We start from the raw sequence: 72,089 nt of genomic DNA on the forward strand, positions 1-72,089 counted from the left end.
AGTTTTGTCTTCTTTCATACCATTCATTTATCAGCATTTTCTAAACTTTATTCCAAAACAGTTCTTTGGACAGGGCCCCATGTATCCAACAAGACACATTTTTTGGAGTGTTTAGAGGAAAAATGAATGAAACAATATGCCTGGCTTAGGCTGGGAGAAGTGACACATTGTGGGCTCTGCACCAATCCAGGTCGGGGGACTAGTCCTAGGAAGGTCACTTCATCAGTTTGTGAACTTGAAAATTTGCAAGTTATCCATGCATAAATGGAGTCTGCTAAATCTGATCCTGCATGAATGCTGGAATGCATGTTCTACATATAAAGCAGTGGCATACTGATTAAGTATTGGTTTGTAATAAGTGGAAATTATGATTACTATGAACCCCTCAAATACCACCTTCCCATCTGAGTTTACTTTTAATCCAGGAGACAGCAGAGAATATGCAGTGAATTAGGACAAAAGAAACAAATATTCTTAAATGAGCTAAATAAGTCAAAGTATTTTTTTTATTTTTACTAAAAGAAAGTTTAAAAGAAAGGTAAACCACAACTTAAAGACTTTTTACTGTATTCTTTTCTCCATTTTCTTTTTGATTCTCAAAAGTTTCTGTGGTCTTCTTTCACATTAGCATGAAAATCACTCTTGCAGTGCTATGTGACCTACTTTCAGATCATAAAGACAATACAGATGGATCCTGAATTTCTTTTATATCTACCAAAACTGTACCTTTAAAACTTTTAAAACAGCAGTGAATATAACAGCAGTATCATTACCAAATTAATACTCTGAGGAAAAACAACCTCTTAGAAGTAAAAATATTGGGGAAAAAAAACAAAAAAACTAAACAAATAATATGTAGAAGTTACTCATGTGAAACAGAAAGAGAAATGTGATCGAAAGAAATGTGATCTAACCCCCACTACCATGCACACTTTAGAAGCTTCACTACTCTTCAAGAAAAGTTCTCTTCTAATGTCATGTTATCTTGTTTGCATTGTGAACAATATATTCAGTACTTTCAGTGTGTTTTACAAATACCCAAACTTTTAAAACATTAAAACAGCTGGAAACTATGATTTATATGATTCATACATATTTGAATTCTTAAGCACAATAAACCTTATCAAAAGTAAGAACATTTGAAAATACTAAACACCTCCTTCACCTCTTTACATTTCTAATTTAAATCATTGTTCATTAGGTATTTCTCATGTGAATACAATAAAACAGATATATATTTTGTTAAAAGAAACTAGACCTAAACTCGCTTACCATTTAAACTGTAAGATATGGGCTTTGTTCCCTCCACCCCTAAGACTCTGCACTACTTAGGAGGTTGACTGCTCTCTTCCAACACAAAGGGAACAAAGTGCCCTGCCCCCCTCCCTAAATGTGGGAGGAGCTGCAGGACTTGGCCCTGGAAGGGGCACTGGCCTCAGCCATGGTGGGAGCCCTGGCCGCACCTCTCTGCCCTGCTCTCTCCACCTGATCTCTCAGAGCCTCGTCATAAAGGTCTGGGAAGGAACTAGGGACCCTACCGTGGAACTTGGCTAGAACCTCCAGTACCTTCATCTTGCTGGTCTCAGCACACGCTCTTGGGCCCCAAAGGAACTCGTAGCGTGGAAGATCACTATTGGGTACCTGGCGGTAGTTCAGGTACTCCTTCTGCACTAGATCTTTGGTGATGAGCCTTCTGGGCTCCCCAAAGATGCAGTGCCTCCTCCCAGCATAGATCCCCAACATACTGAGGAATTCCCAGATCTCCTCCTCAGTGGCGCGGTTACCATTCATGAAGATGACCCCCAGGAGCACCATGAGGAGACGGGACTTGGGCAGCGCCCCCTCATCACGCCGACAATCGTTTCCCCTGAGGTTGAGCTTCCTGATGAGGGTGTAGATGTTCCCTCTACGGTCGATTTCCTTCATCTCCAGGCCAAAGACCAGCTCCACGCGCTCACGGGCTGTACTGAAGATCTCAGGGAAGTGCTGCCTGTACTTCCTGCTGACGATTTTCATCAGGGCATTCTGTGTGATGGGCTCCTGCTTGGTGTACTTCTCCAGCAGGAACTCCACGAGTTTCCTGGCCTTCCTGGCCAGAGGATCTTTGCGAGTGCTCTGAGTGGAAGGGGCTGCCTGGGAGGCACCTGAACTTTCCTCCTCAGGGCCCTGGGCACCTTCATCAGATCCTGCACATGAAGGCCCTGCATCAGGAGAGCTAGGGGCCATGGCTCCCTGAAGCTCCTGGCCATCGCCAGCAGCAGGGGAGCTCGGGGGAGAACCCTGAGGGACAGAAGAGTGGGAGGAGGGGCACTCCTCCTTTGGGGCTGCAGCAGCACTGGCCTGGGCCTCCTGAGTGTCCCCTTGGACCTCGTGGCGTTTCCTGCGGGCATGGGACTTGCTCTTCTGCCTCCGAGGCATGGTGACAGCAGGTCAGGGACCGCAGGTGGGAGTGCGGGCAGGAAAGCAGGCAGGAAGGCACCTGGAGGAGGGACAAGGACATGCTGTGAGAACCTTCAGCAAGGAGAGTCCTCCCTGGCTTGAATGGAAGCCGCCTCTGGGGGATCCTCGAGGCCAGTGCTCTAGGACCCACGGGCTCCTGTTCTCCTGGTCAGCCTGTCCCCTGAAACCACTGAGTAGCAAGGCAGAGTGAGCCCTGGGGCACAGCAGACAGTCCTGCCTGGGCGTTAAAAGGGGGACCAGTGGGGGCTGGCAGGGGAGGCAGGTCCTCTCAGCTGACATTCAGAGTCAGGATGAAAATTGGTGCGAGACACCCCCATATCGAATGCCCCCTTTCCCGTACCCAGCCCGTTCCCTCTCCTGTCTGAAATTGACGGTGCCACCTTCCCTGTCACCCCAGACGAGGAGAGGAGGGCATACTCAGCCCCCCACTGAAGGGTCCCAGGACCTGCCCTTCTGCTGTCTCGTGGCTGCCCCTTCACAACCAGGCTCCAAGCTCCCCTCTCAGACCGCTGCCCCACTTCCCGATGTTTGGCCGGGGGGTAGCGCTGAGCACAGGGGAGGGTCCTGAGTCGCCTGTTTGTCAGGGAAGATGGCCCTCATCCTGAATCTTCCCGAACCCTGACATCCTCCCTCTACTGACCAGTTGCCAGCCCCTCAGACCAAAGTCCCCTCTTCTTCGAGTGTCCTGTGTCCGAGGTCGCAGTGAGGGAGCCCCCCAGCCTTTACAGCTGCCCGGCGGCTGCCCGGATAATCCGCAGCCAAATGGCGGTGAGTGGGGGTTACACATGGCTGCCGTTCTGGTGTATGGAGACCCTCAGTCCCCCCGGGGGTCCCTCCTTCACTCCACAGGGCTCGTCGCTCTTTCTCTACTGAACGGAGCTGGGGTCCAGCAGAGCCTGACCGAGGCATTCTTTCCCGAGACCCCCTAGGGGTTAGTGGATAGTCTTGGGGCCTGAGAGCTAGGCCGGATCCTCTGGTCTGAGTGCAGGGGTAGGGCGGCCGGAGGCTGTGTGGCCCCCTCTTTTCAGAGGGAAAAGGGAATGGGGGTACAGAGACTTGTCCCTGCACTCGTAACTCACGTCACCTCCGATCTTGACACCCGATGACACTTGGGACTGCTCCCTCTGGCCACCGTCAACGGCAGCTCTCAGAGATAGCGGCACTGTCAAGGATGGCGTCGCTCCCCCAGCATGCTTAGGAGGACGTCACTTCCTGTCATGCGCATCTGGGTTCCAGGAGGACAGCAGGGGCGGGACCTGGACAGGCGGGGTTCCGGGGGAGCTTCTCACAGGATTGGCACATGGACTTTCGCTTGACTCTTAAGGGGTCCTGGGACGTCCCTGTCCTGAACTGTCAGCTGGCTCACTCCATGCCTCTCACTCGTGTCAGCACTCCCAACAGGAAGAATTGGGGAGCCCAAGCCTAACAGCCTTCCTGAAGCCCATAAGACCAACACCGAAGGCTCTCTTGGCCTCTCTCTTCTATAGTAAGCGATGCTCTGTCATTTTCCATGGCTTCCCTTAACCCCTGTAGATTCTGGGCTACGTCCCGTCTGCTGACCTGAGGCCAAGGCCTCATGTTGAAGATGTGAACCCTCGAGTCTCCTGGTATGAAGTGCACATACGTCTCATCTCACCATTTCTACCCGAGGATTCCTGGAAATGGCTGCTACAGGTAAGATGAGCTGAGAGGGAGGGATGGGAGACTGTCTTCTGTGGTGTGGAACCCCTCACATCTCACTCAGAAACTTCATTCATATTGACTGCTGACAGGGCCTGGAAATCCTTCCCTTTCTGCTATAAGTCCACCCCTGTCCCCAACCATGCTCATACAATTCCAGAAGAGTAAGTGAAGGGGCTCCTTAGCCTGACAGTTCTCACTGTGGGCTCTCAGTCGACTGCAGGGTCATTGCTCAAAAGTTCTGAGATGGTCATTTTGTACAATTACTGTGATACTAACTTTTCCGTTTTAGTCCCTGGGTGATAATCTCTTAAGGTGATCATTTAAAAGGGCCAGTTCTCATCGACTAGCATTCCCTGGTGGCTCAGACCATAAAGAATCTGCCTGTGGTGCGGGAGACCTGGGTTCAATCCTTGGGTTGGGAAGACCCCTCTGGAGGAGAACACGGCAACCCACTCTGGAAGTCTTGCCTGGAGTTTCCCCTTGGACAGAGGAGCCTGGTGGGCTACAGTGCATGGGGGTCGCAGAGAGTCAGACACAACTGAGTGGCTAAGCACACACACAACAAACTTTGTGCTGGTTATTTCATGATCTGGGCCGTACTGCCACATCCAAGCCAAACTTTGGTGCCCCATGGTCCTGGCGCGGGGCCTCGGAGATGCTGCCTCAGATTCCTTCAGTGAAGCAGTGGAGATTCATGATCCCAGGGCAGAGTGGAAGAATCCAGGGCTCAAGTTAAAAGCCTTTTGCAGCTGATCCTGTTGTCTGCTTCCCTTGCAGCCTGCACATCTGTGCCAGTCTCTTAAGTACTCCCCACTGGGCACACATAGGGTCAAGTTCAGTGGAGACTTACTGTCCATCAGGGATTATTTATGTTTTCACTTTTGTTAATAGTTTTCTTTATTCCTTCCATAAGATTTCCGTGGTTACTTCTGGGTACAAAAAGCAGAAGACAGTGTTTCATTGTGGTCTCAGCTACTCTGAATGTGGTACTAAATCTGTAAAGGAGTTACAGAAATTTGACAGTCTTACAATATCTGTTCTTCATGAGTATACATAACATACTATTCTGTTTGAGCCTTCTTTTTCCTAAGACTCTCAGGAAATTCTTCTTGTTGCCTCCATGAAGACTGTATACATTTTTCTAAAGTTTCTTTGTAGGTAATTTTTTTCTATGGTTGCTTCTGTTTATGGTGTATTTTCTGTTGCTTGGTGTAAGTAACTGTTTGTTCTTCCAGACCAACTGGATGATTTTGCTGCCGTGATCTTTTTTTTATTCCAGATTTTTGAAGTCTCTTACATGTTTGAATATTTCCTGTCCTGTTTTCTAAGATTTTTAATTCGAGAATCAAGTTATTACTGTGATCTTTTGCTTTTCATTACTTCTGACTTTTATTCATTTGGCATTGTTGTATATAACTCTAGTGGTTATATGTACTTCTCTAGATTTTTTTCCTAGTTTTTAAATTCATAGATTTTTAACAACTATTTTTAATTAGAAGATAATTAAATGGTATGTCAGGTTCTCTTGTATGAAGCAGCTATAAGTATACATATATCTCCTCCCTCATGATCCTCCCTCCCACCCCTGACCTCACCCCTCTAGGTTGTCACAGAGCTGACTCCTTGTGTCACCCAGCAACTTTCCCCTCATGCCTGTCGTCCACATGGTAGTGCATATTTGTCCACGCCACTCTCTCAATTCGTCTCACTGTCTGCTTCCCCCGATGTGTCCACATGCCCGTTCTCTACATCTGTGTCTCCATTCTTGCCCTGCAAATAGATTTATAACTACCCTTTTGTGGCCTTTCTTTCTCATTCTCTTATCAGTATATTTTGCAGATAGAAGTTTTTAATATTAACAAGGTTCAGCTTATTATTTTCTTTCATGGACTGTGCTTTTGGTGTTGTGCCTAAAATCTCATTACCAAACTCAAGTTTTGCCCCTGTGTTATCTTCTAGATTTTCTTGCCTATTGCATATGGCATGTAGAATCCTAGTCCCTGACCAGCGATCACACCTCTTCCCCCAGCAGTGGAAGTGTTGATTCTTAAACACTGGACTGCCAGGGATGTCCCTGCAATTTTTTATAAATAGCGAGTTTTTCATTTAGGTCTGTGATTCCCTTTGAGTTAATTATTTTGAGAGGTTTAGAGTTTGTATTTGGATTCATTTTTCTTAGATATGGATGTCTAGTTATCTCAGGACTGTAAGTTTCAAAGACTGTCCTTTTCCATTGAATTGCCTTTGCGCCTTTGTTAAAGGTTGGTTGAGTGTTTGGGGTGTCTGTTTCTAGATTTTCTGTTCTGTGGCATTGATCTGTCTATTATTCTGTTAATAGCATACAGTCTTGAGTATTGTAGCTTTAAAGTAAGTTTTGAAATCCAGTAATATCAATTCTCTAACTTTGACTTTTAATATTGACTTCAGTGGGTATTATGGATCATTTCATTTTTGACATAAAATTTAAATTGTTGGCTTCTATCTACAAGCTATCTTGCTGGGATTTTAAACAGAATTGCATTAAGTATCTAGGTTAAGTTGGAAATAAGTGACATCTCAACAATATAGCATCTCCCTATCTATGAACATGGCGTGTCTATTTATATAGATCTTCTTTAATTTTTTTCAGTGCAGTTTATGAGTTTTACTCATGTAAATCTTATACATATTTTTTTAAAGAATTATTCCTAATATATTTTGATGCTAATGTAAATGGTATTAGGTTTTTAATTGCAAGTTCCATCTCTTTATTGGAAAAGAATTGACTATTATGTATTAACTTTATTAATATGTTAATTCTATAGTAGATTAACTTTATTAATATATTAATTATATAGTAGTTATATATTTATAATATGCTAACCTTATTAACATATACTCCTGGCTTATTAATGCCAGGAGTTTTCTTATTGTTGATGATTATAATTCCATTTTTCCCTTTCAAATATCTGTATCTTTTGCTTCCTTCCCATATCTCATTGCATTGACTAGAACTTTCAGTACAGTGTTGAATAGGCATGGTGAGAAGGGATATCCTCACCTTAGTGTGACAGCATCTGTCTTCTCACTATAAAGTATGATGTTTTACCTGTATTTCTTTTCAGATGTTGTATATGAAGCTGAGGAAATGCCTGTCTGTATCTAGTTTGCTGAGAATTTTTATGATGAATGGGTGTTGGATTTTATCAGATGATTTTTTTCCTTCATCTGTTGATCTCATCTTGTGATTATCTTCCTTAGACTATTGTTATTATGATTTATGATTACTGATTTTCAAATGTTGCACATCTGAAATGCATCCTACTTAGATATAGTACGTAATTCCTGCTATGGATTGTTAGGTTTCTTTTCTTATATTTTGTTGGGAATTTGGCTTCTATGTTTATGAGAGATATTTGTGTTCAATTTTTTTCTCTTAATTTCTTCATCTGATTTTGATATTCGAGTGTAATACTCACCTCACAGAAAAGGAATTAGGAGGTGTTCCTTTTGTTTCTATGTTCTGGGAGAAATTGTAGAGAATTGTCATTTCTTCCTTAAATTTTTGTTAGAATTCATCAGTGGAAACATCTGGATCTGTTACTGTCTTTATTGGAAGCTTATGAGTTACAGATTAAATTTCTTTAATAGATACAGACCTATGCCTAGTATCTATTTTTCTTTGTGAAAGTGGTGCTAAGTTGTACCTTCAAGCAGTTTCTCAATGGAACCGTTCCTTTTTGTAGGCACAGAGTTGTTTATAATATTCACTCATTATCCTTTTAATGTCCATGGAATCAGTAGTAATGGCCCCTCCTTCATTTCTACTATTAGTAATTTAATTTGTGTTTTCTCTCTTTGTTCTTGTTTAGCCTGGGGAGAATTTTATCTTCTTTTTATTTTGGATCTTTAAAGAAACTTCTTTGGGTTTTGTTTTTTTCTGCATTACCTTCCTTTTTTCAGTGTCATTGGTTTCCACTTTGATTTATTCTTCCTCTGCTTTTTCTTTTCTTTCACAAGTTTACTAGTATAGAAGCTTAAGTTATTAATTGTAGGGGTTTTTTTTTGTTATAGGCACTCAATGCTGTGTATACCTCTACTGATTTTGCTGTATCACACACCTTCTGATAAGCTGTAATTTTGTTTTCATTTTTTAAAAATATTTTAAAATTGCTCATTAGATTTTCTCTTTGGGTCATGTGTTATTTAGATGTTTATTGTTTAGTCTGAAAATCATCTTTAATTTTCCTGCTGTCTTTTTGATATCAATTTCTAGTTTATTTCCATCACACTTTTCTTGTAATCGTGAGGGGTTTTTGTTTTGTTTTGTTTTTGATCTTTGTTTTAAATAGACACTCTCAGTAAAGGAAGATGAGGGGCTTATGTCAGATGTTGGCTGGAACAGATTCCTTTGGTAGCCTTGAACTTTTCTAAACAGGAACTCAGGGGTAGCCGAGTTGTCGTAGTACGTGGCCTTAGGTTGCTGCTAGAAGCCATGCTAGAGGTCAGTCAAGGTTCTTAATGTAGAGGTTTGGACAGAGTTGTTCATGCCAATAGTTTTTGCAGTTCTCTGTTCCTAACCTCAGCTTGCAGTTCCAGGACACATTGCCCTTTTTATAGGTAAAGTCTGCTTGAGATCCCCAGAAGGGAGGGGATTGCCCACAGTGTAAGGTCAGGGTGTGGTGAGTTATGCCAAAAATCTAGAGAAGGATGCAGAGTCCCCCAGTTTTGGCCCCTGATGCAGTTCTGGTTCCGGGACCACACTGGGATTAAGCTCGAGGACTTACAGAGAAGAAACTCACCCAGTCAAGTCCCTGATTATTTGTTTGGTCTTAATTTGAACATCATGCAGTCTTCTCGGTTAAACTTCTCACCTCAAAATGGGTAGAGCCATAGAGGAAATGACAAAGACTGAGAGGAGAAAAGTCTTGGCCTCAGCAGGTGCCTTCACCATTGGAAATTCTGTGTCTACCAGGCCTAAGACAGTATCAACTGCCACTCAAGTGTTCTTTGGGTATGCACAGCCTGGGCGTACTCCTCACAGCTCTTAATTGAGAGGAGCCATGACACAGTGAGCTGACCCAGATCTTGCCCTGTGGGTCATGGAAAGAGAACAAAGCAGAGAGTGACAGCAAGCAAATTTTCATGGGAGAGATAGAGCAAAAGTCAGGGGTCTCCAGCCAGCAGTTTGGGCAAGACCACTGGAGTTCACCGTGGCAGCAGTCCTAGTCACGGTACCAAATATGTCACTGGTGAAAAGAGATTTCCTCAGTGCTTGCTCTTGCAAAGAAAGGGAAGGACTCTGGACTAGTGCACATCAGGGGACTTGTCTGATGAAGGTCACTTTATCAGTCTTGTGAACTTGAGACAATTGCAAGTTATCCATCTATAAATGGAGTCTGCTAAATCCTATCCTGCATGAATGCTGGAATGCATGTACTACATATAAAGCAGAGTCATACTGAATAAGAAACACGGGTCTTTAACTTAATGGAAGTTATGATTATTATGAACATCCAAAATACCACCTTCCTATCTGAGGTTATTTTTATCCAGTAGATAGCAGAGACTATGCAGTGCACTGGGACAAAAGAAATAAATACTCTTAAATGAGCCAAATTAAGGCAAAGTACATTTTATTTTTAACAAAAAAATGGTTAGAGGAAATAAGGCAAACTACAAATTAACAGCTTTTTCCTTTATATTTGCTTAATTGCTTTTTGGTTTCTCAATATTTTCTGTGGTCATGTTTCACATTACCATGAAAATCTCTCTTTCAGCAACATATTACCTACTTCCAGATCATAAAGACAATACAAATGGTTCATGAATTTCTTTTCAGTTCAGTTCAGTTCAGTCACTCAGTCGTGTCAAACTCTTTGCGACCCCATGAATCACAGCACACCAGGCCTCCCTGTCCATCACCAACTCCCGGAGTTCACTCAGACTCATATCCATTGAGTCAGCGATGGCATCCAGCCATCTCATCCTCTGTCGTCCCTTTCTCCTCCTGCCCCCAATCCCTCCCAGCATCAGAGTCTTTTCCAGTGAGTCAACTCTTTGCATCAGGTGGCCAAATTACTGGAGTTTCAGCTTTAGCATCATTCCTTCCAAAGAAATCCCAGGGCTGATCTCCTTTAGAATGGACTGGTTGGATCTCCACACAGTCCAAGGGATTCTCAAGAGTCTTCTCCAGCACCACAGTTCAAAAGCATCAATTCTTCAGTGCTCTGCTTTCCTCATAGTCCAGCTCTCACATCCATACATGACCACAGGAAAAACCATAGCCTTGACTAGATGGACCTTTTTTGGCAAAGTAATGTCTCTGCTTTTCAATATGCTATCTAGGTTGGTCATAACTTTTCTTCCGAGGAGTAAGCGTCTTTTAATTCATGGCTGCAGTCACCATCTGCAGTGATTTTGGAGCCCAGAGAAATAAAGTCTGACTCTGTTTCCACTGTTTCCCCATTTATTTCCCAGGAAGTGATGGGACCAGATGCCATGATCTTCGTTTTCTGAATGTTGAGTTTTAAGCCAACTTTTTCACTCTCCTCTTTCACCTTCAGCAAGAGGCATTTTAGTTCCTCTTCACTTTCTGCCATCAGGGTGGTGTCATCTGCATATCTGAGGTTATTGATATTTCTCCCAGCAATCTTGATTCCAGCTTGTGCTTCTTCCAGCCCAGCGTTTCTCATGAGGTACTCTGCATATAAGGTAATAAGTAAATAAGCAGGTTGACAATATACAGCCTTGACGTACTCCTTTTCCTATTTGGAACCAGTCTGTTGTTCCATGTCCATTCTAACTGTTGCTTCATGACCTGCATACAAATTTCTCAAGAGGCATGTCAGGTTTCTTTTACATCTACCAAAACCGTAACTTTAAAATCCTAAAACAGCAATAAATAAAACTGGAATATCATTACCAAATCAGTATTCTGAAGAAAAGGAATCTGGTTGAAGTAAAAATATTTGATAAAAATGAAACAAATAATTTGCAGAAGTTACCAGTTTAAATCAGGAAGAAAATAGAGATCTAAACTTGGTTTGCTTGACCCCTACTAACCTGCACTATCTAGGAGCTTGACTACTCTTTGAGAAAACTTTGTTCCAGTGTCATCTTACCTTGTTTAGATGGTGAACAACATATTCAATATGTTCATTGTGTTTTACATATACCCAACCTGTGGCTTTCAAAACTTTAAAACAGCAAACAATGTGATTTATATGATTAATACATTTGTATTCTGAAGCACAGTAAAATTTATGAAAAGTAATTAACATTTGAAAATACTGAACTCCTCCCTCATCTCCTTAATCTAATCAACTTTCACTGGATATTTCTCCTATGTATAAAGGAAAAATGATATATATTTTTAAAAAATGAGTTGTACGTAAACTCCCTTACTACATAAAACAGTAAAGAACATACAAGTTTTGTTCCCTCCACCCTACTACTCTCTACTGTTTAGGATCTTGACAGCTGTGTTCCAACACAAAAGGGAAGAAAGTGTCTGGGCCTCCCTCCCTAGATGTGGGAGGAGCTGTAGGACTTGGCCCTGGAAGGGGCACTGGCTTCAGCCATTGTTGGAGCCCTGGCCGTGCCTCTCAGCCCTGATCTCTGCGCCTGATCTCTCAGAGCCTCGTCATAGAGGTCTGGGAAGGAAGTCCAGATGGTATCGTGGATCTTGGCCAGCACCTCCAACACCTTCATCTTATTGGTTTCAAACAAGCTCTCGGGCCCCACAGGAACTCCTAGTGTGGAGGATCGCCATTGGGCACCTGTCGGTAATTCAGGTACTTCTTCTGCATCAGATCTTTGGTGATGAGCCTTCTGGGCTCCCCAGAGATCCAGTGCCTCCTCCCAGTATAGACCCCCAACACACTGAGGAATTCCCTGACCTCCTCCCTGCTGGAGAGGTTACCCTTCATGAAGATAATGCCCAGGAGCACCATGAGGAAACCAGACTTGGGAAGACCCCCCCTCATCACTCAGACCTTCATCGCCCCTGAGGTTGAGCTTGTTGATGAGGGTGTAGATGTTCCTGCTATGGTCAACTTCCGTCAGCTCAAGGCCAAATACCAGCTCCATGTGCTTAGAAGCTCTCGTGAGGATCTCAGGGATGTGCTGCCTATACTTGCTGCCAATGACCTTCAGCAGGGCGTGCTGCGAGATGGGCTCCTTCTTGGTGTACTTCTCCAGCAGGAACTCCAGCAGCATGCTGGCCTTCCTGGTCAGAGGATCTATGCAAGGGCTCTGAGTGGCAGGGGCTGCCTGGGAGGCACCTGCACTTTCCTCTTCTGGGCCCTGGGCACCTTCATCAGATCCTGCACAGGAAGGCCATGCATCAGGAGAGCTAGGGGCCATGGCTCCCTGAAGCTCCTGGTGATCTCCAGTAGCAGGGGAGCTCGGGGCAGAACCCTGAGGGACAGAAGAGGGGGAGGAGGGGCACTCCTCTTTGGGGGCTACAGCAGCACTGAACTGGGCCTCCTGGGGACAATGAGTGTCCCCCTGGACCTGGTGGCATTTCACATGGGCATGGTACTTGTTCCTGTGCCTCTGAGGCATGGTGACACAGGTTATGGATCACAGACGCATGCAGCAGGGTGGCAGGCAAGGAGGGCACCTAGAGGAAGGACAAGCAGATGTTGTGAGCAACTGCAGTGAGGAGATTCCTGGCCGGCTTGAACCAAAGCCGCCTCTGAGGGGTCCTTGAAGCCAGTGCTCTAGGACCCACAAGTCTTGTGTTTTCCTGGTGAGCTCCTTTCTTGAGACGACTGAGTAGGAAGTGAGAGTGATCGCTGGGGCACAGTCAGACAGACCTGCCTGGGCTTTAGAGGGAGGCCTGTGGGGGCTGGCAGGGGAGGCAGATCCTTTCAGTTCACATTTCAGAGTCATGATGAAAACTGGGGAAAGACTCCCTCATATCCCCTGCCCCCAAACCCACCCAACCTGTTCCCTCTCTTGCTTTGAAGTTGACGCTGCCACCTTCCCTGTCACCCCAGACGATGAGAGGAGGGAATGTTCAGGACTCCAATGAAGGGAGCCAGGACCCACCTTCTGCTGTCTCGAGGCTGCCCCTTCACAACCAAGCTGCAACCTCCCCTGACAGACCACCGCCCCCATCCCCGTGTTTGGCTGGGAGGAAGTGCTGGCCACAGGGGAGGGTCCTGAGTCGGCCATGTGATGGGAAGGATGGTCATTACCCTGACTCCTCCCGAGCCCTGACATCCTCCCTCTGCTGACCTGCTGCCAGCCCTTCGGAACGAGGTCCCCTCTTCCCCGAGTGTCCCGTGTCAGTGATGGCAGTCAGGGAGCCCCTCAGCCTTTAGAACTGCCCAGATGCTGACCAGTTGCTTTCTGGCCAAGTCACGCTGGGTAAGGGGTTAGGCGTGGCCACCAATCTGGGGTGTGGAGACACTCAGTCCTCCCGCAGGTTCCTCCTTTACTCCACAGAATCCCGGACTTCCCTCTACTGAACAGAGCCAGGGTCCAGCAACCCCGCACCCAGATCCACCACCCCTGCACCCAGGTTATGTCCCGAGAATCCACGTGCGTAGCCGATGGACATGGGACCTAAGAGCCAGGTCTGAGCCTCTGGGCGTAGAGTAGGTGCAGGGTTGCCGGGGGGCTGTGAAGTCCCCTCTTTTCGAATGGAAAAGGTGTTGGGAGTGCCAGGGCATATCTTTGTACCTATCCAGTGCACTTGTAACTCATGTCACCTCCGACTTGGACCCCTGATGAGACCTCAGACTCTTCCCTCTGGTCACAGCTACAGCAGCTCTCAAAGATAGCAGCCCTCTCAAAGATGGCATGGCACCCCAGCATGGATAGGGGGCTGTCACTTCCTATCATGTGCATCTGGGCTCCAGGAGGACAGCAGGGGCGGGGCCTGGGTGGGCGGGGTTCTGGGGGAGTTTCCGGCAAGAGGGGGGATGTGGTCCCTTCTTCGACTCATAGTGGGTCCTGGGATGTCCCTGCTGATCTCAGTCAACTGGCCTCACTCCTTGCCTCTCACTTCTCTCAGTAAACCAAGCAGGAAGAATTTGGGAGCCCGAGCCTGACAGCCTTCCTGGAGCTGCTGAGGCAGACAGTGAGGGCACTCTGGGGCTCCTTCTTGTGTGCTGAGTGATCCTCTCTGTCCTCTATCCCTGCCTTCCTCTGACCGTAATGCTGCTTTATGTCCCGTCTGCTGACCTGAGGGCAAGACCTCACCTGGAAGATGTCAAATCCACAGACGCCTGGTGAGAAGTGCACCGGCATCTCATCTGGACGATTCTGCCTAAGGCTTCCTGGAAATGGCTGCTGCAGGTAAGATAAGCGAGAGGGAAGGATGGGTGAATGCTGTCTGTGGTGTGAAATCCCTCACATCTCACTCAGGATCTTCATATTGACTGCAGGCGGAGCCTGGAAACCCTTCCCTTTCTGGTATAAAACGACCCCTGTCCCCAACCATGCCCCACACAATCCCAGCAGAGAAAGTGAAGGGGCTCCTTAGCCTGACGGTTCTCACTGCGGGCTCTTAGTCGACTGCAGGGGCATTGCTTGAAAGTTCTGAGATGAATTTCGGTCCTTTTGTACAATTACTGTGATACAGGCTTTTCTCTTTTAGTGCACGTGTGACAGTCTCTTAAGCTCATCATTTACAAGGGCCAGTTGTCGTCCACTAACAAAGTTTGTGCTGGTTATTGCATGACCTCTGGGCCATACTGCCATGTCCATCCCAAACGTTGGTGCCCCATGATCCTGGCATGGGGCTCTGAGATGCTGCCTCAGGTTCCTTCAGTGAAGCAGTGAAGGTTCATGGTCCCACGGCCCAGTGGAAGAATCAACCGCTCCAGTTTAAAGCCTTTTCCATCTGATCCTGTTGTCTGTTTCCTTTGTGGCCTGCACACCTGTGTCAGCTTCAGAGTACTCCCCGACCTGGGCACTCGTTGGGTCAAGTTCAAAGGAGACTTATTGTTCCTCAGGGATTATTTAGTTTTGTGTTCTTGCTTTTGTTAGTAGTTGTCTTTATTCCTTGTATAATTTTCCATGGTTTGTTCTGGGTACAGGAAACAGCTGCCCACGTGTGACTCAGCTACTCTGGATGTGGTACTAAATCTGTAAAGGATTTAAGGAAATCAACAGTCTTACAATATGTCCTCAGGAATACACAAAAGATACTCTTCTGTTTGAGACTTCTTTTTCCTGAGGCACTCAGGAAATTCTTCTTGTTGCCTTCGTGTAGACTGCATACATTTTTCTAAGGTTTCTTTGTAACTACATTTTTCGTATTGTTGCTTTCACTTATGGTGTGTTTTCTATTATATGGTTTGAGTATTGTCGATTCTTCCAGACCATTCTCTTGATTTTGCTGTGTTGGTCATTTTATGCCAGATTTCTGAAGTTAGTTATATGTGTCAATGTTTTCTGTGCCTGTTTCCTAAGAATTTAATTTGAGGATCACATTCTTACTGTGATACTTTGTTTTTCATTATTGCTGACTTTTATTCATTTTGCATTGGTGCATGTAACTCCGTACTGGCTATGTGTTCTTATCCATATTTTTTCTAGTTTTTAAATTAGTGGACTTTTAAAAGTTGTTTTAATCGACAGATCCTTGCTTTATAATGTTGTGTTGTTTCTGCTATACAACAGGATGAATCAGCTCTCCTATACATATTCCTCCTGCCTGATGAGACTTCCTCCCACCCCCTCATCTCACTCCTCTAGGCTGTCGCACAGCACCAGGCTGAGCTCCCTGTACTATATAGCAATTTCCCGCCAGCTATCTTTTGTACACATGGGACTCTATATTTGTCAGTGGCAGGCTCTCAATTCGTCCTACACACGCCTTCCCTTGCTGTGTCCACAGGTCCATTCTCCACATCTGTGTCACTATTCCTGCCCTTCAAATAGGTTCGTGAGTACCATTCCTACTTTCCATGTATATGCGTTAATGTACGTTACTTTTCTGTTTCTAAATTACTTCGCTCTGTAAACAGGGTCTAGGTGCATCCACCTCACTACAAGTGACGTAAATTAGTTCCTTTTTATGGCTAATATTCCATTGTATGTGGCTACCACAACTTCGTTATCCAGTCATCGGTCAGTTGAAGTCTGCTTTGCTTCCACGTCCTGTCTATTGTAAGCAGTGCTGCAGTGAACACTGGATACAGGTGTCTTTTCAACTCTTCTTTTCTCAGTGTATATGCCCAGTATTTCTATTGCTGGGTCATATGGTAGTTTTAATTCTAGTTTTAAAGGAATCTCCCCAGTGTTCGCCACAGTGGCTATATCAATTTCCATTCCCACCTTTTCTCTAAACTCTCCCCAGCATTTACTGCTTGTACAATTTTTGATGATGGCTATTCTGACCTGTATGAGGTGACACCTCATTGTAATTTTGATGTGCATTTCTCTCATGATGAGTGATGTAGCTCCTCTTTTCATGTGTTTATGAGTTTGTTGCCCCTCTGTATTTCTTTTTTAAAATAACAGATTTAGGACTGGAGGAAATTCACCAGATAGAACAGAGAGGTCCCATACAGCCACTCTCTTCCTCCACTTGGTATCTTCTATTATTAACATCTTGTATTGGTTCAATGGATACAAGTTCATTTTTTACAGTTGATCAACTAATGTCAATATGTTATTATTAACTATTGTCCATTGTTTACAATACATTTTACTTTTTTTGTTTTACAGTTCTTTAGTGTTTGACAGATGCATGATAGTATCAACTCAGCTCTTTGTGAATGCCCTGTGGATCTTCCATGCTCCATCTGTTCATCCCTCAAAACCTCACTTGGAACCCCTGACAACTACTGAACGTTTTACTCTTTCTAAAGATTTGCATTTTCCAGACTGTAACACTGATGGACTCATACAGTATGTCGGCTTTTTGTACTGGCTCCTTCTACTAATCAATATACTTTGAATTTTCTCTATAACTTGTTACGGTTTGAAATGTTTTCTTCCAGGACTGAATAGCATTCCATGTACCTTACCGTAGTTTGTTTACCCACTCGTGTACTGAAGGTCATCTTTGGTGATTTCAGTTTTTGGCAGCTATGACTTATTCTGCTATTAAAATTTGGTTGAAGGTTTTTGGATGGGCTTAAGGTTTTGGCTCTTTTGAGTAAATACCTTAACGCTCATTTGCTAGATCATATGATAAGACTATATTTAGCTTCAAAGAACTTGTCAGACAGTTTTGAAAGTATCAGTATCACTGCATTCCCTTTAGCAATGAATTCATTTTCAGGTAGTTTGCCTGTTTCCTCTTCATTTATTTGGACTTCTGTGTTTCTGGTTTGTTCCTTCATTTGTGTAGTATTTCTTTTCCTTTTTCATTATTATTATTATTATTATTTTAATTATCATGATTGAGGTCTCCTTTTCCCAGGCTTCAAGGTTGAATTCTTTCTTCCTTTTTGTTTCTGCCCTCTAAGGTTGTTCCAGTGGTTTGTGTAAGCTTCTTATAGAATGAGATTTGTGCTGAGTTTTTGTTTGTTTGTTTGCTTTTTCCTCTGATGGGCAAGGCTGAGTAAGGTGGTATTTCTGTCTGCCGATGATCGGGTTTGTATTTTTGTTGTCTTTGTGGTTTAGATGAGGCGTCCTGCACAGGGTGCTATCAGTGGTTTGGTGATGCCGGGTCTTGTATTCCTGTGGTTTCCTTTGTCTCAGTTCTCACTATTTGATATCCTAGGGTTAGTTCTCTGCTAGTCTAGGATCTTGGAGCCAGTGGATCCACTCTAAAGGCTCAGGGCTTGACCTTGAGTTTTGCGTGGGTCTATACATTCTTTTCTGCTGGTCATGTACTCCTGTCCACTCTCAGCTGGTACTCTGCATGCACTTCTGTGTCTGAAGGTGTATTCCTGATGTATCTGTGGAGAGAGATGTATTCCACATCCACCAACTCCTCTTGCCATTTTGTTCCTCCTGGGGAAGATTCGTGAGAGTCCCTTGGACTTCAAGGAGATCTAACCAGTCAATTCTAAAGCATATCACTCCTGAATATTCATTGGAAGGACTGATGCTGAAGCTGAAACGCCAGTATTTTGGCGACCTGATGTGATGAACTGACTCATTGGAAAAGACACCGATGCTGGGAAAGATGGAAGGCAGGAAGAGAAGGGGGTGACAGAGGATGAAATGGTTGGCATCACCTACTCAATGGACATGAGTTTGAGCAAGCTCTGGGAATAGGTGATGCACAGGGAAGCCTGGCGTGCTGCAGACCATGGGGTTGCAAAGAGTCAGACACGACTGAGAGACTGAACAGAACAGATGAATCATCAAAATATTCTTGTCATTCCTATATTTTCTGGATGAGTTGAAGCCTTCCCTTGCTGCAAGGCTGATTCCCTTATGGTGGCAAAGAAGTGTGAGAAAATGTGTTCTCTGCTTGGTTTATCAAGTGTGATCCAGGCACACATTCCCTGGGCAAATTATACAAGCTTTAACCAAAACCTTGCAGGCTTCTTGAAATTATCATTGTCCCTATGAGCCACAAACTTCAGGGAGGATTGACAGAAACAATACAAAAACTGGACTCTGGCAATATAAGAATTAGGAACATAGGGCTTAATGAATTACAAATATGATGATAATTTTCCTGATTTTTTTTAAAGATTACTGTCTTTTAAAAATCTTTCATTTTCTAGATATAAGGAAATTTTTTAACACAGCAATTTGATAAATTGTACCTTTGTCATTAGAATTGAAACATTAATTTTTCTCTCCCTACCATATCACTCCAGAAATTAGAAATTCTCAGTGTTCTTCTTTTCTTAGGAAAATTGTTATTTTTCAAAAGTTCAGTGAGAATCTGTTCTTGTAGCGGTACACAAGTGGAAACATTGATTACACTGCCGAGACTTTGACTGGAATGTCATATTTGACAGACACAGGTAGACTTGGATATGACCAGATAACTTGAAACTAAGGTTAACCATAGGGAGCCATAAAAACCCTTTGGAAAAACAGCCTGGGACCTTGCTGACAGAATTCCCATCAGCCTTACCAGGTGAGTAATGAAGATCACTTCTGGCAGGCACAGGAACTTTAGGATGTATTAGGGACTTCAGGAAGAGAGGAATTCATCCAGATCTCTAGGTTTGACAACAAGTCTTTGCTGTGGCTTCCTAGCCTCAAGAGGCTATTAAAATTTCCTTCTGGAGACTCCTTATGAACCGTTCCAGCAAAGCAGATTTAAAAGCGCCTATTGGCAAATTGTTATTCTTACTGTACTTAGATAAATAATCAGGCCAAGTTTATTGAATTTAGACTTCCTTTGCAAACAAATTAGGTCTTAGTTTTCCTGTCTTCAGTAGAAATGAGGGAGATGATAGACAGAAAAAATTGGTTCGATAGAAAGTGTACTACACATGTGTGGGTATTAGGTTCTAGTGGTATTACATTTCCTTGAAGTTTTATTATTTACCTGCAAACTGGGTTGGATCCTGAATTTTTCTAGTGTCCACCCGTATCTAGCTGCAAGTTTCTTACTAAAATTCCCAATTTCTCCCATCCTTTTGATGTGTCTGTGGGAAGACGGTAAGCTCCAAGCGATACACCTCTGCCATCTTGATCCACTCACTCTCCCATTCTTTTGACTTGAATCACTGAGAACTAACATTGCCATTTTCCTGAAGTCCTGCAACGTGAAGCTAGATGACTTGATGCAAAGATCAGAGAAATTGTCACAACACCTTATGTTCAAATAGACTTCATGCCTGTTGCTGTATGAGCCACTCAGAAAGTTAACCTGATCACCCAGAGATATTGCTAACTGTGATAGAGACATTTCAAACTGCAATAGTTGCTTTGATCCTGACACCTAGAAAACTTCTTGACGGACTACCCCCTGGGCTCAGAAACTGGTTTATAACCAGCTCCAATCATTACTGTCTGCTTTTCTTTTGTTTCCTTAGAAATGCCTCTTATTAATAACTACCTGATACCGCTTGCACCCTAGCCCTAGCTTTGGGAGCCCACCTGCATCACCACCTATTGAAATGAGATACCACTCTTTAAATGAACTGACCTGTTCTCAGAATTATGCAACTGCTGCCATGAAATGGAGGACTCCACTAATCCATTCTCTCTCTCCACAGTGACCAGATCAGCTTTTACCATGTGAGACTTGCAGGCAAGTTTCAGAAGAGGGACCTGCCAAGGCTTAGGGCACTCTGCCCCCAAGTATACCACAGTAGCATATTGATTATTTTGAACTCAAGTTACTTAAGAAACATCCAAGGAGGGACATTCCACCGCCCCCTGATATCTGCCTCCCTGAGAGCAGGAAATACATCTCATATGAAGGATGTACTGCCTGCATCTGGAGACAGAGGGAAACCCTTCTAACCAGAAATAGGCAGTTCAAGCAGAGAAGCCTGTATACACAAACCTGGTTAAGTCTTTCATTTACTACCCTGGGTACAGATTCAGTTTAGAACTAAAACCTAAGTTGATTTGTCCTGTCGATTCCTCACAAATTGTTTTGTTGTCTATAAAACAAAGAAGCTGCCTGCTTTGCCCACTTCTTAGGTCCCGTTTCTATGACACTTCTTGTGCACATGAATTGCAGTTTGTCTCTTTTTCTCCTGTTACCCTGTCTTGTGTCAAGTTTACTAGTAGTCTAACCACAAGAATTCAAAAGGGGTAAAGGGAGGAATGTCCTTCTTCCCTAAACACCTCAAGGGAGTTCACCCTTACATCTCAGAAACTCCCTGGAGACAATGTGTGTAGAATACCAGTCTGTGCACTGGAATCTCCTACATTGAGATTTCTGTCTGTTAGGGGCCAAATTGTGTCCCCTCCACAAATGCATATTGAGGGCATAACTCAGAGTACTTCAGAATGCAACTGTAGTTAGAAATAAGGTCTTCAAAGTGACGGTTGAGTTAAAATGAAGTCATTAGGATGGGCCATAACCCAGTGTGACTATAAGAAGAAATTGAGACACAAAAGGAGGCACCAGGGATATATGCACTGAAAAGGAATGCCAAGTGAAGAGGGTGGCCACCCGGCAGCCAAGGGGAGAGGCCTCAGGGTAAACCAGCCCTCATCTTGGACTTGCAGCCTCTAGAACTCAGAGAAAATAAATTTCCGTTATTTCAGCCACCCATTCTGTGGGGTTTTGTTGTGGAAAGCCTAACGAATCAGTACGTTACCCCAGGTAGAGATTTCTTCCTGGATAGTCTTTTTACTTTCCTGTCATTCCTAAAGGCTATCTCAAGATCTTGCTTATGTGATTGCAGCTCCTTGTTTCTAAAGTTGATGGGCATAGGGGAGGTCCTGATCTTAGCCTCACCAGAACTAGCACAGAGCCTTTCAAAGAGCAGATGCTCAAACAATAAATGAAGACAGTAAGAGGTCTAACTTGTTAAGATTTAATACCTCCTGCATCTTTCAAGAAGCATATCGAGGTATAAATTATTTAATTTTACAAAACAGAAGACAGAAAAGATGGAGAACAATCAAGGTTGATCATGTTTTGAAATTTTTTTCATTTTATTTTTTCATTCCATTGTCCCAGCAGTATTATTGTGGGATTGCTTCCCATTTCAGCAAAAGTCCCTATTTTGATGTCAAATTTTCTTATCTGGATGATTTTTTAAAAGTCTTGGTCTTCAGTAGGGGTGGGAGAAGCTGCTGAACATTGCCGTGGAACATGACTGGTGGTGCCAGGCCTGGCTGGAACTGTGACTCGAGCTCTCTCCTCCTCATCTCGCAAAGCTTCTTCATATTGTGATGAGAAGGCGCTGGGGACCGTATCATTGACTTTTGCCAAAAATTCCAAGACTTTCATTTTGCTGGTTTCAGCATGGGCTCGTGGGCCCCACAGGAACTCGTAACGTGGAGGATCACTGTTGGCAACCTGGCGGTACTCCAGGTACTTCATCGTCACAAAGTCTTTGGTGATGAGCTTCCTGGGCTCTCCATAGATGATGTGTTTTCTCCCAGCATATACTTGCATCATATTCAAGAATTTCCAGATATCTTCTTCAGAGGCACAGTTGCCCTTCACGAAGATCACAGCCAGAACTGTCATCAAGAGACCGGTCTTAGGTAAGCCCCTACCATCCCACACTCTCCCATTGTTGGGCAGGTTCAGTTTGCTGATAAGGTCATAGGAGTGGATGGTTGAATCAACTTCCTTCAAGTCAACTGCAAAGACAGCCTCAATGTGTTCAGAGGCTCTCTTGAGAATCTCGGCAAATCGGTTATGGTATCTTGGGTGGATAATCTTCAGCATGTTTTCCTTCATTATGGGCTGTTTCATTTTATATTTATGCAGAAGGAACTGTTCCAACAAACTTGTCATGCTGTTCAGAGTATCACTGTAGGTGTTCTCGGTAGAAGATGAGACATCGGAGGAACCTGAATCTTCCTCATCTTGACTGGTATCTTCTTCATCAGATTTTGTGTCAGAAGTAGTTGAAAAAGTGCTGGTAGTAGATGGGGCTTCCGAAGACCCCTGGGAAGTGCTATTTGACCCAGTAGCTGATGAGCTCTGTGAATTATCTTCTAAAAGAGAAGAGGTAGAGAGAAGCTCTTCCATTACTGCAGCAGGCTGAACTCCCTTTTGACTCTGGGGCTCATATCGGGCCTGGTGGCGTTTCTCACAGATGCAGAGCTTATGATTCTGACCCCGAGGCATGATGACTGCGCTGGGGGACAATGATTAGAAGTGTGAGTAGGAGGGCAGGTGATAAGGGCACACAGGAAGACGAAGGTTGAGTGTGCAGCCGCAGCAGGGAAATACCACCTTGGTTATCAGGAAGGCTACATTTGTGGTTTTCTTGAGGGCACTGTTTTGAAAACCCCCAGGGTTCCTATTCTCCTAATCAGCTGTCCTTTGGGAAACATATTGAAGGAAATTAGAGTGATCTTTAGGCTTCATCCTGCTACCCCTGCCTCAGGCACGCTGGGGTGAGAGAAGGAGCTGGTAGCCTCCTACACAGAGGCATCTGTTATTTCACATTCAAGACCACCACCCAACTAGTGGCCAGTCATAGGACCCCTTCCCTCTGCTATTCTCTAGTTGGCATCACAAAGCTGCCTGGGATTTCTGAGAAATGAAGAGGTCCTCAGCTTATCACCCCAGTCAGTAGTTATCACCCAGTACTGAGTGCTCAGGGGGAAGTTTTCTATCCTGGCCTCTGGAGTCCTCAACATGAATTAAGAGTGCTTCCTTTGGTTCCCCATAGGGCCTGGTGTCCCCACCCCTTTCTTGGAATAGTATCTGCACCTTCATAATAAGGGTTTCATTTCCTACACATCTGATATAAATAAATGTTGGTGGAACTTCAGCTTGATAGCTCTGCCCTGGTTCTTCAAGGGCTACAAGGAACAGGGCTGGATTCATTATCACTTCTTTTATTGGTAGATGATCCCTCAGTCCTTGCTTTGACCTCTGTTGTGGCCTGTAAGTCTACCCTCCCTTCCCCTTGGGTCCACCCCGTCTACTACTATACTTTCTTATAGTAGGGCAAGCATCTCCATGAGACCCCTAGGAAAAAGTAAGATTCTCCTCATCCGTCCATACCTGTCCTTGGTCTTCTGAGGCACAGAGGATGAGATGAATCATATGGTTATGGGGTGTGTGGTTCCCTTCGTCTTCAGGGTATTCAGTTGGTTTCTGGAAAACCTGGAAATAATCTCACTGCTGGCCCTAGGCTATACCCCTTGGACCATGTCCCAACCCCACTTGTGACTTCATAGAAGGAAATGGGCATGTCATGTCAACAATGAGCAGGTATCCCAGGGATGCCAGGAAGGGCAGGGTTCTGTGCAGTTTCCTCAGAGTTCTGAGGTCAGAGGGTTTTGTAAGTCAAAAGCTTGACTCCTGGCAAGGTGTGGGGCTCCTTTCTCTGTTTATGTAAGGGAGCTCTCTCCGACTAAGGTCCTCACTCCCTGTGGTGCCAGAGAGGGAAAGTCTGGGAATGCCACACGAGGCTAGTCCTACCTGTGCCTTCAGGGACGACATCAGGATTCAGGCTTCTTGGGGCCCTCTGTGTTCAGTGTATGGGTATGCCCTCACTCAGGTGCCTCACCTTGACTACTCGGGGACTCTGGATTTCCTCTTTCTTTCAACCTAAGGTGACCCATGTAGACCAAAGACCATGTCCTTGCAAGCCCTGAAAAGAAGTGAGGGAATGCGCAGCCTGGCAGCCCTGTCTTGGCCTTCTGAGAGCAGACACAGGCCAGTCTCTCTGTGACTTCAGTTCCTCATTCATCTGTCTTTACCTTGACTCCTGTGTCTTCTATGAAAGACTTCTTGGGAAATGCCACGTCCTTGAAAAGTCTTAGTCTGCCTGCAACAAATCTCACAGAGAATGGGTAGAGTCCCAGGAGTGATGGGGAAGCTGCAGTCCGGGAGGGGCCCCAGCATAGGTGGTGTGCTATCAGAGAAAACACGCTGATCTCTTCCTTCTCTTCACTGGCCAGACACAGCCTCTTGTAGAACCTTCACTCTAACAGATTTACTCTCTGAAAGGAAGGGGCTGAATTAAATGATTTTCTGCATCCCTGATCTATTGCGGTTTACTGACATTTCCTTTGTAGATAAATTGTCACTGAATGTTGTCTCCTTCCTTATACATACTTCACTTTTATTTTCATTTTTTGTTACTTACTTCTGGGGCCTTTTATTCCAAAACCGTGTTTGGGGTATGAAATTCTACTATTTAACATGTGAAATACCTTTTGGACTAATGTTCAGAAAGAGGAAGTGACCCAAGATTGGCCTCATCCTGGACGAGTGGCACAGTATGGGCTCTGGAGGAATTCAGTGCTGGGGTTCAGTCCAGCTCCTATCATTTATGAGCTTTGAATTTGAGCTTCTTTATTCTAGCTTCTTTATCTGCAAATTGTGTTTGAAAGAGTCTATAGTGTAGGACCACAGACATGTGTGATGTATGTAAATCACCTGGCACAGTATGAGACAAGCTTTGGTACTTTGAATGAATGGCAGTTATTACAAAGGTGATTTTGACCCTGAATGATAACAAACTTCCATCACATAATTTTATTTCCAGGCTAGAGAATATTCAACTCCAAACAATAATCAAATCCACATCAGCACTAATGCTCCCAAGCAAGTAAAACTAAGCAGTATTTCCCTATTTGAGCACCTGTTTTAATATGTGTTTGGGGTTGTCTTCTCCACATGGATGTAAGGACAAGTTCATTTGTCTCAAGGACCAGCAACTTCCCTCTCAGGTGCTTGTTTTTGTCCAAACCATCCCTAATTTAATCCCACTCACAGTAAAAATTGAGCCCTCCCTTAAAGTTTGCCAAATTATACTAAACATAACCTAATTAAACTGCCCATTTAACAGAGCAAGTTCTGGTGCTCCCATTCCAGAAAAAGAGAGACAGTCCAGTGACGTCTTGGTTTTTGCTTCAGTGGGTATCACCCTTATTTCTCAGAAACTCTCTGGACAGCTTTTGATGAAAATGTGTATTTTGAGTGTTCACTTGCCCTGGCTCAAGTGCACAGGGCCCCTTCCATTCCCTATGGTTTTCGGATATCCCCAAATTATGGTGAACATGTGGTTTAGCTATATTCCAGGTTTACAGACTCACCTCTGAGAACCATCATATGAGTGTCTGGCATCACTCCCACAGCTTCATCTAGCCCATCATGCATTTGGACTGAAAATGACCTCCCACCGAGGAACTAGACCTTTCCCAAGACCCAATGCCACCTTAATCAGGTAACTTCGACTTGCTTGCTCTCATCTGGAACCTCCTCTTCCACACCTCCCCCATTTAAATTTATGATTTGTTTATTCCTTAGAGTTAGCTCACCACCTTCCTTATATGGTACCTGCTGCTAGACTCAAAATTCCATAGGCAGTGTCTTGGGCTTCATTTTCTTACCAACCCAGTACTATAAGACAGCCTTCTAAACAGAAGATGGTCAATTAATTTGGGAGAAAAGGAAATAATGAGTAAAGACTCTGTTTTATTATGATTTAAGTGTCATACAGTTTGAATAAACTAAACAAATCTAGGTCCATGTTATTAACTTTTATAAGGAAAGAGGACAGATAAGAAGACAAACAAAGAATAAACCAGTGCTTACTCTGAAAGCTTTGTGATCCCAAATACTTATCTCTTGGGTTCTTAGACACATTTCCAAGTAAAATTATATTCCAATGTTATGTTACCTTGTTCTGGACCATAAGGAAAATATTTAAGTCTTTTCAACTTGTTTACAAATAATGAACTCCTAGTCTTAAACCTAACAGCAATAAACATGACATCCATGACATTAATAAACCTAGATTCTGAAGCAAAATAAACCTTATGAAGGTTTATTTAAACATTTAAAAATACAAAACACCTCTACCTCCCTAACTAAATCATCTATTTTTGAGAGATATTATTCATATGAATAAAAGGAAATCATGCATATTTTGTTAAAACTGTACCTAAACTCCCATACTACTTAAAACTGTGACGAACATATGGGTTTTGTTCCCCGCACCCCTACTACCCCGCGCTATTTAAGAGCTGGACTGTTCTCTTCCAACACAAAGGGAACAAAGTGCGCCGACCCCTCCCTAGATGTGGGAGGAGCTGTAGGACTTGGCCCTGGAAGGGGCACTGGCCTCAGCCATAGCTGGAGAAATGGGAATGCCTCTCAGCCCTGCTCTCTCCAGCGGATCTCTCAGAGCCTCGTCATAGAGGTCTGGGGAGCAACTTGGGACCGTATCCTGGATCTTGGCCAGAACTTCCAACACCTTCATCTTATTGGTCTCAGCATAAGCTCTTGGGCCCCACAGGAACTCGTAGCCCGGAGGATCACTATTGGGCACCTGGCGGTAGTTGAGGTACCCCTTCTGCACCAGATCTTGGGTGATGAGCTTTCTGGGCTCCCCAAAGATGGAGTCCTCCAACACACTCTCGTGCCCGCACCCAGAGCACACAGCACACACACACACGCCTGTGGTTTCTTCACTGGAAACTCTGATTATTCTGCTACCAATGTCCTATACTCTGGGAAGAGTTCTGGATCCCCGAGGCACATTCACTGGATTTCTATCACTTTGTACAGCTTATTTTAGAGGTATTATCTTGCTATAATGGTGTTACTTCTATTCACATTTTCTCTTTCATTAGGTCCTGCCTTTTCTGGGGCAGGGAACATACGGTGGCACTTGGTACACAGACACTCCATTTTGCTGAAGGAATTAATATTCTTCCAGCTATGGATATTGCATGGCAAACCTACTACACAAACATTCAAAGCTTGCATTTTATGAAAGAATTATTTCGTTAGCAACCACCTCCAAATCCTGTCATATTGTCCCAAATCATAGAAACACGGTTTTTAAAGAATGTACTGATACATGCATTGTGGGTCAAGTGGAATGAAGCCATGATGCAACTTAGGAGACAAGAGGCTTCCTTCCCTTGCTACCATGGAAAGTCACATCACAGAGGGGCTGACAGCTATGCTGACCAAACCATTAAGACTCAGACTTTGCCTTAACTCTCAGATGTCAAATCAAGTAAATTTGGAACGATCAGTATTTTGAAACAGTGGTTAAACAAGAAATTTGGTGCTGGCTTATTGTTCTTTTTGCATTCTTGATATAATTAACAAGTAAGTGTTGGATTGACCAAAATTATTTTTCAGGGATCACTTTCATGTACATCAAGTTTCTCCTGCAATGCAAATGGCACTCGACAAATCAAAGAGGTGGGTGAACACTTGGATTCATTTGGTCAAGAATTAGCCTTGACATAAATCTGATTTTACTGAAGAGCACTAAACCCTATGAATTGAATTAAATATTTGCATGCTCTCAAAGAGCAGAACCAAAATTTTAATTTATACAGACTTCTATTAAAGTGGTTAACTGATTTAGGATCTATTTGAGTGAGATTTCTAAATGTGGTTTATCAAGTTATGTATCAATACATTTATGGTAAATAAACACCAACCACCTCAACTGAAAAATATTTCTATTGTAGTTCAGAAGTTAGAATATCAAATCATAGTGCTATTTGCTTGCTTCCATCAAAAAAGATTAAGAACTCTTTCAACATTCTGTTTGGTTTGACATCCCATATGAATGCTATGTGTTAACTTGGTCATAATATTATCTATCTTTAGTGCAATATAGTTAAATACACTAAGAGTATATACAACTTGGTAGTTGAAGTAAAAAGTGCAGGGTAAATTTACAAAAATAAAATTACTTGTATCTTTTTCCATTATGGCATGAGGCAACCCAACAAATTATAGAAAAGTGTTTCCTCTAGCACAGCAAAGTGCATCTAGAACATTCATGCTATAAATGTTGTCATGGAAATGGACATAAATCTGTCATTTCAGGAACTTTTGATGTCTAGTCAACAAGTAGGTTGTGACGGATGAAAAAGCAGGAATGGAGTAAAGGGAGAATTCAGGGGAAGAGGTAGCCCCAGATACTCTACTTAGACAAGCTCTTCCACTGGGGGCCAAGTGGAGGCCCGGAGATGGACACAGACAGCGTGGCCCCTCTTCCGTGTCTTTACAGCTGTACTGGCAGTTGGTCATGGCACACGTCCTAGAGTCTGTGAAAAGAGGCACAGGCGAGCCTTTTCCCCAGGAGATGATAAACAATGCTCACTAAAGAACGATCCCTGAGACATGAAATGTAACACGTGGAATGGTATCAGAGGATAAGCTTCATCATCTGAGTCCCAGACGGAGATCCAAATGGAATCTGTGCAGGGGTGGTGTCTTGTTGGCCCCCTGGTTGATTCTGTTGGCCAATGCATTGCACTTGACTGTCTAGGCAGAGCATGCACCCCTCAGTCACCAAAGACGGCATCTCTCTGTCTTCCTATACAAGATCCTTTACATCACCTGGCTGGTCTCTACTATTGGCTGAAATGCAACCTCTGATAGAGATGATTCATTTGAATAAATAGGGTAAAAAAATGCCAATTCTACCCATCTCTCCATTCATATCTAGCCTCCTTGAGAGTCACTCAAATCACTAAACCTTGTCTTTTAGGTGCATGTATTAAAACACGCAGCAGATAAGGCTGATCAGCTACCCAAAAGCCATTCCCATTACTGAGGCTGAAAAGCCAGTTACACATCTTTTTCCTAGCTTCCTGTGCAGCAACAAGGGAGTGGCCATATGATTCGGTTATAGCCAAAGAGATATTAAGATAAGTCTGCTGGAGTTTCTGGAAAAGATCCTGCTGCATGACAAAACAGATGGACACAAAAGAGGCGTTTGTTTCCTAGCATCTCTCCTTTTCCCTTTGTCTTGCCTACCTTTGATGTGTGTGTGATATCTGGAGCTAGGGCAGCCATATTGTGACCACAAGGCCACAAGCATGAGGATGAAATCAATACCCTGAAGATGGCAGAGGTGGAGTCCTTGCTGACCTGTTCTGGAACTGCTTGCCTCCAGCTTTTAAAAGTAAAGATAATTTAGTTCGATTTTTCTGTCACTCATTGCTAAATAGACCATATCTCACAAAAACACATATCCCGAGTAGGGTTCCAGTATATATGGATCAAAAGTGCCTATAACAGGGGAGCACAGTGAATATCCTCTCTTTATACACCCGCATCTATAACATGCCAGTCAACCAGCTGGACGAAAGAGATTGCAAAGGGCTGTGTAAGTAAAATCAGCATCCGAGAGAGACATTCAGGGCCACCTGGCCACTGGAAGCTATAAACAGGGAGGCAGAGGCAACCCTCACATGTATAGTAATAGACAAAGAGGGCACCAGGACAGACACCCAGGCCACAGTAATGTAGCAAACACTGACCAATGGTTATATTTCTAGTTTATTCCTTTTCTCTTTAGTTGTCTCCTTTCAAAATTAATCTTCAAAATTTACCTCATTTCATTCTTCCATGGAGAAAGATATCTTTTTTGGCACTAAAAAGGCTTTCGTGGAACATTTCAGAAACATCCATTAGCATATATCTTTTTAAAAATGTTACGTGATGACTAGAAAACCCTGGACAGTTGTTCCCAAGGGGCTGGGGGGTGAAGGGGGTAGTTCTGGCAAAGTTCTATTTGGTACTGGTTACATGGATGCTGGCTTTATAAGAATTCATTAAGCTATGTATTTGTTTCTTGGGGGTTTCTGTTTAATGTATAATAAATATTTTTTTTAAATACTCAAAAAAATTTTTAAAAACGGCTCTCTGAATGCCTGCTTTATCTCTTAAACATGCTTGCTAATGGAGACTCTAGTGGTGTTGGGGCATTTTGCCAAGTGGAGCCAGCAGCTCAAGGGTGAGGCAGGGGTGGGGGAAGTGAGCTATGCAGGAGCCTGGATTTTACAACCAGTGGAGGGAGAGCCCAGGATAGGCTGGGGAGTCAGAGGACCCTGCAACCATGGGAAGCTGGGAGATGGCACAAGCTGCAGGCTTGTTGGGGATGGCAGGGCAGATGGATTTGCTTTTCAGCTGTAACATAAAACCTGAAAAGCCTTCCTTCTCAATAAATGAACGGATATAGACATTTAGGCCCCACAGGACATGGGTTCTCTTTATCAGAGAAGGGCTTTTCTTTCCAGGAATGTGAACTGGAATGGACTTCCAACAAGAGTCACTAATCTTTGAGCATGGGGCAAGGGGCGTGAGAAAGATAGCTGGTGGGAAGAATTGATATCCTGAGATGGAACTGAGATTTATCACCTTCCTGAAACAATATGCTTATATTTTCAGTATGCTTATTTTTTCATGAAGAATTCTAAGTCATCTGTGAATATATAGAGAGACTCAATGTATCTTTCCCCTCAGTTAGTCTATTTATTTAAAAACAACGAGGCCAGAACAGGCAAATCCAGAGAGATAGAATGCAGGGCTGGGGTGGAGGAGAAGATGAGTGGAGAGTGACTGCTAATGGGGACAGGGTTTCCTTTTGGGGTGATGGAGATATTCTGGAGAGTGGTGATGGTTTGCACAACTTTGTGAATGTATAAATGAAATTAAAAGACACTTACTCCTTGGAAGGAAAGCTATGACCAACCTAGATAGCATATTCAAAAGCAGAGACATTACTTTGCCCACAAAGGTTCGTCTAGTCAAGGCTATGGTTTTTCTGTGGTCATGTAGCGATGTGAGAGTTGGACTGTGAAGAAGGCTGAGTGCCAAAAAATTGATGCTTTTGAACTGTGGTGTTGGAGAAGACTCTTGAGAGTCCCTTGGACTGCACGGAGATCCAACAAGTCCATTCTGAAGGAGGTCAGCCCTGGGATTTCTTTGGAAGGAATGATGCTAAAGCTGAAACTCCAGTACTTTGGCCACCTCATGCGAAGAGTTGACTAAGTGGAAAAGACTCTGATGCTGGGAGGGATTGGGGGCAGGAGGAGAAGGGGACGACAGAGGATGAGATGGCTGGATGGCATCACCGACTCGATGGACGTGAGTCTGGGTGAACTCTAGGAGTTGGTTTTGGACAGGGAGGCCTGGCATGGTGCGATTCATGGGGTCGCAAAGAGTAGGACATGACTGAGCGACTGATCTGATCTGATCTGTGAATGTATAAAATGCCTGAAGTACACTTAAAATTGTCAAAAAGGTGAATTGCACAATATACGTATTTTACTACAATTAAAAATAAGTCCTAGAGGGAGGGAACATATATATATATATATATATATATATATATATATATGGCTGATTCATGTTGATGTTTGGCAGAAATCAATACAATTCTGTAAAGCAATTATCCTTCAATTAAAAAATAAATAAATTGAAAAAAATAAGTGTGCAAAGATGTTTTAGTCTAGGGTGATGTGAGAGTCTTTGGGTGGATGTTTCCCCTCCAATAACTTAATTTAAGTTTGCCCCAAGCATTAAATGGCAAAGGGCAAGCCTCTGGGTTGACTGACAGCAGGCCAGCTGCTGAAACTTACTGGAACATGTTGCGTTCAGCAGGAGCATGTGGCTGCTGAGGCAAAAGCACTTGTAGCTACCGTGTGTATTCACACATCTGTGTTGGCACGGCCGGGGTTTGAATCCACACTCATTCACATCTGCAGGGGGCAGTCAGGAAATGGAGAAAGGTGAACTGAAGGAGGAAACACCCAGATGAGGAATGGGGTTGGCCTACCCTGGATGCCAGCTGTGGAGGTAGGTACAAAGGGTGTGACTCGCCTCTTCTCTGACCATCATTAAAGTGTTGGTGCAGGTGTGGAGCAAACTGAATCATCTTACACTGCTGAAGGGAATGCAAATATAGGCACAACCACTCTGGAAAACTGTGTGGCAGCTAGATACAGACACTCGTGAGCCAGCCATTCCACTCCTGGGCAAATGTCCAACAGAAACATGGGTACATGCCCACCAGACTTCCCTGGTGGCTCAGTCAGTAAAGAATCCGCCTGCAATGTAGGAGACCCGGGTTCGATCCCTGGGTCAGGAAGATCTCCTGGAAAAGGAATGGCAGCCCACTCCAGTATTCTTGCCTGGAGAATCCCATGGACAGGGGAGGCTGGAGGGCTATCGCAAAGAGTTGGACACGACTGAGCAACTAAACCACCATAAATCTCATGCTAAAATGATCACAGTAGCACTATTCTGAATTGCTTCAAATGAGGAAGAATCCAAATCTCTCCTCTGAAAAGCATGGATAAATGACTTGTACACTCACGCAATAGAAAACTGTACAGCAGTGAGGCTGAGCAAACCACAAGTACAAATAACTGTGGATGAAACTCACAAACATGATCCTGACTGGGAGAAGCTGGACACAAATGCGCACACTGAAAACCAGGCATGAGTGAAAGAATCAAAACAATCCAGGCACAGTGACTCTGTGGTGTGAGAGACAAGGTACAGTCCCTTGTTGGGGGCTGGGGGCAAGTGATGGAGGGGAGCATGAGGGGTCTTCAGAGAGGCTAAGTTTCCATTTCTTGATCTGAATGCCAGCTACATGGGTGTTCTTGAGCATTCATGCAGTTGTACATTGTTGACAGGTGTACAATTTTGTGTTTCCTACTTGAATAAAAAGTTAAAACATAATCTAGATACTGCTGCCTTTAAAGCTCTTCCAGGTAGTCTGTGACAGATGCCAACAGCACAGTCTCCTTTCAGTTATTATTTTGAGCGGCCTCATGATGGACAAATGGCCTTGTCTCACACCTTTCCTGAGGGAGCCCTGCTAGGCGGCTATTACTGGTGGTCAGGTCACAGGACAATATTTAATCCCATATCAAGGTGCTCAGAGGACTCTGATACACAAAAAGGTTACAAAAATATGTATATAGATAACACATTTTTAAAATAGGCATAGGAAAAATTGCCTAGGGAAATTCCCTGGCATTCCAGTGATTAAAACTCAGCATTTTCACAGCTGGGGTCTGCATTCTATCCCCGGTTGGACAACTAAGATCCTGCAAGCAATGTGGCACAGGCAGGAAAAAAAAAAAAAAAAAAAAAACCTTGGGAGACCAGGCTCTACACATACATAATGGTTACCTCCTGGGAAGATTGAGAGGGGCTTTCTTCTCTGAGCTTTTCAGGGTTTAAAACATGAAACATTAAGAATGAAGTAGCTTTTATTAAAAAATGATACATAAGGAAAAAAACTTGTAAAGCCATCATGGGTTTCGTCTTTGGGCACGTGGTGATGTGGGTGCCACATGTCATAACTCTCCCAAGGCAGATATAGAAAGGAGAAAAGAACCAAATTCCATGTAAGACCAAAATTCCGCACAGTAACAGGCAAAGGCCATTCTGGAAAATAAGTAAGTGGCTGCTTTCACCTCTGAAAAGAACCTTACATGGAGATTTTTCTAGCACATTAGATGGACACTTAAACCCCTTTCTCCACTGCCAGTCCCCTGTACACTACCATCTCCTGTATGGATCCTAACTGCTTCAAATGCATGAATCAAATAATGCTGGTTGGACATAACACGAAAGCCAGGGATAGTCCATCACTTGGCACTTAGTCAGAGGCGTCTCTTGCAAGAAGCATTTTGGGGAAAGACATCAGTTGGGTTGAGGCCTGTGGCCATCAGCGGATATACTTGGACTTTGATCAGGCGGCCCTGGGGCAGGGAGGCTGTGGGGAAAAGCCAGACAGCCCCACATCTGAGCCACTGGATACTCCCTCAAAGTGAATACTTTGCCGGGACTTGAAAAGCAGCATGAAAAAACACCTTCTCCATTCCAACTCTCTTGAGAAGGTATCTTGGTACAGAATCCAAGACATATGGAAAACCAGGTCTTCTGGTGGGAAAAGCTCTGCTAAGGGACATGGTTGAATTATTACTTCTGAGAGCATGGCTCCTGCTGCACTTCCCTCAAGCCTTCTGGACACGGTTCTAAGGAGCCCCTTGGCGGTGCTGGCCCCCGTCCTGGGGTCGGGACAGGAGAGCTAGAGTCTCCTCCCTGAGCCTGCAGGTCTGCCAGCACAGAGAAAGGCTATGTGAGCATGTGGCCTTGGCAGTGAGCTGGGGGTGGGGTCACAGAGTGGGGCAGACCCCTGGTTTCCTCTGGAATTCCATTCTCCCTTCTAGAACCCTGGAAGGGCTCTTTCCTAAGGGCAGCTGAACTGGATTTTCTGCTCTTTGCTTAACTGTGTTATAGAACTGGGGACCCTTTCTTAATTAGCACAGGCTTCTTGGTGCCTGGGCTCCTCCACACTGTGGACATCTGGGGCCACATCACCCTTAGCAGGGGGCTGCCCTGTACACTATAGATGTTCAGCTGGACTCTACCCACTAGATGCCAGTAGTAACCCCTCCGAATATCTCCAGGCACTGCCAGATGACCTCGGGGGTAAGACTTCCAGATTTATCAAATAAAAATACAAAATGCTTGGGTAAATGTGAATTTTGGAAAAATGACTAATATTTGTTCAGTGTACATATGTCCCATACAATATTTGCAACCTACATACACTATAAAATTATTTGTTTTTTATGTGAAATTGCATTTTAAAATAAAATTTAAATCTAACTAGGGATATGTATTTTATCTGGCAAGTCTTCCTAGGGGACAAACATGGCCACCTTAAGAACCACTGTTCTTAATATTATAACTGGTTTAATATCTTCTGATAAACAGCCTATGACAAAAGTCATAAATTGCCTTTTAAAATATATAAATTACAATAAAAATATGAATGTCATTCAACCCAACAATTCCATTTTTAGATATTTACCCTATGTGAAGTGAGTGAAAGTCGCTCAGTCGTGTCTGACTCTGCAACTCCATGGACTGTAGCCTACCAGGCCCCTCCCTCCATGGGATTCTCCAGGCAAGAGTACTGGAGTGGGTTGCCGTTTCCTTCTCCAGGGGATCTTCCCGACCCAGGGATCGAACCCGGGTCTCCTGCATTACAGGCAGACACTTTAACCTCTGAGCCACCAGGGAAGCCCATTTACCCTATAAAAATACTCAAAGATGTAAGGATATGCATAGGATAATGACTGATATAGCACTATTTGTAGTGGCAAAACGTTGGGGACAACTTCTATAATAGTGGTTAAAGTATTTTTACGTAAATGACACAAGCATTTGATCTAGAGACTAGGATACAGCCTTAAAAATTATGAGACAGCTCTCTGTGTGCTGACATGCAAAAATGCCAATGAGAAATATCCATATTTGTAAGTATAACAGAAAAGAAACTGCAGAGGTAGAGGTCAAACTCTTAGCTATGGGTGGAGGATGGACTGTGGGTGTTCACATTCACTTTTTAATTTCTATCCTTTTGTTTTGTTGGATTTTCTTAAATAAAATATATGCATTGCTTCCTCAGCTTAAAAAAGACAATAAACATTATTTTTCAGAGGGAAAATAATGTTTTTCATCTGGCATCCTAACAAAAGCATCAGAATGACTTTGACGTTTTTCTAGAAGAGATTGATTGAAAAATCTCATTCTGAAACCACTTTCATTTGAAGATCGGTGTTACAAACTACAGAATCCTGAGTGCTATACTATGCTGTGTCCCAAACACCACTGCACTGCCTGAGTTGATTCTGAAAGCCCTGGGGTAGGTCTCTATTACCACCGTGGTCTATAGTACTGACCTTGACTGCAGGGTTTCCTGGTGTATCTTGGAAAGCATCTACATTTGTTTAGTCCCACACACTCACCAAACTTGCATCCAGGTTCACACATAGCTGTTGAAAGAAAAGGTATTTTGACAATTAAAGAATAGGAGCCAATAGGTATATGAGAAGATGTTCAACATGGCTAATGATCAGAGAAAGGCAAATCAAAACTACAATGAGGTATCATCTCACACCAGGCGGAATGGCCGTCATCAAAAAGTCTACAAATAATAAATGCTGGAAAGAGTATATAGGAAGGGGAACCCTCCAACACTGTGGGTGGGAATGTAAATTGGTGCAGCCACTAGAGAGAACAGTATGGAAGTTCCTCAAAAAAGCTAAAATAGAGTTGCAATCCCACTATTGGGCATTTATCTGAACAAAAGTTTAATTTGGAAGGATACATACAGGCACTATCAACAATGGCCAAGACATGGAAATAACCAAAATATCCACTGAAAGGTAAAAGGTGAAAAAGACATGATAGATATATACAATGGACTATTACTCAGCCATGAAAAAGAATACAATAATACCATTTGTAGCAACATGGATGGACCTAGAGAGATTATCATACTAATTAAAGTAAGTGAGGAAGAGAAAGACAAACACCTTATGATACCACTTACATGTGGAATCTGAGATATGAGACATATAAACTTATCTGCAAAACAGAAATGGACTCACACACATAGACAACAGACTTGTGGTTGCCAACAGGAAGGGAGGATGAGAGAGGGCAGGACTGGGCCTTTGGGAGTAGCAGCTGCAAGCTAGTATATATAGGATGAATAAACAATAAGGTCCTACAGTAGAGCACAGGGAACTATATTCAATATTCTGTGATAAACCATAATAGAAAAGAATATTAAAAAGGAATACAAATATATATATAACTGAATCACTTTGCTGTGGAGCAGAAATCAACACAACATTGTAAGTCAACTATATTTCAATAAACAAATTAAAAAGAACAGTCAGCCCAGTGAAATGCACACGTGTTGAACTTAGCCGCCTTCTGTGTGGCAGAGAAATCCCTGGTGACATACAATACAGAGGGTGATCTGCTTCCTCTCCAGTTTGTTTTCACCTTGAAAATACTGAGTAGTGCTTCGCTTCTGAATGACATCACCAGCCCCAATCTCCTCACCCCCTTCACCCCATAAGTACAAGTTGACCATAACTTTGCCTAGCACTGCCACACCTCCAGTGGCATTCAAAGAAAAAAGAAAAAAAAAAAAAACCTCCTACATTGCAATTAGCCAGTTTTGTATGTAAACACAAAAGATTTAACAAAAGGACTATGATTTACCAGCTGGAAGAAACTCCATAGTTATACTGGGCCAAGGTCCCTTGCCCTCTTTCTACTATTTTTTTTTTTTTTTCCCTCTTCTGTATTATTTCCCCGTTTCTCTTTTGAATGATCAAAATTTTTACATTCTGTGTGTTATCAGCCAAAATGAACAAAGCACAGGTTGGAGGCAGGGAGACACTGCCTCCGGTCCTGAGGATGGGAACCACAAGCATGATGGTGGTGGCGATACTGGTGGTCATGGAGGCATGCCAAAGGCAGGATTTGGTTTTCTGTTTTATCCGCTTCTGTATCCAGATATCTGACACACACTAGGAACTCAATAAATATTTGTTGGATGACTGAAGTGGCAGGAGAAACAAGGATGGGACGGGTAACAGATTGCATTAGGCAAGAAAGCGTAGTCAAAGATGGTGGAAAGTTTGAGTCTGGCTCATAAGGAGGAGACAGGGAGAAAACGCTGTGGATAGGAAGAAAGGAAAATGGGAGAGCCCAAAGACATGAATGGGAATGAGAGAAAAAGCAATGAATGAGAGAGAAACTAGGCAGGTAGGGAATCATGGACTCTCACATTTTCTGAATCTACTAGGAGTCCCAGAAACAGCCAGCATATGAAAGGATGACTCAGCAATTGCCGGAAATGCTTGCTTACTTCTCTGCACATTGATTCTCTGGCTCATAGAAGGTCCACCCCTAGGCAAGCCTGTTCCTAAAGACTCCGGCATGTTCCCATTTGACACGCCCCTACCTTTGCTAACATCACCATTCATCTCCCAGCTACCTGGACTCAAAATCTCAGCTGTCTCTATTTATTCTTGTTCCCCAAACAATCACCCAAAGTATCCTACCCCTCTATCCCTGTTTCTACCACCAATTTCCTTGAGTAAGTATTGGGTCGGCCAAAAAAGTCTGTTTGGGTTCTCTACAGTCACTTATAGAAAAACCCAAATGAACTTTTTGGCCAAGCCAATATTTATCCAGCTGCTGGGAACCACTTTGCCCATAAATGTCTGGGAGATTTGTCACATGCCTCTCTCTCTTCACTTTCCTCACCTCAGTCTGTGACCAGGGCTTGGCTGACGCACGGGTCTAACAGCCTAGCCCCTGGCTTCTGGACAGGACAAATGCTGCAGTGCAGTTAACACTCCAGAGCTCACTGTGGGATCAGGAGGAAGCCAAACTTCTCTTGAAGCCACATCTTTGCCTTGCTTCTTCCCCAGCTCCCTCACTCCCTTACAGATTTCTCCCAAGTGCCTCTCCACAGGATATTTGTGCAAGAATCACATTCACAGGTACTGCTCCTAGGATATCGATGTCCAGTGTGACATTAAAGGGATATTCCGGAAGTATAGCTCTGATCATGCCATGCGTTGCCTCAGTTCAGTTCAGTTCAGTTCAGTGGCTCAGTCATAGCTATATCTGCGACCCCATGGCCTGCAGCACACCAGGCTTCCCTGTCCATAACCAACTCCCGGAGCTTACTCAAACTCATGTCCATCGAGTTGGTGATGCCATCCAACCATCTCATCCTCTGTCATCCCCTTCTCCTCCCGCCTTCAATCTTTCCCAGCATCAGGGTCTTTTCCAATGAGTCAGTTCTTTGCATCAGGTGGCCAAAGTATTGGAGTTTCAGCTTCAGCGTCAGTCCTTCCAATGAATATTCAGGACCGATTTCCTTGCCTGGTGCTGCTAAGTCGCTTCAGTCATGTCCGACTCTGTGCGACCCCATAGAACGCAGCCCACCAGGCTCCCCCATCCCTGGGATTCTCCAGGCAAGAACACTGGAGTGGGTTGCCATTTCCTTCTCCAATGCAGATTTCATTGCCTAGAAGTCATCAAATAATCTCTGTTGGATCCTGAATCCAGGACGGGGGTCATAACCGTGATCTGGCCTCTGCCTTTTTTTAGTCTTACTCTGTTCCCTGAACCCAGGCAACGATGAGGTCAAACCAGACTGCCTGCTCTTCTCTGACCTACTCTGTACTTTTTACCCCTTCTCTATTGTTACCCAACCCTGCGGCACCCCTCCCCACCACTCCAATGGTTAATATCTTAACAATCCTTCAAGGACTACGTTGTAGGACCCCTCTTTCCAGAAGCTTGTACAGATTTCACCAGCCACACGTGAACTTCTGCTCATCTCTGAGAACTCCACAGAACTCTGGCAGGCTTCTCCCACGAAACTGATATCTGCATCTTATTCAGTAACTAGCCAGATATTTCGCTTCTATGTTTGACTTCTATCTACTATCTGATGCTAAGTGCTTTCAGAACAGGGATATAAATGCTCACCTTTGTTTCTCCTCCTGCGTTTAATAGTGTGAACTGAAATAGTTTTGAATGACAAAGCAGTAAATGTAGAACTTTGAACAGGGAAACATTTCAAGGGTTGAAGTAGATCGTAAGTGAGAGAAGGTATGGGAAAACACGTTTCCCACCAAAGTTCTTCTACTTTTGGAGGCAAATGAGATAGAATTGGATTTCCAGGGTCTATTTTGTTATGGTTATGTTCTTGGAGATGCAGCTTTAACTCTAAATGTTAGAAAAATAGACCTTTTTTTAAGCCCCCAAGACCTCTGATTGCTCCCCGGAAAGTTATTTTCATGTAGTCCAGACAGGAAAGCCCAGGATAAATGCCAAAGAGTAGAGAGGAGAAGTGGTGAATGTTAATACCCTTGCTGTTTGGAGGACAGCACTCCAGAAAGACGTTTTTGATTTAGGGTAATATTGGATCTGTGATGTGAACAGCCAATCTATGGCATAGGGAAATTCCGTTTATGTCTAAAATGGCCAGAGATTTAAGTGTGCTTTAGATAAAGGAAGCTCTCTTGTTTAATTTCCCTGCAAACTCCTCCATCTTTCTGGAGTGTTTATCCACTCTTTATCCACTCTTTCTGGCTCTTTCTCCCATATCTCACTAAGTGGCCCATATCTGAAGGCTAACGGTAATGAGTGAAGCAGACCCTGCCCTGGGAACAGATTTAAGCAGGGCAGAGGCTGAGATCTAGAAAGCTCTGGCATAGAGACAGGGCCTCTGAAGGACTGAGGGCTGATCAGTCAATGGAGGTGAAGGCTGGGGCAGACTGCACCCTCACAGGCTGGAGCCTGGCTCTGCCTGTTCAGGCAAGTTGGCATGAGTTCCTGTCTCATCACCATGCACTCCACAGCTTAGAACTCAGAGGCCTGGTGATCAGGGACTAAGCAGCCTGTTACATGGTGCTTCGAGGAGCATATGACTTTACCATCAAGAAGGACCATGCCAATTGGATGTAATATGATACAGATCATAGATACAAAAATCATTGCCATTTACTGGGTCAACATTTGACAGGGGCAGAGTGTGGGATGACCATCTCTTCGGATTGCCAAACACGCAATGGGAGCAGTGTGTTGAAATGCCCTTCAGCATCTGGCTTTCAATTCTTTTCAGGCCTCTGGTTTGAATATTGGCCACAAAAGTGGTGAGAATGTGATTGGCTGTGTGCACTATGGTCAGACTGCTCCAATCTAGTTATAGAATAGCCCCTCCAGGAAAGCAAAGCTCACCCTCATTTATACACCAGAGACACGCAAGTTTTATGGCCGGAGGTCCTGAGGTTCGTGTGACTGTAAGAGACATTCCAAATCAGATATCCCGTGTGGTTTTTGACCCTTTCCACCTGATGACTTCAAAGAAAGATGTATCATGTTGTGTTTAGAAGGAGAAAAAAGCAACATTGAACCCTCTTATCATCTGCTGCTTTGACAGACAGAAGTCTGCAAGGGAGGAAATGGAGCCTGAGCAAGCTTATCTACCTTGCCCAAGGTCACCCACGGCAGTCTGGTTCTCAAGACAATGCCCTTGATCATGACCCACCTGACCAGTGTGAGTACCACTGTTTTCAACCGACAAAGCCCCAGGGGAATGTTCTAACTTTCTTTTGCTAGGCAGGCAGTGATGACCTTCAAACATTTCTTCTATCTTCCCACTCTTGTCATCTACTCATAAGGAAACTGCGACAGTGCAGGATTTTACATAATATCCAACATGTGGGGGGATTCCCTGGTGGCTCAGACGGTAAAGCGTCTGCCCGCAATGCGGGAGACCGGGGTTTGATTCCTGGGTCGGGAAGATCTGCTGGAGAAGGAAATGGCAACCCACTCCAGCACTCTTGCCTAGAAAATTCCATGGATGGAGGAACCTGGTGGGCTACAGTCCATGGGGTTGCAAAGAGTCAGAAACGACTGAGCGACTTCACTAAACATGTGAGAGCAAGATCAACGTCCTCCAATGTTTCATGGATTTTGGACATGATCAAGTTCTGCCCGCAGCTACAGTATGCCCACATTATTTTTTAAACCAGCTAAATCAAAGAAGAGGAGGTTGGGGCAGGGAAAAAGAAGAAAAAGAATGTAGACTTATTACTCTTTAAAATTGCTAACACTCTTGGGCTTTACAGTTTATAATCCAATATGATCCGTACCAGTGCCCAAAGTACTGCATGCACATGTCTGTTCATCCCACTTAACAGATTAAGGATTCAGGTTCTATGCCACCTACTAGATACACAAGGCCCTGAGACCAGATTCCTGCCCTGAAAGTATGTACCCCTGGATAGCCAGCTATGAAGAATACAGATTTGATTCTTTTACACTGCGACTGTTGATTATTATAGAAATTTACATGAAAAACAATGCAACACGAAACTCTGTGCTCATCCCTAGCCTCCCCAACTCTTTTCAAACTGTCAGAGGCCTCTCTCGGAGTTCCTAACACTGGTCTGAGAAATGATGTCAAAAGCAATTTATGGAAACTTAGTTTGAAATGTACACAGCAGAACCATGCATATCTTGCATATATATGCATGTATCCCTTGAAATCATCTAGAAATAGGCACGATGAACTTGGAAAATGTGAGTAACCAAACTACAAAGTAAATGGGTAACCTTCTTATTTGTGACCAAAGCCTACTGGTTGGGTGATTCATAATCAAAAAGTGGAATTCATTAGAAGTCGGTTGGAAAAATTATAATTAGAATGAGGTATTTCTTGACCTGTTTTTGCCTAACTCAGTTTCTCTAGGTTAAAACAAAAACAGCCATACTGACTAAGAGAACAGCAGAGAGAATTGATGAAACAGGGCTCCTAAAACAAACACATCATATCCAGGGTGATGGTGTCAGCCATATTTTGAATGGGAAGAGATCTCACAAGCACTTAGACCTTGGGTGTCAGTTAGGACTATGTCCCTGCTCTGGGAAAGCCACTGGCAACCTGGTGACAGCTTATAGTGTCACAGAGAAAAACTGCAGGACCCAGGCCAACCACCTGAGCACTGGGTGGTCTGAGATTTTACAAAAGTACCTTCACAGACTCCCTTGCTACTCCCTCTCCAGCCATAGCAGCAGGCCAGTATGGTTCCATAGTGACAGACACCAGGCTGGAGCGACGATGCCAACAACTTGTGATCCCTTGGACTGTGGATAAGAGCCACATGTTAGAACTGAGAAAACAGGAAACACCACAGAGACTCTATGGACATGAGAGTTACCTGGTCAATTGCCACAAACCTGCTGGAAGTGCTAGATCGGACTTTGAAAACCTGAATTTCAGATTGCCAGCCTCTGCTATCATGCCTTGCAAGCCTTCACCAATAATTGTGCTAAGTCACCTCAGGCATGTCCGACTCTTTGCGACCCCATGGACTATAGCCCACCAGGCTCCTCTGTCCACGGGATTCTCCAGGGAAGAATACTGGAGTGGGTTGCCATGCCCTTCTCCAGGTCCCCAATATTTAGCATCAGCCATTTCCTTCTTCCCCAGGGTTAAAAGAATTGGATTATGTGGGACTTCCCTGGGGGTTCAGTGGATAAGAATCCACCTGCCAGGGCAGGCGACAGAGGTTTGATCCCTGGTCTGAGAGGGTCCTACATGCCGTGGGGCAATTAAGCCCATGCACCATAGTTAGTGAGCCCCTGCTCTGCAACAAGAGAAGCCAGTGCAATGAGAAGCCCGTGTACCGCCACTGTAGAGTAGCCCCCACTCTCTGCAACTAGGGAAAAGCCCGCACAGCAACGAAGACCCTGCGCAGCCATTAAATACAGAAATAAACAGAACTGGGTTACATATAATCTATGAAACTGGGACACATGAAAGTGGCCGAAATCATCTGCTTCTGAACCCTGGAGGGGGCCAGTTTTCAGATCTGCTCTGTCCAGACACACTGGCTCCCCAGTTCTGTGTCCAGCTAGGTGCCCTGTGTGCTCACGTAACTCCCTGGTCCCCGTGGCTTTGTTTCAGACAAGAGCGCTGCCCCTCTGCCCCACTGGCCGCCTGGGGGCCACTGAACACACTGGAATCTTGATACACTAGAGACAGTCAAAGCTGGAAAGACGCTATAGAGAGACTTCATGCAAGCCGTCTCCTGTTACAGATGAGGCAGCTCCAGCCCGAAGGAGCAGTCACAACCCAGCAGAGCCCTGTCAGTGGTTCCAGCCCAGGGCGCCCTCCTCACTCCTGGAAACACAATTCACTTAACTCTTCATCTGTAGAGCAGAGGTTGGCAGATGTTTTCCATAAAGGGGCAGATGGTAAATAGTTTAGGCCCTGTGGGCCACGGGGTCTTTGTCCCAGTGCAAAAGCAGCTGCAAGCAACAGTAGATAGATGGCCATGGCCGTGTTCAGTACATATTTATGGACACTGAAACATTTGAATTTCATAAGCTTTCCACATGTCATGCAATAATATTCTTTTTTTGGTTTAGTTTTAACTGTTTTTAAAGTAAAAGCCATTCTTAGCTCAAGAGCCACATAGAAACAGAGGGCCACCTAGCCTTGGCCTGAGGGCTGCAGTTTGCTGACCTTGACCTAGAGGCCGGAAAGAGTGGGCCCCGACCCCAAGTGCCAAGGCGGTAGCTCGCCGTGCATTCCATGATTGGACAGGGTTACCAGCAGATTCTGGAAGAAAAGGCTTCAGTTGTATATTTGGTGGGTTGGCTGGGGTTGTTTCCTCTTGCATAGTAAATACCTGATAAAATGCATGCATATTAAACCCCTGGGCACGTCAACAGACAAGGAATGTACATTTGACCATGCGCTTGCTGCAGCTGTCACCACCAATTCCAGGACACACCTAACAGCACTTGGTCCCAATTCTCCCCTCCCTCCATTCCCTGCCAACCACAAATTTACATTCTGTCTCTAGATTTCCCTATTCTGGACATTTCACAGAAGTGTAATCATATCTTCTATGGTCTGTTTGTGTCTGACCTGTTTCATTTAGCAGGTTTTCAAGGTTCATTTATCTCGTGGCACATAAGAGTAGTTCTTATTTATTGATGAATAATATTCTATTGTATGAATAGACCACATTTATCCGTTTGTCAGTTGATGGACATTTGGGGTGTCTCTACCTTTTGGCTATTAAGAATAATGCTGCTATGAACACTGTGTGTTAGCTTTTGTATGAACATATGCTCTCGTTTTTCTTGGGTATATACCTAGGAGTGAAAGTGCTGGATCATAGGCACTCTATGTTTAACTTTTTGAAGAACTGACGCACTGTTTTCCTTCCTTTTCTCCTTTGCCTTTTGCTTCTCTTCTTTTCTCAGCTATGTGTAAGTCCTCCTCTGTCAATCATTTTGCCTTTTTGCATTTCAGGAAATGAATGGAAGCCTGGCTGCAGTCCATGCAGTAACAAAGAGTCGGATATAACTGAGTGACTGAACAACAACAAAACACTGTTTTCAAGATAGCTGTATCATTTCACACCTCCACCAACAGTGTATGAGGACTGCAACTCGTCCACGTTCTCACCAGCACTTGTTAGTGTCCATTTTTTAATTACAGCTGTTCTAGTGGTTGAGAAGTAGTACTGTGCTTTGATTTGTATTTCCCAGATGGCTAATGATGTCGAGCAATTTTTATGTGTTTATTGGCTCTTTGTGTATCTTCTTTGGAGAAAGGTCTATTCAGGGCCTTTCCCCATTTTCCAATTGGGTTATTTGTCTTGATATCCTTAGGAATGAAACACAAAGAGCAAAACTAATTGGTAAAAACAGCTGTCCCCATGCCCCAATGAATAAGGTAATGTAATTTTACCTCACCCTGAGAAAAAAATCTTCTATCTAGATCCTCAAAGAGTCAGTTTTTTTTACCATGTTTGTACTGAACTTTGACAAAGTGCCCACATCTGTTTTCTCCTCCTTTAACCACATGGAGCTGAGTCTGGGGAGCAGAGTGGAGGGAGAAACTGACTCTGCCCAGAAAAGAAGATGTCCCATTTCACGTGGAGTTACAAAGAACACATGACAAAGGAGAAACCTATAGAGGGCGATATTATGCCTGTGGGAATTTAATTCCATAGTTTTATAAGGAATGTGTAATTCATTTAATGAGATTTCATTCTATCAACAAATCGTGGGGCTGACCTGTAAATTTATTTTTTTAATATTTTTATTTTGTATTGGAGTATAGCTGATTTACAATGTTGTATATTTTCAGGTGTACAGCAAAGTGATTCAGTTATACATATACATATATTGATTCTTTTAAAATTCTTTTCCCATTTAGGTTATTACAGACCATTGAGTAGAATTCCCTGTGCTATAGAGTAGGTCCTTGCTTATTATCTATTCTAAATATAGCAGTGTGCACAGGTCAATCCCAAACTCATAAAATATCCCTCTCTCCTACCTTTCCCCTTTTTCTACTTTTCCCCTTCTTGACCTCAGATTTGCAAGCAATAAGTGCCCCAGCTCCAATAGGAAGGGCCTTACCTATTCCCTGATGCCCAAAAACCCAGCTTCATCCTCAAAAGGAGCCATAAAGAACATGAGGAGTCAGTGGCCTGTAAATTGGAGCAGAGAAAGTGTGTGGATCAGGGGAGTGAGAAGGGAAGCAGACAGAACAGTGGGAGGGAGAAGGAGCAGGAGATAAACGAGGGCCAGAAAGGAAGGGCCTGTGTCCACATGAAACATTTGGCCCATCCTAAAGGCACCAGAGAGTTATACAGAAGTTTCCTGCAGTTGGAAATAGCAAGGATTTTGCAAGACACAAAGCAGCTTCCATAGAAGTGAGGTGAACTCAACAGGCGCCAGTAAGATTATTGAAACATTACACCAAAAGCAAAGGCAAGAAAAGCAAAAGCAAACAAGTAGGAACTACTTCAAACTAAAAAGCTCTGCACAGCAAAGGAAACCAACAGAATGAAAAGGCAACCTACCAAATGGAAGACAATATTTGCAAGTCATGTATCTGAAAGGGACTAATACCCAAATATAAACTATAATATAAATATTTATAATATAAAAGGAACTCAAACAACTCATTTCAAAAAAAAACAAAACACTCTGATTTTAAAATGGGTAGAAAATGTGAAGTGACATTTTTTCAAAGGAAGACATTCAGATGGCCAACGCACATACGAAAAGGTGCTCAACATCAACTAGTCATCAGGAAAATGCAAATCAAAACCACAATGAGGCATCACCTTACACCTGCCAAATGGCTATCATCAAAAGACAACAAATAACTAGTGTCAGTGAGGATATGAAGAACAGGAACCGTCCTACACTGTTGTTGGGAATAAATATTGGTACAGCCACTCTGGAAAACAGCGTGGAGGGTCCTCAAAACTTTAAAACAAAACAAAACAACCATACAACCTAGCAGTTACATTTCTGGGTATTTATCCAAAGAAAATCTATATGCTCCCCTATGTTCACTGCAGCATTATTTACAATAGCCAATATATGGAAACAACCTAAGTGTCTATCAGTGAGTGAATGGATGGGGAAAAAAAAAGTGGTATGTATATACAATGGAATATTATCCAGTCATGATAAAGAATGAAATCTTGCCATTTCCAACAACATGGATGGACCTTGAGGGCATTATGCAACCTGAAAGACAGATTCTGTATGACCTCACTTATATATACTTAAATGCGGAATCTAAAAAAAAGACCAAAAAGCCACCCCAAGCCCAAAGATACAGAGAAGAGACCTGCGATTGCTGACAGGGGCCACAAAACAGGTAAAGGGGATCAAAAGGTACAAACTTCCAGTTATACAACAAATGAGTCCTGGGGATGTAACATATAGCATGGCCATTATAGTTAATTGTGCGTGCTCATGCTCAATTGCTAAGTCGTGTCTGACCCTTTGTGACCCCACGGACTGTAGCCCGCCAGGCTCCTCTGTCCATGGGATACCCAGGCAAGAATACTGGAATGGGTTGCCATGCCCTCCTCCAGAAGATCTTCCCCACCCAGGGATCGAACTCGAGTCTCCTGCAGTGGCAGGCAGATCCTTACTACTGAGCCACCAGGAAAGCCCCATTGTTAATAATACTGTAATGCATATTTTAAAGTTGCTAAGATAGTAAATCTTAAAAGTTGCCATCACAAGGAAAAAAATGCTGTAACTATGTATGGTTTAGAGATGGTAACTAGACTTATTGTCGTGATCATTTTGCAGTATATACAAGTATTGAATCACTGTGTTGTACACCTGAAATTAACATGTTTTATGACAATTATACCTAAAAAAGATTACTGAAACTGTGAGATGTGAAATTAAAAAGAACCAAATTGAAATGTTGAAATATGATTTAAGAAAAAAGCTTACTTAGAAACTTTGGTGAAAAAGCCCAGGGTTCCTGGTACAGGTGGTCAAACCCATTTCATATGTATTTGTCAAAGTCAATTAGTTTTGATTGTGCAGAATACTGCCTGGGGTTAACTAAGAGAAGAAAGTTACCAGAAGGTAAAATTCATATACTGTTTGTACATTAACAGCACTCTACAGAGAAATCTGCTTTCTCGAGTTTTATTGCTTTCACATGTTTGCCTTTAGGTGAAAAGGTGAAACTGAGAAATCTGAGGTGTATTAATTCTTTCCAAGACATCATTTTTGACGCTGTACAAAAAGTATCACTTGTAAAACTCTCCAAAATGTTAATGATGAATACTTAAGCCATCAAAAACTTGTTAATGAAGTCAGATTTCTTATCCACTATCAGGGATTCCTTCCCGGGTCACAAATACATTTTAGTATTACAGCTACGTTGGAAGACATCATAAATTCGACATTACATCTAGCCTTCTTACTTTTTTAAAACATGAAAAGAACAACTAAGACTCAACTCATGACTGAGAAATAAACAATGGATTCTGGATGTTCAGGCAACTACACAAATCATAAAACATTGCTTTGGTCTCCAGCTGCTCTATGGATGCAGAGACACGTTCTGTGTATATTTCCTACAGGAGAGCAAGCACCTTGAAAGAACTCTGTAGAAAAAGCCATCAGAGAACCATGGGAGTCCATAAATGAGCAACGTGCCTTGTAATTAATGAGTGTGCAGTCCATGTAGTCACCCAGTTTTGAGAAACAGCTTCAAAGGGATAGCCACAAATGGGATTTTACTGGTTTAATCATCAAATTCACGTCTGGTCAGGAAAGTGGGAAAACAGTTTAAAAGAGGGAAATCACTAGTGGATAGAATGGCTAATAATTACTTTCTGATTTGTAGATGCTGGAGGAAATTTATTTATTACACCAAGAATCAAGTTCTGCATTCTATGCTTGATACTTTTTTTAATTCACATATGGCAGCTATTTAAAATTATGGATAAAAAGAAAATTATTTAAAGTGTTTCTGATTAAGCTGAAACAGTATTATTGAGGGGAAGAGAGAATCTACCACAGGCAAGCACAGTATTAATGATAACAGTGGGACACACTATCTTATAATATCTTTCTAAAAACTGCTTAAAAATAAAAAAGCTTTAACTTTCTGTTTCTTTAACTTCTTGTTTCTTTAACTTCATAGTTCTCAAAGGACACTGCAAGTAAATGTTAGTAAGTAATTCAGATTACTTTCCCAGCATCGTCTCCTACCTGCCTTTTGCACTAATTCCAGGCCCAATCACTAACTTTCCCACCACTAATTTGACCACTCTTTAAATATCAGGTTGTGAGTACTCTGGATAAGAAATACAAACTATTAGGTGAAACCATATGAAACTATTATTTTAGAAGTTAAAAATGTCCAAATATCTGTATATCATATGTTACAGTTTAACGATCATGGAAGAGAAGGCTAGTTCAGTTCAGTTCAGTCGCTCAGTCGTGTCCGACTCTTCGAGACCCCATGAATCGCAGCACGCCAGGCCTCCCTGTCCATCATCAACTCCTGGAGTTCACTCAGACTCACGTCCATCGAATCAGCGATACCATCCAGCCATCTCATTCTCTGTCGTCCCCTTCTCCTCCTGCCCCCAATCCCTCCCAGCATCAGAGTCTTTTCCAGTGAGTTAACTCTTCGAATGAGGTGGCCAAAGTACTGGAGTTTCAGCTTCAGCATCATTCCCTCCAAAGAAATCCCAAGGCTGATCTCCTTCTGAATGGACTGGCTGTATCTCCTTGCAGTCCAAGGGATTCTCAAGAGTCTTCTTCAACACCACAGTTCAAAAGCATCAATTCTTCAGTGCTCAGCCTTCTTCACAGTCCAACTCTCACATCCATACATGACCACAGGAAAAACCATAGCCTTGACTAGACGGACCTTTGTTGGCAAAGTAATGTCTCTGCTTTTCAATATGCTATCTAGGTTGGACATAACTTTCCTTCCAAGGAGTAAGCGTCTTTTAATTTCATGGCTGCAGTCACCATCTGCAGTGATTTTGGAGCCCCCCAAAAATAAAGTCTGACACTCTTTCCACTGTTTCCCCATCCATTTCCCATGAAGTGACGGGACCGGATGCCATGATCTTCATTTTCTGAATGTTGAGCTTTAAGCCAACATTTTCACTCTCCGCTTTCACTTTCATCAAGAGGCTTTTTAGTTCCTCTTCACCTTCTGCCATAAGGGTGGTGTCATCTGCATATCTGAGGTTATTGATATTTCTCCCGGCAATCTTGATTCCAGCTTGTGTTTCTTCCAGTCCAGCCTTTCTCATGATGTACTCTGCATATAAGTTAAATAAGCAGGGTGATAATATACAGCCTTGATGTACTCCTTTTCCTATTTGGAACCAGTCTGTTGTTCCATGTCCAGTTCTAACTGTTGCTTCCTGACCTGCATACAGATTTCTCAAGAGGCAGGTCAGGTGCTCTGGTATTCCCATCTCTTTCAGAATTTTCCACAGTTTCTTGTGATCCACACAGTCAAAGGCTTTGGCATAGTCAATAAAGCAGAAATAGATATTTTTCTGGAATTCTCTTGTTTTTTCCATGATCTAGCAGATGTTGGCAATTGGATCTCTGGTTCCTCTGCCTTTTCTAAAACCAGCTTGAACAGCAGGAAGTTCATGGTTCACGTATTGCTGAAGCCTGGCTTGGAGAATTTTGAGCATTACTTTACTAGCGTGTGAGATGAATGCAATTGTGTGGTAGTTTGAGCATTCTTTGACATTGCCTTTCTTTAGGATTGGAATGAAAACTGACCTTTTCCAGTCCTGTGGCCACTGCTGAGTTTTCCAAATTTGCTGGCACATTGAGTGCAGCACTTGCACAACATCATCTTTCAGGATTTGAAATAGCTCCACTGGAATTCCATCACCTCCACTAGCTTTGTTCGTAGTGATGCTTTCTAAGGTCCACTTGACTTCACATTCCAGGATGTCTGGCTCTAGGTGAGTGATCATACCATTGTGATTGTCTGGGTCATTAAGATCTTTTTTGTACAGTTCTTCTGTGTATTCTTGCCACTTCTTCTTAATATCTTCTGCTTCTGTTAGGTCCATACCATTTTTGTCCTTTATCGAGCCCATCTTTGCATGAAATGTCTCCTTGGTATCTCTAATTTTCTTGAAGAGATCTCTAGTCTTTCCCATTCTGTTGCTTTCCTCTATTTCTTTGCATTGATTGCTGAGGAAGGCTTTCTTATCTCTTCTTGCTCTTCTTTGGAACTCTGCATTTAGATGCTTAGAGAAGGCTAAGTGCTCAGTAAATCCATTTCTGTGTCTTCTGGGCACAAAGCTACACTATACTTCCCAGCCAGCCTGCTGGTTAGGTGGGGCCACATGACTGGTTTTGGCCAACAGAATGGGGGTAGACTGTCTCCAAGCCTGTGCACAAAGCCTCCTTTGGGATCCTCGACTCCGTTTCCATCAGCCCATATAGAGGACACTGGGGCCCTGGCCAAAGATGGCACCTCAAGATGGATGGAACCTGGTCCCATGTGAAAGCACGTAGCAGACTCTCTCAAATGTGTGTTGGAAATGAAGGCAGGCAAAGAAATGAACTTCTACTGTGTTCAGCCACTCTGATTTTGGGATGGTTTGACACATAAAGTTAGCCCACCTTGATGAAGAGAGTAATATTCCAAGACCATTTCTTTTCCTAAAGTCTAGTACACATGATATTTTCCTCCTGTGTGAATCCACTGAAACAAGAAACAAAAACTTAGAAAGCTATCGGTGTGATTTGCATTTAGTTTCATGTTTAGCAAAGCATTTTTTTTAATGTAGAAAATTGGAGCAGTGCATGCTGGGAGATCAAGAATGCATGGTTAAGGCATTCTTAGTCCTGAATTTAAGAGACATCTGAGTATCATGAGCTCATATGCATTTGGCTGGATTAACCCAACTCTATGGAACCTGGTAAACCTGGGGTGATCAATAAAAAAGGAGTTCCTAAAAGAGAAAGACAAAGCTAGAAAGAGAATTCTTGGTCTTGGACTGAAAGGATCCCACCAACATTCGCTGCCACCCTGGGAAGTCTGACCAGGCTAGACAGCTGCTTGCGCATGTGTGCTTGTGTGCTCTGCCTTTGATCTCTCTTCCTAAACAACACTGGACATATAGCAGGCTCAAGGCACCCAGTCCTGAGGGCAGGGAAGTGGCTCTGTAGGTGAACAGTCTCTGTGGGGAGGAGGCCCTGAGCTGTGGCTGTCTGAGCTACATGCTGAATTGCCCAGAGCTCCTTTCACGCATTACAGCTTGCTGTCTACATTGATCAGATTAATCACAAATCGCCATCTCCACAGCTGAAGTTAATGTTTTTTAAAACATTCCAGGGATTGTGTAAGTCATATAGTGTTTCTTCATGGGATTTCTCATTTTCTGTGCAAATACACTTTGCCAGAATTGTTAGTATGCCTGTTTATGGTCAGGTTCCAGGAAACTTTATGATATTCTCCAAGACAAATTGAGAAGTTAAAACTTTTTTGCTGATGTTTTTACATTTAAATATTGCCAAACGAAAGAAAAGAAGTGTTTTCTAAATACGGACAACAAGGTCTAGCCAGAAGAGATTTGTTTTTGCTTTCTCCTGTTTTTATCATACCTTCCAGCACGACAAGTCCATAGTACCCAACTAATTAAAATAAATTTTGGGCTCCCATCCATTTTTGACATACAGAGTCCAAGTCCTGCAGGCCCAGGGATGCCCCCCAAACATCTCACTTTCCTGGACGTGTAGGCATCTGAGAACCCAATCCAAAGTGCTCAAGCTATCAAGTGTATCCCAGTGTGTGTTGATGCATCTTCAAATTTCCCATGCCAGGAGTATACAAAACTTGGAACTCTTCACTGCTTCTTCTATTTCTCTCACTTATTCTTAATCCAATGGAGAGTTGCTGGGAGGTTTTAAGGAGAGAGCTGACCTGACCTAATTTATTCTCAAGGAGAAAACTCTAAGACATGGACTAGAGGGGACAAAAGAAGAAGCTAGGGGAAGCTCTTGGCAGGGGGGTGGTGGGGGTTCTGGTGAGAGAGGATGGTTATAGGGCTGGATGGTGGAAGGCAGGAGGGAGAGAAGGAGACGGACTTGACACATGGTCTGGAGTAGGACTTAGCACCTGACTGCACATAAGTGGGGAAGAAGAGCGAGTGGTCAGGAATGACATCCAGGTTTTCGACACTAATCATTCTGGACACTCCTGAAACAGGGGGAATGGATGAGAAGCAGGAAATGAGTTTTGGAGAGCTGACCAAGAGTTCAGTTTTGGATGTCCTAAGCTCAGTGAGACATCCTGATGGATAGGGCAAGAATTGACAAGGGATTAATCTCTAAAATATATAAACAGCTCATGTAGCTCAATATCAAGAATACAAACACCCCAATCAAAAAGTGGCTGCAAGATCTAAGTAGACACTTCTTCAAAGAAGACACTCAGATGGCTAAAAAGCACATGAAAAGATGGTCAGTATCACTAATTATGAGAGAAATGCAAATCAAAACTACAATGAAGTATCACCTCACACCAGTCAGAATGGCCATCATCAAAAAGCCTACAAACAATAAGAGAGGGTATGGAGAAAAGCGAACCCTACTACACTGTCAGTGGGAACATAAACTGGTACAGCCACTATGGAGAACAGTATCAGTTCAGTTCAGTCGCTCAGTCGTGTCCGACTCTTTGTGACCCCATGAATCACAGCATGCCAGGCCTCCCTATCCATCACCAACTCTCAGAGTTCACTCAGACTCACGTCCATCGAGTCAGTGATGCCATCCAGGCATCTCATCCTCTGTCGACCCCTTCTCCTCCTGCCCCCAATCCCTCCCAGCATCAGAGTCTTTTCCAATGAGTCAACTCTTCACATGAGGTATGGAGGTTCCTTAAAAAACTAAAAATAGAGTTACCATATGATCCAGCAATCCCACTCCTGGGCATGTATCTGGAGAAAATTATAATTCAGAAAGATACATGCACCCCTGTGTTCATTGCAGCACTATTTACAATAGCCAAGACATGGAAGCAACCTAAATGGCCACCAATAGAGAAATGGATAAAGCAGAAGTGGTACATATACACAATGGAATATTATTCAGCTATAAAAATGAATGAAATAATGCCATCTGCCACAACATGGAGAGATTTGCAGATTGTTATACTGAGTGAAGTGTCAGAGACAGACAAACACCATATGGCATCACTTATATGTGGAGTCTAAAAAAGGGGGAGTGGTAAAAATAAACTTATATACAAAATAGCAATAGAGTCACAGATGTAGAAAATAAACCTGTGGCTACCAGGGGGTAAAGAGGGGGTAAGAGTTTTATAGTATCCAGCCTTACATTTAAGTCTTTAATCCATTTTGAGTTTATTTTTGTGTATGGTGTTAGGGGGTGTTCTTATTTCATTCGTTTACATGTATCTGTCCAGTTTTCCCAACCGTGTGTACTTTCTTTTTATTAATCTGTCTTTTGTTTCTTAAGTTATTTTTATTAGAAAAATTAACATTGTCTGTTTTCAGGTGCACAATACTGATCTAGTACATCCCCAAGCCCCCGAGGAAGCCAGCTGTGCTTAACAACTCCCCCAGAGGAAACCCAGAAGACATGGCTGAGGAAGGCTTCTTGTAGCACAAATTGTTTCCATGTCTTGGCTATTGTAAGTAGTGTTGCTATGAACTAGCATATATCTTTTAGAATTATATTTTTGTCCAGATACATGCTCAGGAGTGGGACTGCTGGATCATATGGCAACTCTATTTTTAGTTTTTTTGAGAAATCATTTGAAATTTCATGTGTGCGTTCCCAAGGCTTTTTGTGCCCCGTCTCAGAGGTCTGATGGCTTAGGAGAACTTGTGCACATGCTTGTTGGGGCCTGGAGCTTTCTCTGAAGATAAGCCCTAGACTCTGCCCATTTCCCTTCTGTGTCATGTCCTTGCTACCAACAGGCTGAAATGGGATTTCTGCTTTAAACCATGACCTTGGATCCCAATCTTGGCAGGACCTTTAAGAATATAAGGTGACTGAGGAATCTGAGCACATTGGGGGCTCCCCATTATTAATCAGAGTGTGTGGGGTAATTCTTTGGAGAAAAGTTAATAAGTACATACACGGGCTTCTCCAGTGGCTTAGTGGTAAAGAATTTGCTTGTAACACAGGAGAGGTAGGAAACCCAGATTTGATCCCTGGGTTGGGAAGATCCCCTAGAGGAGGGCATGGAAACCCACTCCAGGATTCTTGCCTGGAGCATCCCATGGGCAGAGGAGCCTCGTGGGCTACAGTCCATGGGGTCACAGAGTCAGACACAACTGAGCGAGCATGCAGGAGTTGATGGTGCTACACAAATGCACTGATGTGCTCAGGGCAACAGAACTTTCTGGTGCTTTTTACTCTTCCTGTAGCATCCTCAGCTCACACTGACTTTCTAGTTGCAAGTGCCTCCATTTGTCACCCGTTGCCCACTCCCCTTTCCACAGGCCCAAATTAAGAGGATCCAAGTTCCCAGGGGGACAATGAATAATCCTGCTGAATCCAATATTTCTCATAGCACATTTCAGAGTGTGTGCTCTTCCAAGCACAGAGGCGAGGCTTTGTGAGAACCACGTTACATGTTCACGAGCTTTCTCTGAGGCTCTCATACAACTCATTGAACATGTGTGATTTTTGTTTTTGTTTTTTTTTCTGGTTTCAAATATTTTTAAAAATCTTTATTGAAATATAGTTGATTTACAATGCTATGTTTCAGGTATATAGCGAAGTGATTGAGTTATATTTATTTTATATATATATATATATTTTTTTTGTCAGATTCTATTCTCTTATGTTATTACAAAACACTGAGTATAGTTCCCTGTGCTCTACAGTAGGGCTTTATTTATCTATTTGGTATATAGTAATTTGTATCTGCTAACCCCAAACTTCATTTTTTTTTTTTAAAAAGTAAAAGCATTTATTTTTATTTATTTATTTGGTTATGCAGGGTCTTAGTTGTGGCATGTGGAATCTAGTTCCCCGACCAGGGATCAAACCCAGGGCCCCAGCACTGAGAGCTCAGAGTCTTAGCCACTGACCACCAGGGGAGTCCCTAACCCCAAACTTCTAACTTGTTCCCTCCCTTCCCCTTTGGTAACTGTAATTTTGTTTTCTGTCTATCGATCTACCTCTGTTTTGTAAATAAGTTCACTGGTGTCAATTTTTTAGATTCCACATATATACAATATCACATAATATTTGTCTTTCTCTGTCTGACTTCCTTTTCTTAGTATGGTAATCTCTACACGTGGGTCATTTGTTACTTTGCTTTCCCCTATATACTAAGGACAGAGTGTTTACTAAAATGACAGTCATCTATTCTGGGTGTACAATGGGGAAAGCATCTTGACAGGAATTTGAACATTGCCCATGATGTCTGATGAGGCCCTCACTCTCAAAATGTTTAACACCCAGTTAAAAGTTTGAAATTGTCAGTTTGAATCACCTACTGTTCTGTCCCTGATTACCTTTCACAGCTAAATGTTCAAATGGTTTTAGACTTTCCGGTATCCTCATTCTCCAGAAACTCAGACGAATGACATGGTTACTCGTTTAAGTTTCAGTTTCCAAATATTTTTGTGTTCTGATTCTATTTGGGGTGGGGGAAGGGTGTATATTTGGAATGGTTTCATTAATTTCGGGAAAATAATCTTCCCTTCCAATCTGGAAACAAGATTGCTGGGAGAAATATCAATAACCTCAGATACGCAGATGACGCCACCCTTATGGAAGAAGGTGAAGAAGAACTAAAGAGCCTCTTGATGAAAGTGAAAGAGGAGAATGAAAAATTTGGCTTAAAACTCAGAATTCAGAAAACTAAGATCATGGCATCCAGTCCCATCACTTCATGGCAAATAAATGGGGAAACAACGGAAACAGTAAGAGACTTTACTTTGGGGGGCTCCCAAATCACTGCAGATGGTGACTGCAGCCATGAAATTAAAAGACACTTGCTCATTGGAATAAAAGCTATGACCAACCTAGAGAGCACAATAAAAAGCAGAGACATTATTTTGCCAACAAAGGTCCATCTAGTCAAAGCTATGGTTTTTCCAGTAGTCATGTATGGATGTGAGAGTTGGACTGTGAAGAAAGTTGAGCGCCAAAGAATTGATGCTTTTGAACTGTGGTGTTGGAGAAGACTCTTGAGAGTCCCTTGGACTGCAAAGAGATCCAACCAGTCCATCCTAAAGGAAATCAGTCCTGAATATTCATTGGAAGGACTGATGCTGAAGCTGAAACTCCAATACTTTGGCTACCTGATGCAAAGAACTGACTCATTGGAAAAGACCCTGATGCTGGGAAAGATTGAAGGCAGGAGGAGAAGGGGATAACAGAGGATGAGATGGTTGGAAGGCATCACTGACTCCATGGACATGAGTTTGAGTGAACTCTGGGAGTTGGTGATGGACAGGAGGCCTGGTGTGCTGAATTCTGTGGTGTCACAAAGTGTCGGACATGACTGAGCAACTGAACTGAACTGCACTGATTTACATTCCCATCAACAGTAGACAAAGGTTCCCTTTCCTGAGCATCTTTGCTAACACTTGTTATTTGTTGTCTTTTTGATAATAGCTATTCTGACAGGTATGAGGTGGTACCTCATTGTGGTTTTGATTTGCACATCCCTGATGATTAGTGATGTTGAGCTTCTTTTCATGTACTTGTTGGCCATCTATATGTCTTCCTTTGAAAAATGTTTATTCAGATTCTCTTCTCATTTTTTAAACTGGGTTGTTTGCTTTTTTTGGGATATTGAATTATATAATTATTTTTTTGTATATTTTGGACATTAATCCTTTATCAGGTATTTTGTGTATTGTTTACTTTGGTGTGCAAAAGCTTTTTAGTTTGATATAGTCCCATTTATTTATCTTTGCTTTTCTTTCCCTTGCCTGAAGAGACATATTGAAAGAAATATTAGAAGTCATGTCAAAGAGCTTATTGCCTATGTTCTTTTCTAGAAGTTTTATGGTTTCAGGTCTTACCATTTAAGTCTTTAAACCACTTTGAATTTCTTTTTGTGCATGGTGTGAGAGAGTAGTCCAGTTTGATTCTTTTGGCACATAGCTGTCCAGTTTTCCAAACACCATTTATTGAAGAGACTGTCTTTTCTCCGTTGTATATTTGTGCCTCCTTTGTCATAGATTCATTGCCTGTATATGTGTGGGCTCATTTCTGGGTTCTCTATTCTGTTCCCTTGATCTATGTGTATGTTTTTATACCAGTACCATACTGTTTTGATGATTAGGTTTGAGGTATAGTTTGAAAACAGGGAGTGTGATATCTCCAGTTGTTTCGGCTATTTGAGATCTTTTCTGTTTCCATATTTACTTTAGAATTATTCGTTCTAGTTCTATGAAGAATACCATTGATAATTTGATAAGGATTTTGCATTGAATCTGTATATTGCCTTGGTCAGTATGAACTATTTTTTTAAGAAAAAGATAACATTTACTAGCTCCTTTAATTGATTAATTGAGAGGGAATCTTTCAGATGAGGCTTTATTCTAGGCTCTAACGATGTCTGTGACCCAGTTTTTGTTTTCATTTCCCCCCCCCTCCATTAAAAAAAAATTTTTTTTAAATTGGAGGCTAACTGCTTTACAATGTTGTGTTGGATTCTGCCATACAACAGCGTGAATCAGCTGTTAGTATACATATATCCTCTCCCTCTTGAATCTTCCTCCCAGCCCCCAGTATGGACTTTTTAACAATAATCATTCCTCCAGTCCTTAAATGGGTTTCCCTCATAGCTCAGTTTGTAAAGAATCTGCCTGCAATGCAGGAGACCCTGGTTTGATTCCTGGGTCTGGAAGATCCACTGGAGAAGGGATAGGCTACCTGTTCCTGTATTCTTGGGCTTTCCTGTGGCTCAGCTGGTAAAGAATTCATCTGGAATGTGGGATACCTGGGTTCAATCCCTGGGTTGGGAAGATCCCCTGGAGAAGGGAAAGTCTACCCACTCCAGTATTCTGGCCTGGAGAATTCCATGGACTGCATAGTCCATGGGGTTGCAAAGAGTCAGAGACAACTGAGCAACTTTCCCTTTCCCTTTCCCTCTGTTTCTCTCATCCTTAATTTCTTTCATCAGTGTCTGATAGCTTTAGATTTAGTCCTAGGCATTATTCTTTTTGATGCTATATGATATATTAATTTTATTTTATTTTTGATATACTAATTTTAAAATTAAATTTTATTATCTCTATTTGAACAAATTTGAGTGGGAGAGATATTTTGTATTATTCAAATTTAAGAAATATATTTGAGTTAAGTGGAAATAAATTGTGACCAAGAAAACTGATTAGGGAATCTAAGTTGATAAAAGTAACATAGACTAGAACAACAGCAACTGGGAATGTTTTAGTTAATAAATCTATGCCTCACAAATAAAATAAAACTTAAATATATGTATACATATGTATGTTTGTATTATATCTCAAATATTTCAACTAATATGTCAGATAGCTCTTATTGTAAAGGCTAAGATTAATTAAAAGATAATTTTTTAAAAGGTGAAATGATAAAGATATAAACACATGTTAAAGATTTTCTTTAATTGCTGTGGGAGCTAGGGAGATATGACAACTAGTTCAAAGGAGAAACCAAAGAACAGACACATATAAATCAGAAATGTTGAAATGAGCTTGCAAATGGAACCAAAACTGTCCTCTTCCACCATGAGGGAGGGAAGTCACTTGAATCTCCAGAAGACAGGATGTACATGTCTGTAGATATGAATGACTTTGCATTGTTATATTAGTAACTTATAGCTTGCAACAAAACAGCTCAAAGACAATGAAAGGCTAGACTCAGAAAACCAGGAAGGGTATGATCTAAACAGTCTTTTCACTGAAGCATAAATGTTTCTCTACACCACCATGAGATAATACATGTTTTCCATTTACTATTTTTTAAATTGAAGTATAATTCATTTACAATGTTGTGTCAGTCTCTATTGTACAGCATAGTGATTCAGTTATATATATATTCAGTTTTGTATATATTTACATATATTCTTTTTCATATTCTTTTCCATTATTGTTTATTTTATTTTTTTTATTTTTTAACTTTACAATATTGTATTGGTTTTGTCATATATCAAATTGAATCCGCCACAGGTATATATGTGTTCCCCATCCTGAACCCTCCTCCCTCCTCCCTCCCCATACCATCCCTCTGGGTCGTCCCAGTGCACCAGCCCCAAGCATCCAGTATCATGCATCAAGCCTGGACTGGCGACTCATTTCATATATGATATTATACATGTTTCAATGCCATTCTCCCAAATCATCCCACCCTCTCCCTCTCCCACAGAGTCCAAAAGACTGTTCTATACATCAGTGACTGTTTTGCTGTCTCGTATACAGGGTTATTGTTACCATGCTGCTGCTGAGTCACTTCAGTCATGTCCGACTCTGTGCGACCCCACAGACGGCAGCCCAGCAGGCTGCCCCGTCTCTGGGATTCTCCACACAAGAACACTGGAGTGGGTCGCCATTGCCTTCTCCAATGCATGCAAGTGAAAAGTGAAAGTGAGGTCGGTATCATAGGATATCCTTACCATAGGATACTGAATACAGCTCCCTGTGCTATAGAGTAGGACCTTGTTGTTTACTGTTTTATATATAGTAACTTGAGCTCTTTTATACCTGTTCCCCTCCCTTCCCCCTTTGGTAACTAGAAGTTTGTTTTCTATGCCTATAAGTCTCATTCTCTTTTGTAAATAAGTTCATTTATGTCATATTTTAAATTCCACATGAAGTGGTATAATATGATATTTGTATCTCTTTGTCTGACTTACTTCCCTTAGTACGATAACCTCTAGGTCCAGATGGCATTGTTTTGTTCTTTTTTATGGCTGAGTAATATCCCATTGTATTATGTACTGCACCTTCTTTATCCATTCACCTGACTTTGGACATTTAGGTTGCTTTCATGTCTTGACTAGTGTAAATATTGCTACTATGAACCTTAGGGTGTATGGATAGTACACACTTTTGGACTGAGTTTTCTTTTTTTAGAAATAACATTAAAAAAAAAGAAATAACATTTTTTATTTGTTTGTGTTTTGGCTGCAGTGGGTCTTTGTTGCTTTGCATGGGCTTTCTCTAGTTGCAGCGAGTGGTGGAATAGAACAATAATGGAAAAGAATATGAAAAAAAATATATGTAAATATATACAAAACCGAATATATATATATATATATATATATATATATATATATATATAAAACTGAATCACTATGCTGTACAATAGAGACTGACACAACATTGTAAATGAATTATACTTTGTTACAATGTGCTGACTTCTTATTACGGTGGGTTCTCTTGTTGCATAGCACAGGATCTTGGCACATGAACTCAGTAGTTGTGACATGCCTCCCCTAGAGCATGTGGGCTTCAGTAATTGCAGCTCACAGGTCTGGTAGTTGGGGCTTGTGGGTTCTAGAGAGCAGGCTGAGTGGTGTGGCATACAGGCTTCGTTGCTCCTCAGCATATGGAATCTTCCCAGACTGGGGATCAAACCCATGTCCCCTGCATTGGCAGGTAAATTCTTTTCCACTGTGCCACAAAGGAAGTCCTAGACTGAGTTTTTTATTGGCGTGATTGTGTTTAGGATCTAACATAGCTGAAGAATAAAGCTTTAGAGGATTTATTAGAGAAAATAGAAGGCTAAAGAAGACAACTTTTAAATAATCTTTTTATGTTAGAAAGCATTAGCAGAATTCTTACATTTAATATTGGTGTTGTATTTGTCATTATGCACAAAATTAGGTCTACCAAATACATACCTCTTTGGTGTCCAGTTCAGTCCCTCAGTCATGTCTGGCTCTTTGTGACCCCATGGACTGCAGCACACCAGGCCTCTCTGTCCATCACCAACTCCCATAGTTTACTCAAACTCATGTCCATCGAGTCAGTGATGCCTTCCAACCATCTCATTCTCTGTCATCCCCTTCTCCTCCTACCTTCAGTCTTTCTCAGCATCAGGGTCTTTTCCAATGAGTCAGTTCTTTGCATCAGGTGGCCAAAGTTTTGGAGTTTCAGCTTAGCATCAGTCCTTCCAATGAATATTCAGGACTCATCCCCTTTAGGATGGACTGGTTGGATCTCTTTGCAGTCCAAGGGACTCTCAAGAGTCTTCTCCAACACCACAGTTAAAAAGCATCCATTCTTTGGCGCTCAGCTTTCTTTATAGTCCAACTCTCACATCCATACATGACTACTGGAAAAACCATAGCTTTGACTAGATGGACCTTTGTTGGCAAAGTAATGTCTCTGTTTTTTATTATGCTGTCTAGGTTGGTCATAGCTTTTCTTCCAAGGGACAAGTGTCTTTTAATTTCATGGCTGCAATCACCATCTGCAGTGATTTTGGAGCCCAAGAAAATAAAGTCTGTCACTGTTTCCACTGTTTGTCCATCCGTTTGCCATGAAGTGATGGGACCAGATGCCATGATCTTAGTTTTCTGGATGTTGTGTTTTAAGCCAACGTTTTCACTCTCCTCTTTCACTTTCATCAAGAGGCTCTTTAGTTCTTCTTTGCTTTCTGCCATAAGTGTGGTATCATCTGCATATCTGAGGTTATTGATATTTCTACTGGCAGTCATGATTCCAGCTTGTTCTTCACCCAGTCCAGCATTTCTCATGATGTACTCTGCATATAAGTTAAATAAGCAAGGTGACAATATACAGCCTCTTTGGTATACTAATCAACAATATAACTGGGAGGTGAACTTCTGTTTAAGCCCCAAACTCCAAAACCAACATTAGTTTTATATTGTGGTGTTATGGAAAGAACTTTGGGCTGGGAGTCAGAAGTCCTGGCTGCCTTTCTCTAGTTGTGGGCCTTGGATACATCTCTTAAAAAACATTTCCAACCCCAATATCATCTAACACTGAGTGCGTGCTTGCCCTGTGCCAGGCACCATTCCAAGGGCTGTGTATGAGTGCTAAGTTGCTTCAGTTGTGTCTGACTTTGTGACCCTATGGACTGTTGCCCGCCAGGCTCCTCTGCCCTTGGGATTCTCCAGGCAAGAATATTGAAGTGGGTTTCATGCCCTTCTCCAGGGGATCTTCCCACCCAGGTTTTGAACTCGCGTCTCCTGCACCTTCTGCATTGCAGGCAGATTCTTTACCACTAAGCCACTGGAGAAGCCCATTCTAAGGGCTGAGTTTATATCAACTCATATAACTTCTCAATGACTTTGCAAAGTAGCTTCTTCCTGTTTCACAGTTACGGAAATTAAGAAAAAAACCAATGCATCCCATGCGATACAGTTAGTAAGAAGTGGGGCTTTAACCTCAGTTCCTTATTTGTGGAAGTGATCCAGATCGTGCACAAGGTGCCATCTAGCTCTGAAATTTTATGTCATAAAGTCAAAACAAAATAATGATGGAGGATAATCAGGCAAAATGAGGTCTACTTCTATAGAAGTTTATTTTCCAAAGTTTGTCTTAGAATTCATTATTTCTCATGTCCATGCCTTTATGGATAAGAGTGGAAACCAGAACTTCCAGCTGGCCTTGCATCAATTTGAGTAGGACAGAAAGGGAAAAGCACAAGAAGAGATTAAACCATGGATAGCAAACTTGGGGAACTTCCCAGGTGACTCAGTAGGTAAAGAACCTGCCTGCAATGCAGGAGACACAGGAGATACGAGTTCAATTCCTGGCTTGAGAAGATCCCTTGGAGAAGGGCATGGCAACCCACTCCAGTATTATTGTCTGGAGAATCCCATGGACAGAGAAGCCTGGTGGGCCACAGTCCGCAGGTCACAGGAGTCGGACACAACTGAAGCAACTAAGCACAGCAGAGTACAGCAGACTTGTCACCTCCTTCAATGACAGTGTCTCATATCTATTTGCACTTACACTCAAATCAGAGTACAAAATTCCTAAATGTCAAACATCTAAGAGTACTCATTGACCCTCTAAACTGGTGAAGAAATACCATGATCAAACAATTCACTTTCATGAAGAATTAGTAGCGGCTTGAGATAGATCCCAGAAAAACATCTATTTCTGCTTTATTGACTATGCCAAAGCCTTTGACTTTGTGGATCACAATAAACAGTGGAAAATTATGAAAGAGATGGGAATACCAGAGCACCTGACCTGCCTCTTGAGAAACCTATATGCAGGTCAGGAAGCAACAGTTAGAACTGGACATGGAACAACAGACTGGTTCCAAATAGGAAAAGGAGTACGTCAAGGCTGTATATTGTCACCCTGCTTACTTAACTTATATGCAGAGAACATCATGAGAAACGCTGGACTGGAAGAAACACAAGCTGGAATCAAGATTGCCGGGAGAAATATCAATAACCTCAGATATGCAGATGACACCACCCTGATGGCAGAAAGTGAAGAGGAACTAAAAAGCCTCTTGATGAAAGTGAAAGAGGAGAGTGAGGAAGTTGGCTTAAAGCTCAACATTCAGAAAATGAAGATCATGGCATCTGGTCCCATCACTTCATGGGAACTAGATGGGAAAACAGTGGAAACAGTATCAGACTTTATTTTTCTGGGCTCCAAAATCACTGCAGATGGTGACTGCAGCCATGAAATTAAAAGACGCTTACTCCTTGGAAGGAAAGTTATGTCCAACCTAGATAGCATATTGAAAAGCAGAGACATTACTTTGCCAACAAAGGTCCATATAGTCAAGGCTATGGTTTTTCCTGTGGTCATGAATGGATGTGAGAGTTGGACTGTGAAGAAGGCTGAGCGCCCGAAGAATTGATGCTTTTGAACTGTGGTGTTGGAGAAGACTCTTGAGAGTCCCTTGGACTGCAAGGAGATCCAACCAGTGCATTCTGAAGGAGATCAGCCTTGGGATTTCTTTGGAGGGAATGATGCTGAAGCTGAAACTCCAATACTTTGGCCACCTCATGCGAAAAGTTGACTCATTGGAAAAGACTCTGATGCTGGGAGGGGTTGGAGGCAGGAGAAGGGGATGACAGAGGATGAGATCGTTGGATGGCATCACCGACTCAATGGACATGAGTTTGGGTGTGCTCCGGGAGTTGGTATTGTACAGGGAGGCCTGGTGTGCCGCAGTTCATGGGGTCGCAAAGAGTTGGACATGACTGAGTGACTGAACTGAACTGAATTCTAAAGGCATTTGACCTTATTTGAGAAGTAGGAAGTCTTGTGCTGCTTTATTGCTGAAGTTTGCACTTTTATTATTTCTCTGCATTTCCTGATGAATTATCCATGACCAGTTGGAACTTAGTAATGTTAAGCTTTGGACAGCTATTTTGCATGAGGTCCAAAGTCACATTTGAAAAGTACACATGCTGTGATTAATATCCCTCTCCGTGTCTCCAAAGGAGACCAAATGAATGTTTCGTTATTTTAAAAATCTTAATTAAAATGTTCCTTTGTAAGACAGGTTGTTTTTCTTCCCCCAACACCATGCAACATGTGCTGGTCTTAGTTCCTTGCCCAGGGATCAAACTCAGGACGCCAGTATTGGAAGGGCAGAATCTTAACCACTGGGCCACCAGGGAAGTCCTTAAAGATGAGCTTTAAAAAGCAGTTGCCGTTTAAATAAATGATGTGTAAAGCCAAACAGAACTTAATGACTTGACTAATATCTCCAATTCTGTTTTCCTGTGATTTATAAAGCCAAATCAAGAGAGGGCCTTGGTATGTAACAAGATGTCCAGATTATTTAAAAATTTTTCTACACCTAAAAGCACCTTATATTACTTGTGCATTTTTGTACTTGGTTTTAAATTTTTATAGTTTTTTTAATGAAGTTTATTTGATTTATAGTGTTGTATTAGCTTCTGGTATACAACAAAGTGATTCAGTATTTTGGTAGATTATATTTCATTATAGGCTGTTACAAGATAATGGATATAATTCCTCATGCTTCACACTATATGCTTGTTGCTTATGTATGTATGTATTTTGCATCTGTTAATCCCATATACCAAAGTTGTCACTTCTCCCCTTCTCTCTCCTCTTTGGTAACCACAAGTTTGTTTTCTATATTCTGTGAGTCTGTGTCTGTTTTGCATATACATTCCTGTTATCCTTCAGATTCCACATATAGATAATATCGTTTGGTATTTGTGTTTTCTCTGTCCAGCTTATTTCACTAAGCATAGTATTCTCTAGGTCCGGCCACATTGCAAATAGTAATATTTCGTTCTTTTTTATGGCTGAGTAGTATTCCATTGTGTGTATATATACACACACACAGACATATATATATATGTGTGTGTGTGTGTGTGTGTGTGTATATATCAGTTCAGTTCAGTCGCTCAGTTGTGTCCGACTCTTTGCGACCCCATGTATCACAGCACGCCAGGCCTCCCTGTCCATCACCAACTCCCAGAGTTCACTCAAACTCACGTCCATTGAGTCGATGTTGCCATCCAGCCATCTCATATACCTTGTGTGTGTGCTAAGTTTCTTCAGTGATGTCCAACTCTATGTAGTCTTATGGACTGTAGCCCTCCAGGCTCCTCTGTCCATGGCGTTCTCCAGACAAGAATACTGGAGTGAGTTGCCATGCCCTCCTCCTAGGGGATCTTCCTGACCCCAGGACTGAACTCGGGTCTCTTAAGTCTCCTGCATTGGCAGGTGGAGTTTTTGCCACTAGGGTCACCTGGGAAGCCATATATATATATACACTACATCTTCTAAACCTCATTGTCTGTTTATGGACACTTGGGTTGCTTCCATGTCTTGGCTATTTTAAATAATGCTGTTATGTATATTGGGGGGCATGTATGTTTTCAAATTAGTATTTTTATCTTTTCTGATATATACCCAGGAGTTGTATTGCTGAATCATATGGTGTTCTACTTTTAGTTTTTTAAGAACTTTCATACTGCTTTCCAGACAGTGACTGGAATAGTGGCTGTGCCAAATTTACATTCCTACCAATAGTGTAGTATGGGAGGGTTCCCTTTTTTCCACATCTTCTCCAACATTTTTTCTTTGTCGACTTTTTGATGATAGCCATTCTGATGGGTGTGAGCTGATACCTCATTATGGTTTTGATTTGTGTTTCCCTAAATGAACAATATTGAGAATCTTTTCATGTCCCTGTTGGCCATCTGTATGCCTTCTTTGGTGAAATGTCTGTTTAGTTCTTCTTCCCATATTTGACTGAGTTGTTTGGGTTTTTTGATATTGAGTTGTATGAACTGTTTGTATATTTTGTATATTAACCCCTTGCCAGTCTCATCATTTGCAAATATTGTCTCCCAATCTGTAGGTTGTCTTTTCATTTCATTGATGGTTACTTTTGCTGTGCAAGAGTTTAATGAGGCCCCATTTATTTTTATTTCTTTTGCCTTAGTAGACTTACACAAGATAATATTGCTACGATTTGTGTCAGAGAGTGTTTCACCTATGTTCTGTTCTCAGGGTTTTGTGGTTTCAGGTCAGTTAGGTCTTTAAATCATTTTGAGTTTATTTTTGTATATGGTATGAGAAAATGTTCTAATTTCATTATTTTACATGTAGCTGTCCAGTTTTCCCAATACCACTTGTTGAATAGACTGTCTTTTCTCCATTGTATATCCTTGCCTCTTTTGTTGTAGATTTACTGTAGGTGTGTCAGTTTATTTCTAGGCTCTCCACTCTGTTCCATTAATATATCTGTCTCTTTTAATGGCAGTACCATGCTGTTTTGATTATTGTAGCTTTGTAATATTGTCTGAAGTCTGGGACGGTCATATCTTCAGCATTGCCCTTTTTTAAAATCAAGATTGCTTTGGCAATTTGGGGTCTTTTTTGGTTCCATATAAATTTTAGGATTATTTGTTTTACTCATGGGTATTTTGATAGGAATTGCATTAAATCTACAGATTGCTTTGGGTAGTATGGCCAGTTTAATAATTTTAATTCCTCCATTCGAAGGGCATGGGTTATCCTTGTATTTCTTGAAATCATCAGTTTTCTTCATCAATGTTTTTAAGTCTTAAGAGTGTAGGTCTTGTACCTCCTTGATTAAATTTATTCCTAGAGATTTGTCTGACTACTGTGGCTAGGACTTCTAATACTATGTTGAATAGAAGTGGTGAGAGTGGGCATCCTTGTCTTATTCCTGAATTTAGTGAGAAGGCTTACAGCTTTTTACTGTTGAATATTACATTGGCTGTGAGTTTGTTGTAAATGACTTTTATTATGTTAAAATATGGTCCTGCTCTACCCATTTGGGGAGTTTTTAATCATGAATGAATATTGAGTTTTGTCAAATGCTTTTCCTACTCCTGTTGAGATGATCTTGTGGTTTTTGTCTTTTGTTGATGTTGTGTATCACACTGATTGATTTGCCTACGTTGAGCTATCCTTGTGACCTTGGAATAAATGCAGCTTGATCATGGTGTATGATCTTTTTTAGGTATTGTTGGGTTTGGTTTGCTTTTATCTAATTGTTAATTGCCTGCTTTCCCTCATTATAAGGAAGCTCCCAGAGCAGGAATTTTCTCCTGTACCCTGCTTTGTCCCATGGATCTGTGCCATGTAAAGCTTTATTGACTGAAAGCAAACAGCATAGACTTTTTAACAGTAAACTCTAGGCACTGTCACATGTTTCCATCAGATCTATATTGTATTGTTAATTCTTGAGACTATGCAGTCATCTAAAATGTTTTAGTAATTAAGTCATCTTAATGGAGCCTAGTAGCAAACATGGGATAGCTTATTTTTATAATCTGAAGAGTAGTTAGCATCAAAAAAATTACATATTCTTTTCCTGTTTATCAAAGAAATATATAATAGCTGTCATATTGTGTTTATACCATATGCTTCTCATTACATAAATTCATGTCCCTGGCATCCAAGCAGTACCATGAGTTTGACAAAAGAAGGAAATACCAGAATTCACATATGTCATAAATCTGTCATTTAGGGAATTTATAGTGTACTTTGTTGCACTGAAAACAAAATTTAAAAGATGTGTTTTCTTCATTTTCACACCATACTAATTTTATACCATAGAGAAAATACCACATTCTTGTAAGTTCACTAAATGAAAGGTGTGTGACCAAACAATGAGTTTAGGATTAGACTCATGGGTTTTATTCCCTTGGTTATAATCAGACTAGAATAAATGAATGGATCATACCAAATGACCACTTTTCCATCTAAAGAAGAGCAAAACACCCCACTCTTCTCAAATTGGCCCTGGGGAGCCTCAGGGCTCACACATACAATATAATTTATGCTAGATGGAATTAAAAGGAGATTTGCTTCCAAAACTGCCATAAGACATAATTCAAAGTTTGAGTGGAAATTGTTTCTACCAGAATATATAAATGTCTTGTTTGGGGTTTCCCTGGAGGCAAGAAGGTGAATGCAAGCAGGTATTTGGAAGGTGATTCCTGGAAACACTGGCAGGGGAGGGTAAAGTGAGACAAGGAAAAGAAGGAAGCCATGGGAGAGTAAGTTATGAAGCCTGTTTCCTCTCTGGGCCTCTGGACATCATTCCCACTGGGGATCGCTAAGGGAGCATGTATGATATGACTCAGTTTTCTCAAACAAGGGGTGAGGTGGCTGGGGTATTGACTCACCAAGTCCCTATCCATCATTGGTTTTGGGCTGCCACCAGTAACTAAGAAACTGTCAAAGAGTTGCAGGTGTTCACAATAAGAAGCCTTTGGCAATTAATGGATTCAGAAATCTCGGTGTCCTTAAACACACATATTTGATCATGTATCATGTTCAGTTCAGTTCAGTCACTCAGTCGTGTCCGACTCTTTGTGACCCTATGGACTGCAGCACACCAGGCCTTCCTGTCCATCACCAGCTCCTGGAGTTCACTCAAACTCACATCCATCGAGTCAGTGATGTCATCCAGCCATCTCATCCTCTGTCGTCCCCTTTTCCTCCTGCCCCCAATCCTTCCCAGCATCAGAGTCTCTTCCAATGAGTCAGCTCTTCGCATGAGGTGGCCAAAGTACTGGAGTTTCAGCTTTAGCATCATTCCTTCCAAAGAACACCCAGGGCTGATCTCCTTTAGGATGGACTGGTTGGATCTCCTTGCAGTCCAAGGGGCTCTCAAGAGACTTCTCCAACACCACAGTTCAAAAGCATCAATTCTTTGATGTTCAGCTTTCTTTGTAGTCCAACTCTCACATCCATACATGACTACAGGAAAAACCACAGCTTTAGTTGGCAACGTAACATCTTTGTTGGCAAAGTAATGTCTCTGTTTTTTATTATGCTGTCTAGGTTGGTCATAGCTTTTCTTCCAAGGGACAAGTGTCTTTTAATTTCATGGCTGCAATCACCATCTGCAGTGATTTTGGAACCCCCAAAATAAAGTCTGTCACTGTTTCCATTGTTTCCCCATCTATTTGCCATGAAGTGATGGGACCAGATGCCATGATTTTCTTTTTTTTTTTTTTTTTTTTTGGGAATATAGTATATTATTTATTTTTTTTTTAAATTTTATTTTATTTTTAAACTTTACATAATTGTATTAGTTTTGCCAAATATCAAAATGAATCCATCACAGGTATACATGTGCTCCCCATCCTGAACCCTCCTCCCTCCTCCCTCCCCATACCATCCCTCTGGGTCATCCCAGTGCACTAGCCCCAAGCATCCAGTATCGTGCATTGAACCTGGACTGGCATCTCATTTCATACATGATATTTTACATGTTTCAATGCCATTCTCCCAAATCTTCCCACCCTCTCCCTCTCCCACAGAGTCCATAAGACTGTTCCATACATCAGTGTCTCTTTTGCTGTCTCGAACACAGGGTTATTGTTATCATCTTTCTAAATTCCATATATATGCGTTAGTATACTGTATTGGTGTTTTTCCTTCTGGCTTACTTCACTCTGCATAATAGGCTCCAGTTTCATCCACCTCATTAGAACTGATTCAAATGAATTCTTTTTAATGGCTGAGCAATACTCCATTGTGTATATGTACCACAGCTTTCTTATCCATTCATCTGCTGATGGGCATCTAGGTTGCTTCCATGTCCTGGCTATTATAAACAGTGCTGCGATGAACATTGGGGTACACATGTCTCTTTCCCTTCTGGTTTCCTCAGTGTGTATGCCCAGCAGTGGGATTGCTGGATCATAAGGCAGTTCTATTTCCAGTTTTTTAAGGAATCTCCACACTGTTCTCCATAGTGGCTGTACGAGTTTGCATTCCCACCAACAGTGTAAGAGGGTTCCCTTTTCTCCACACCCTCTCCAGCATTTATTATTTGTAGACTTTTTGGTCGCAGCCATTCTGACTGGTGTGAAATGATACCTCATAGTGGTCTTGATTTGCATTTCTCTGATAATGAGTGATGTTGAGCATCTTTTCATGTGTTTGTTAGCCATCTGTAAGTCTTCTTTGGAGAAATGTCTATTTAGTTCTTTGGCCCATTTTTTGATTGGGTCATTTATTTTTCTGGAGTTGAGCTGTAGGAGTTGCTTGTATATTTTTGAGATTAGTTGTTTGTCGGTTGCTTCATTTGCTAGTATTTTCTCCCATTCTGAAGGCTGTCTTTTCACCTTGCTGATAGTTTCCTTTGATGTGCAGAAGCTTTTAAGGTTAATTAGGTCCCATTTGTTTATTTTTGCTTTTATTTCCGATATTCTGGGAGGTGGGTCATAGAGGATCCCGCTGTGATGTATGTCAGAGAGTGTTTTGCCTATGTTCTCCTCTAGGAGTTTTATAGTTTCTGGTCTTACATTGAGATCTTTAATCCATTTTGAGTTTATTTTTGTGTATGGTGTTAGAAAGTGTTCTAGTTTCATTCTTTTACAAGTGGTTGACCAGTTTTCCCAGCACCACTTGTTAAAGAGATTGTCTTTAATCCATTGTATATTCTTGCCTCCTTTGTCAAAGATAAGGTGTCTATATGTGCGTGGATTAATCTCTGGGCTTTCTATTTTGTTCCATTGATCAATATTTCTGTCTTTGTG

The 72,089-nt window shown here is 42.4% G+C and overlaps 1 protein-coding gene, 1 long non-coding RNA gene, 1 other non-coding gene and 1 pseudogene across 9 annotated transcripts; 1 reads left to right on the forward strand and 3 right to left on the reverse strand.

Moving 5' to 3' along the window:
- Window positions 1-549: 549 nt before the first annotated feature.
- Window positions 550-3,645, reverse strand: LOC139181465 (melanoma-associated antigen B4-like). Of its 2 annotated transcripts, none has more exons than XM_070784981.1 (2): window positions 3,545-3,645; window positions 550-2,479 (listed from the first exon to the last, which is right to left on the reverse strand). In XM_070784981.1, exon 2 carries the CDS (start codon window positions 2,416-2,418, stop codon window positions 1,387-1,389), a length of 1,032 nt encoding a protein of 343 aa, XP_070641082.1. In that variant the 5' UTR covers window positions 2,419-2,479; window positions 3,545-3,645; the 3' UTR covers window positions 550-1,386. The 2 variants fall into 2 exon arrangements, with proteins under 2 accessions (XP_070641082.1, XP_070641081.1); XM_070784980.1 differs by having other exon boundaries at window positions 3,540-3,639.
- Window positions 3,646-3,914: 269 nt separating this feature from the next.
- On the forward strand, window positions 3,915-31,770 carry LOC139181467 (uncharacterized). 6 transcript variants are annotated; one of them, XR_011565413.1, is made up of 7 exons: window positions 3,917-4,134; window positions 10,603-10,836; window positions 11,594-13,709; window positions 14,150-14,433; window positions 25,680-25,835; window positions 27,767-27,829; window positions 28,469-31,768. It is a non-coding gene; the product is annotated as an uncharacterized lncRNA (long non-coding RNA). The 6 variants fall into 6 exon arrangements; XR_011565411.1 differs by having other exon boundaries at window positions 3,915-4,134; window positions 10,603-11,918; window positions 28,469-31,770; XR_011565414.1 differs by having other exon boundaries at window positions 3,916-4,134; window positions 10,603-13,709; window positions 25,747-25,835; window positions 28,469-31,769.
- On the reverse strand, window positions 21,744-22,781 carry LOC139181466 (melanoma-associated antigen B5-like; annotated as a pseudogene).
- A 3,640-nt stretch (window positions 31,771-35,410) lies between the features above and the next one.
- Window positions 35,411-35,482, reverse strand: TRNAY-GUA (transfer RNA tyrosine (anticodon GUA)). Its single transcript has one exon. It is a non-coding gene; the product is annotated as a tRNA-Tyr (tRNA).
- Between the last annotated feature and the right edge of the window lie 36,607 nt (window positions 35,483-72,089).

This window comes from Bos indicus, chromosome X (assembly GCF_029378745.1).
Source record: "Bos indicus isolate NIAB-ARS_2022 breed Sahiwal x Tharparkar chromosome X, NIAB-ARS_B.indTharparkar_mat_pri_1.0, whole genome shotgun sequence".
Taxonomy (NCBI): domain Eukaryota; kingdom Metazoa; phylum Chordata; class Mammalia; order Artiodactyla; family Bovidae; genus Bos; species Bos indicus.

Bases quoted from the DNA above. Each gene is read 5' to 3' on its own strand.
- LOC139181465 (XM_070784981.1), bottom strand. From the start codon at position 2,418: ATGCCTCGGAGGCAGAAGAGCAAGTCCCATGCCCGCAGGAAACGCCAC.